The 72089-nt window shown below is 46.8% G+C and overlaps 3 protein-coding genes and 2 pseudogenes across 3 annotated transcripts; 4 read left to right on the top strand and 1 right to left on the bottom strand.

The window, feature by feature from the left end:
• The first annotated feature begins 14971 nt into the window (after positions 1 to 14971).
• LOC125548678 (beta-glucuronosyltransferase GlcAT14A) lies at positions 14972 to 16743 on the top strand. The gene is made up of 2 exons (XM_048712236.2): positions 14972 to 15670; positions 15766 to 16743. Exons 1-2 carry the CDS (start codon positions 15112 to 15114, stop codon positions 16425 to 16427), a joined length of 1221 nt encoding a protein of 406 aa, XP_048568193.1. The 5' UTR covers positions 14972 to 15111; the 3' UTR covers positions 16428 to 16743.
• Positions 16744 to 34496: 17753 nt separating this feature from the next.
• On the top strand, positions 34497 to 35755 carry LOC147980426 (uncharacterized; annotated as a pseudogene).
• Positions 35756 to 36310: 555 nt separating this feature from the next.
• LOC147980425 (uncharacterized) lies at positions 36311 to 38633 on the top strand (annotated as a pseudogene).
• A 147-nt stretch (positions 38634 to 38780) lies between these two features.
• LOC125544925 (Polyketide cyclase / dehydrase and lipid transport protein) lies at positions 38781 to 41962 on the bottom strand. Its single transcript, XM_048708709.2, has 4 exons — positions 41442 to 41962; positions 41144 to 41339; positions 39335 to 39466; positions 38781 to 39246 (listed from the first exon to the last, which is right to left on the bottom strand). Exons 1-4 carry the CDS (start codon positions 41741 to 41743, stop codon positions 39124 to 39126), a joined length of 753 nt encoding a protein of 250 aa, XP_048564666.1. The 5' UTR covers positions 41744 to 41962; the 3' UTR covers positions 38781 to 39123.
• Positions 41963 to 47610: 5648 nt separating this feature from the next.
• LOC147980424 (uncharacterized) lies at positions 47611 to 48249 on the top strand. Its single transcript, XM_087515604.1, has 2 exons — positions 47611 to 48010; positions 48149 to 48249. Exons 1-2 carry the CDS (start codon positions 47611 to 47613, stop codon positions 48247 to 48249), a joined length of 501 nt encoding a protein of 166 aa, XP_087371730.1.
• Positions 48250 to 72089: the final 23840 nt, after the last annotated feature.

Raw genomic sequence — 72089 nt, 5'->3', positions numbered from 1 at the left:
CTAAATCCTGGCCCATGGTAGGGTTTCTAGTCGTATTCAAGCCGTGGTGGCCTAGTAGGTGGCATTTTTTTGTTTTTTTGTTGCTTTATTTATTTTTCTTTTGTTTTTTGCTTTATTTTTAATTCTTTATGCTTTTAGTTTTAGAAAAATTATAAACTTTTTGTTAATGCCATTAGTTTTCAAATTTGAAAACACTTTTTTAGTTTTTTTGTTTTCTTTGTTGCTTTATTTATTTTATTTTGTGATTAACTTTACTATAAAAATAGTTTTTTCCTGTTTTTTTATTTGTTTTTTGCATTATTTATTTTCTTGTGTTTTTGCTTTAATTTTTAATTCTGTTTGCTTTTAGGTTAGCAAAATTATAAACTTTCTGTTAGTGCCATTAGTTTTAGAAAAATTATAAACTTTCTGTTAGTGCCATTAGTTTTCAAATTTGAAAACACTTTTTTAGTTTTTTTGTTTTCTTTGTTGCTTTATTTATTTTATTTTGTGATTAACTTTACTATAAAAATATTTTTTTCCTGTTTTTTTTATTTGTTTTTTGCATTATTTATTTTCTTTTGTTTTTTGCTTTAATTTTTAATTCTGTTTGCTTTTAGGTTAGCAAAATTATAAACTTTCTGTTAGTGCCATTAGTTTTAGAAAAATTATAAACTTTCTGTTAGTGCCATTAGTTTTCAAATTTGAATAGTTAAAATTTGAATTCTTTGAAAATTGTTTGAATCACAAGTTTGTGATTAACTTACTAAAAATGAGAATAGATGCGCTTATAGAGAAAACTTGATGCACTTCGTGTACAAAATGGACAATCACTTTTGAAGTATCAAAGTTTCGGACAATAACTGCGCCACACCATTGGCTACGACAAATGGTTCGTCTGTGTACCCAAGATTGTTTAGATCCACTGTTGTCATACTGTACTGTGGGTCTACCTGTACCCCGCCTCCTGACATATTGATCCATTTGCCTCAACACATAAAACCTTGAACCATAAGACATGAAAGCATTTCAAACGAACTCTGAAAAAGTTGAAAGTTGGGATGGTATCATAATTTCACCCACATAGCATGTGCATGTACAAAACGGACAATGGTAGCATGTTCGTGTGTTACAAAGTTGGCATGGTATCATCATAATAGTTGCGGGAGAAAGTCTTCAGATCCACTGTTGTCATTCCGTACTGTGGGTCTACCTGTACCCCGCCGCCTAACAGATTGACCCATTTGCACTTAAACAAAGGGACCTTAAAATCAGGTCCGTAGTCAAGTTCCCATATGTCCACTATGTAACCATAATATGTGTCCTTTCCGCTCTTGGTTGCTGCATCAAAGCGGACACCGCTGTTTTGGTTGGTGCTCTTTTGATCTTGGGCGATCGTGTAAAATGTATTCCCATTTATCTCATATCCTTTGTAAGTCAATACAGTCAAAGATGGTCCCCTGGACAACAAGTACAACTCATCACAAACAGTGTTGTCACCTCTGAGACGTGTTTCCAACCAACTGCTAAAAGTCCTGATGTGTTCACATGTAATCCAGTCGTCGCACTGCTCCGGGTGTTTGGAGCGCAGACTGTTCTTGTGTTCATCGACATACGGGGTCACCAAGGTAGAGTTCTGTAGAACTGTGTAGTGTGCTTGAGACCAAGAATATCCGTCCCTGCATATTATTGAGTCTCTTCCAAGAGTGCCTTTTCTAGTCAGTCTCCCCTCATACCGCGATTTAGGGAGACCTATCTTCTTAAGGCCAGGAATGAAGTCAACACAAAACCCGATAACATCCTCTGTTTGATGGCCCATGGAGATGCTTCCTTCTGGCCTAGCGCGGTTACGGACATATTTCTTTAGGACTCCCATGAACCTCTCAAAGGGGAACATATTGTGTAGAAATATAGGCCCCAGGATGACAATCTCGTCAACTAGATGAACTAGGACGTGCGTCATGATATTGAAGAAGGATGGTAGGAACACCAGCTCGAAACTGACAAGACATTGCGCCACATCACTCCTTAGCCTTGGTATGATTTCTGGATCGATCACCTTCTAAGAGATTGCATTGAGGAATGCACATAGCTTCACAATGGCTAATCAGACGTTTTCCGGTAGAAGCCCCCTCAATGAAACCGGAAGCAGTTGCGTCATAATCACGTGGCAGTCATGAGACTTTAGGTTCTGAAACTTTTTCTCTGGCATATTTATTATTCCCTTTATATTCAACGAGAAGCCAGTCGTGACCTTCATACTGAGCAGGCATTCAAAGAAGATTTCTTTCTCTTCTTTCGTAAGAGCGTAGCTGGCAGGACCTTTATACTGCTTCAGAGTCATGCCGTCTTTTTCGTGCAAACGTTGCAGGTCCTCACGTACCTCAGGTGTATCTTTTGTCTTCCCATGCACGCCCAAGAAGCCTAGCAGGTTCACGCAAAGGTTCTTCGTCACGTGGATCACGTCGATTGAGGAGCGGACCTCTAGGTCTTTCCAGTAGGGTAGGTCCCAAAATATAGATTTCTTCTTCCACATGGGTGCGTGTCCCTCAGCGTCATTCGGAATAGCTAGTCCACCGGGACCCTTTCCAAAGATTACGTAGTGTAAATCATTGACCATAGCAAGCACGTGATCACCGGTGCGCATGGCGGGCTTCTTCCGGTGATCTGCCTCGCCTTTGAAATGCTTGCCTTTCTTTCGACATTGATGGTTGGTCGGAAGAAATCGACGATGGCCCAGGTACACATTCTTCCTGCATTTGTCCAGGTATATACTTTCAGTGTCATCTAAACAGTGTGTGCATGCGTGGTATCCTTTGTTTGTCTGTCCTGAAAGGTTACTGAGAGCGGGCCAATCGTTGATGGTCACGAACAGCAACGCCTTAAGGTTAAATTCCTCCTGTCTGTGCTCATCCCACGTACGTACACCGTTTTCATTCCACAGCTGTAAAAGTTCTTCAACTAATGGCCTTAGGTACACATCAATTTCGTTGCCGGGTTGCTTAGGGCCTTGGATGAGAACTGGCATCATAATGAACTTCCGCTTCATGCACATCCAAGGAGGAAGGTTATACATACATAGAGTCACGGGCCAGGTGCTGTGATTGCTGCTCTGCTCCCCGAAAGGATTAATGCCATCCGCGCTTAAAGCAAACCATACATTCCTTGGGTCCTTTGCAAACTCATCCCAGTACTTTCTCTCGATTTTTCTCCACTGTGACCCGTCAGCGGGTGCTCTCAACTTCCCATCTTTCTTTCGGTTCTCACTGTGCCATCGCATCAACTTGGCATGCTCTTCGTTTCTGAACAGACGTTTCAACCGTGGTATTATAGCAGCATACCACATCACCTTCGCAGGAACCCTCTTCCTGGGGGGCTCGCCGTCAACATCACCAGGGTCATCTCGTCTGATCTTATACTGCAATGCACCGCATACCGGGCATGCGTTCAGATCCTTGTATGCACCGCGGTAGAGGATGCAGTCATTAGGGCATGCATGTATCTTCTCCACCTCCAATCCTAGAGGGCATACGACCTTCTTTCCTGCGTATGTACTGTCGGGCAATTCGTTATCCTTTGGAAGCTTCTTCTTCAATATTTTCAGTAGCTTCTCAAATCCTTTGTCAGCCACAGCATTCTCTGCCTTCCACTGTAGCAATTCCAGTACGGTACCGAGCTTTGTGTTGCCATCTTCGCAATTGGGGTATAACCCTTTTTTGTGATCCTCTAACATGCGATCGAACTTCAGCTTCTCCTTTTGACTTTCGCATTGCGTCATTGCATCGACAATGACCCGGCGGAGATCATCATCATCGGGCACATCGTCTGGTTCCTCTTGATCTTCAGCAGCTTCACCCGTTGCAGCATCATTGGGCACATCGTCTGGTTCCTCTTGATCTTCACCAGCTCCCCCCGTTGCAGCATCACCATATTCAGGGGGCACATAGCTCCCCCCGTTGCAGCATCACCTATTTCTCCGTGCCTCGTCCAAACATTATAGTGTGGCATGAAACCCTTGTAAAGCAGGTGGGAGTGAAGGATTTTCCGGTTAGAGTAAGACCTCGTATTCCCACATTCAGTGCATGGACAACGCATAAAACCATTCTGCTTGTTTGCCTCAGCCGCATCGAGAAACTCATGCACGCCCTTAATGTACTCGCGGGTGTGTCTGTCACCGTACATCCATTGCCGGTTCATCTGCGTGCATTATATATAATTAAGTGTCCAAATTAATAGAAGTTCATCATCACATTAAAACCAAAGTGCATACATAGTTCTCATCTAACAACATATAGCTCTCCAAAGCATCTAATTAATTAAACCATACATTGAAACTATGTAAAACATTTCAATGCGAAAACAAATGCGATCATAATCGCAACCAAGGTAACAATTGATCCAACGGCATAATGATACCAAGCCTCGGTATGAATGGGTCTTCACTTGAGCAGCAACTGGCTTGATGTTCTTCTTGAAGTTCACCTTCTTCCCTTTACCCTTTTTCTTGAATCTAGTGGTCTTGTTGACCATCAACACTTGATGCTCCTTCTTGATTTATACCTCCGCAGCCTTTAGCATTGCGAAGAGCTCAGGAATCGTCCTATCCATCCATTGCATATTATAGTTCATCACGAAGATCTTCTAGCTTGGTGGCAGTGATTGAAGAACTCTGTCAATGACACTATCATCAGGAAGATTAACTCCTAGTTGAGTCAAGTGGTTGTGGTACCCAGACATTCTGAGTATATGTTCACTGACAGAACTATTCTCCTCCATCTTGTAGCTGTAGAACTTATTGGAGACTTCATATCTCTCAATCCGGGCATTTGCTTGAAATATTGACTTCAACTCCTAGAACATCTCATATGCTCCATGACGTTAAAAACGTTGTTGAAGTCCCAGTTCTAAGCCGTAAAGCATGGCACGCTGAACTATCGAGTAGTCATCAGCTTTGCTATGCCAGGTGTTCACAACATCTAGCGTTGCTCCTATAGTGGGTTTGTCACCTAGCGCTGCTTCCAGGATGTAATTCTTCTATGCAGCAATGAGGATAATCCTCAAGTTATGGACCCAGTCCGTGTAGTTGCTACCATCATCTTTCAACTTAGCTTTATCTAGGAACGCATTAAAATTCAACGGAACAACAGCATGGGCCATCTATCTACAACAACATAGACATGCAAAATACTATCAGGTACTAAGTTCATGATAAATTAAAGTTCAATTAATCAAATTACTTAAGAACTCCCACTTAGATAGACATCTCTCTAATCATCTAAGTGATCACGTGATCCCTATCAACTAAACCATGTCTGATCATCACGTGAGATGGAGTAGTTTTCAATGGTGAACATCACTATGTTGATCATATCTACTATATGATTCATGCTCGACCTTTCGGTCTCAGTGTTCCGAGGCCATATCTTCATGTGCTAGGCTCGTCAAGTTTAACTCGAGTATTCTGCATGTGCAAAACTGGCTAGCACCCGTTGTATGTGAACGTAGAGCTTATCACACCCGATCATCACGTGGTGTCTCGGCACGACGAACTATAGCAACGGTCCATACTCAGAGAGAACAATTATAATGCCATCACCATCTTGTGCCTTTGATCTCCATCTCCAAAGCACCGTCATGATCACCATCGAAGCCGGCCTGACACCTTGATCTCCATCGAAGCATTGTTGTCGTCTCGCAAACTATTGCTTCTACGAATATCGCTACCGCTTAGTGATAATGTAAAGCAATTACATGGTGATTGCGATTCATACAATAAAGCGACAACCATATGGATCCTGCCAGTTGCCGATAATTGTGTTACAAAACATGATCATCTCATACAATAAAATTTAGCATCATTTCTTGACCATATCACATCACAACATGCCCTGCACAAACAAGTTAGACATCCTCTACTTTGTTATTGCAAGTTTTACGTGGCTGCTATGGGCTAAGCAAGAACCGTTCTTACCTACGCATCAAAAACCACAACGCAGTATAGTGATTGCTTTTTGATCTTCAGAAAGAACCATGTTCATTGAATCTGATTCAACTAAAGTTGGAGAAACTGACACCCACCAGCCACCTATGTGCAAAGCACGTCGGTAGAACCAGTCTCGTGTAAGCGTACGCGTAATGTCGGTCTGGGTCGCTTCATCCAACAATACCGCCGAATCAAGAATCAACTAGTGATTGCAAGCAATATGTATATACCCACGCCCACAACTCCTTTGTGTTCTACTCGTGCATATAACATCTACGCATAAACCTGGCTCGGATGCCACTGTTGGGGAACGCAGTAATTTCAAAAAAATTCCTACGCACACTCAAGATCATGGTTATGCATAGAAACAAGAGGGAAGAGTGTTTTATTCGTACCCTCGTAGACCGTAAGCGGAAGCGTAATTACAACGCGGTTGATGTAGTCGTACGTCTTCACGATCGACCGATCCTTGCACCGAAGGTATAGCACCTCCGCGATCTGCACACGTTCGGCTCGGTGATGTCCCACAAACTCACGATCTAGTAGAGCTTCGAGGGAAAGCTTCGTCAACACGACGGCTTGATGATGGTGATGATGATGCTACCGGAACAGGGCTTCGCCTAAGCACCGCTATTATATGAGCGAGGTGGATTATGGTGGAGGGGGGCACCGCACACGACTAGAAACAATCAACTTGTGTGTTCTAGGGTGCCCCCTGCCCCGTATATAAAGGAGCAAGGGGGAGGCCGGCCGTCCCTAGTGGTGCGCCAAGGGAGGAGGAATCCTCCTCCTAGTAGGAGTAGGATTCCTCCTTTCCTAGTCCTACTAGGAAGAGTGGGGGAAGGAAGGAAGGGAGAGGAAGATGAGAAGGAAAGGGGGGCGCGCCCCCCTCCCTAGTACAATTCGGACTCCCTATAGGGAGGGGGCGCGGCTGCCCCTTGTGGGCTGCCTCCCCTCTTCCCTATGGCCCATGAAGGCCCAACTTTCCCCGAGGGGTTCCGGTAACCCTCCGGCACTCCAGTTTTCTCCGAAATCACCCGGAACACTCCCGGTGTCCGAATATAGCCGTCCAATATATCAATCTTTATGTCTCGACCATTTCGAGACTCGTCATGTCCGTGATCAAATCCGGGACTCCGAACTACCTTCGGTACATCAAAACACATAAACTCATAATACCGATCGTCACCGAATGTTAAGTGTGCGGACCCTACGGATTCGAGAACTATGTAGACATGACCGAGACATGTATCTGATCAATAACCAATAGTGTAACCTGGATGTTCATATTGATTCCTACATATTCTACAAAGATCTTTATCGATCAAACCGCATAATGATATACGTTGTTCCCTTTGTCATCGGTATGTTACTTGCCCGAGATTTGATCGTCGGTATCTCAATACCTAGTTCAATCTCGCTACCAGCAACTCTCTTTACTCGTTCCGTAATGCTACATCCCGTAACTAACTCATTAGCTACATTGCTTGCAAGGCTTATAGCGATGTACATTACCGAGAGGGCCCAGAGATACCTCTCCGACAATCGAAGTGACAAATCCTAATCTCGATCTATGCCAACTCAACAAACACCATCAGAGACACCTGTAGAGCACCTTTATAATCACCCATTTACATTGTGACGTTTGGTAGCACACAAAGTGTTCCTCGGGTATTCGGGAGTTGCATGATCTCATAGTCATAGGAACATGTGTAAGTTATGGAGAAAGCAATAGCAACAAACTAAACAATCATCCTGCTAAGCTAACGGATGGGTTAAGTCAATCACATCATTCTTTAATGATGTGATCCCGTTAATCAAATGACAACTCATGTCTATGGTTAGGAAACATAACCACCATTGATTCAACGAGCTAGTCAAGTAGAGGCAAACTAGTGACACTTTGTTTGTCCATGTATTCACACATGTACTAAGTTGCCGGTTAATACAATTCTAGCATGAATAATAAACATTGATCATGATATAAGGAAATATAAATGACAACTTTATTATTGCCTCTAGGGCATATTTCCTTCACCTCTGCCGTACCACCAAATTCAGCTTTCATATTTCGGTATGGGTGATTTTTCCGTAAGAACCTACGATGACGAAAATACACTATTTTGCACAAGTTGGGAAGTCTTCTGCTAGCTGTCCTATATATGCATGTGACACACCCTACATCTCCTTTTGTTTTCTACCCCGGTGTGTTCCATAATGCCGGCATATCTTGAATGGTGTGCACCAGCATCGCATGTAGATCGAAAATCTCCTTTCTGTAAACATCATAACATTTTACAGCAGGCGCATCTATCCACACTGTCAGCAGTTCGTCTACCAGTAGCTGAAAGTAAATGTCGATGTCATTTCCAGGTTGCTTCGGGCCTTGTATAATCATTGACATCATAATGTATTTTTTCTTAATACACAACCAAGGAGCTAGGTTATATATGCACAGAAGCACCGGCCATGTGCTGTGATTGGTGCTCATATCGCCAAAAGGATTCATCCTGTCAGTACACTCCCCGAGCCTTATACTTCTAGGATCCTTGGCAAAATTTTCAAACTTTTTGTCGATTAATTCCCACTGAGCCCCATCTTTTGGGTGCCTCATAAACCTATCCACAATTCGCTCATCATGATGCCACCACAACCTCTTTGCCTCTCTAGGGTTTGCAAACAAACGCCTCAACCTTGGAATGAAAGGCAAGTACCAAACAACCTTGAACGGCATTCCTGTCTTGATATCGTCGTTCAATTTGTACTTGTCCTTTGCTCTCCTGCGCTTGTATCATGCATGCTTGCATGTGGGACATGCACGCAAATCTTTGTACTCACCACGGTACAATATACAATCATTCACACAAGCGTGTATCTTCTGTACTTCAAGTTCCAATGGGCAAACAATTTTCTTCGCTTCATTCGTGCTTCTGGGGAGCACATTATCTTTCGGAAGAATTTCTTTTAAAAGACCTAACATCTCTGTGAAGCTCTTGTTTGATAGACTGTTTGCTGCTTTAAATCTGAGAAGCGCCAGGGTGGCACCCAACCTGGAATATTTCTTTTTGCAACCTGGATACAATTCTTTCTTGGAGTCCGCATCAATGGTTGGCAGATCCTTGTACCTAATCATATCCTTTTTTGGGCCCTCGAAATCTGCAATCATAGCAGAAAATTCTGGCATATCAAGATCGTCGTCCTCTGCGTCGATGTCTTGGTTTTCCAGTGGGCGTTTCGGCTTTCCGGTGTTTCATTGGTAGCTTGACGCCTCTGCCCTGATGTTAGATTCAACATCCATGTGACACTGATTGGGGTTTGGCATCTCGCTGCCCTGGGTATCTTCATCCATGACCTCCTCTTCACCATGTCTGGTCCAACGTGTATATCCATCCATGAATCCCCTAGAGACTAAGTGCATCTGGACATCTGCAACTTCATGTGACTCTGTATTGGCACAATCAGTACATGGACACAGGATGTAATCCGCATCACCAATTCTCCTCTTTGTACTTTCAGCCAAATTCATGAACTCTGTCACACCACTGATAAAATCTGTGGTTTTCTGATTCTTCATCCATCGACATCGTTCCATCTGCAGCACACGAATGGTAATTAAAAACAGAACAACAACATTAATACACGGATTAACTAATGTCCAAAGATGCGTGCATAAATCACAAGGTTTTATTTTAATAATTACTGAGGGCGCTCCATGTTGTTATCCGGACGTGCAATGACAAAAATTAATGGCCAGTCAATTTACACGCAGAGTACTAGTACAACACTACACTTAGGAATTGAATACCTTAATTAAGCCACTCATGAAAAGAATACCTTAATTAATTAGCCGTGCGGCGACCTCCACCCAGCAGACAGAAAAGCGCGATGCGGTGGCACACCGAGACAGCAGGGTCAAGGAGCAAAGCTTAGGGTGGCTGCCGCCTGAAGTTCGACCTCCACTATCCTGCCATCGACCACGATGGATGTGCTCGAATCACGCTGCCGCCGACCTCGATGGTTGAGCTCCTCCTATCTCCCATTGTAGACCAAGGATTGACCTCCTATGACACCACCACCACCCATCGATCGAGGATTGACCTCTTCTCCGGTAGCCGCTACCTAGGCCGCCGCCATCTCTATATGCAGAGCGGCTATTTTTTATGGATATCCGTAGAGCGACTGTTTACACGGTATCTCACCGTAACTCAATTATATGGACAGGGTAGTACATCACATACGGTTATGTAACGGCAACCATGTCTAACCTACGTTGTCTTCTCACACGGTAATTTGGTGCGGAAATCGTGTGTGACGTTGTAATACCTAACACAAACGACATGTATAAATAGTGTGCCGTATACAACATATAGTGCCATAAGTAGTTCCCGACCGTTAGCTTATCTCCACAGTTTCCCCATTTCCCCCAAATCCCTACATAGCCTCCAAATTCCCTCGCATGGCGCTTACATTGGGGGAATGAGAATGAGTGGTGCTGATGGTTTCGGTGCATCTACTCCTGCTCGTATCGCCGCCACGACGGCGGTCGCCGCCGAGCACTTGCCTAAGGTCATCAGAAGGCAAGTGTACTACGGATCTAAATCATCCTATCAGGTTCCAATCTATCCCGATATTTTTTAGCATGCCCAAAGTATAGCTCTTTACTGAATCCGTCCTGAATGACCCCCCCCCCTAGGAAAGCGATATGCCGCCGGATCCGGAGCTTGACTCCAAACTCCCGCAACACGAGTTCGACTCCGAGTTTTGCGCCACCGAGAAGTACCAAAAGCTGAGTTGTGTGCACGGGCACACTGCCACTCGACGTGTATGCATGGAGGGATTCGACATTGGCAGGCAGTTTCTCAATTGCCCCTTAGAGGTTAGTGCTAATTAAGTTCATCATTTTACTTCAGTTAATGCCACCATTCATCCAGAATACTATTTAACATTGGCAGGGATATGAGGCTTGTGCCTTTGTTAACTGGCTAGATGAAGAATGGCATGGCAGGGCTCGGAGTGTTATCACCAAGCTCGCAGAAGATAACGTAAAGCTGAAGAAGGAACTGGCTGATCTGAAATGTACAATCAGTATGATGAAGTAAGAAAGAATCAATCACAGGCAACAGATGAAAGCAAGAGACAAGAAGGAACTAGCATGTGTAGTTGTGGTTGTCGCATTAGCCATGTTCTATGCGCTGTTTGCAATGATCATTAGGGGTTTTGTTCGACAGTATTGCTAAAGCACATCTAGATGTGCTCTAAGTAATGCACATCTAGGTCATATGCCATTGATGTTACGCGAAGATTCATGCAGATATTTTTCTTTGTCTTTTTTCTTTTCCTTTATAGTTTGATTATTACTGGTTTTATCAATAAGAAGAGCTCAATGTATTGCTTGCCAACTGTCCTACTCCGTTCGCACCGGTACCGGTGCATAATCCCAAAACGCGTTCTTTGTTTTTGTCCTGAAAAAGGAAACCAGCCAAATAGCCAATAGGAGTCATGCGCAACCCCAGCAATTCGGAGCGACTGGGTACAAATAATTGTGGTTTATTAATTATATCAGCAGTTAGATAATACGTCAACCCCCGCTTCAATCCCCGCTTCAATTGGCGGTTCCTCTTCTCTGCATACCCCGCTTAAGTGTCCACCATCTTCATCGTCCCTGGCAGGCCGCGCTACACACTGGCAAACACTCTGCAGCCATGTCAAGCGACAGCGAGGACGACAGTTCGGCCAGCAGTCTGGCGCCCGATGATAGGTCAACATCGAAATCATCCCGCTCGTCTTCCATGAGTCCGGCGTCGAGCCCAAACCTCGATTATATCCGGTTCATGGAAGGGACACTGCCTCCGGAGTCGTTAGACAACAACCAGACGGACGAGGAGCCGTCGGAGGACGAAGAAGAGGACGACGATGATGATGAGGAGGAATGGTCAAACGAGGAGGAGGACGACAACGACAGCAACGACAATGACGATGGCGGCAGCGATGAAAAGCCAACGATCAACGGCAAGAAGCGTCCTCGCCAAGACGATGTCGCGGGGCCATCCAACAACAACAACAAGAAGAAGGACTAAATTAAGCAGACTGTATATATCTCTGTTTATCTTGTCAATCTCATCGCAGACGGTTAGTAATATGTATTCGATAGAGATCTTCTACATTATCGTCAATAGGTTGGTTTGTTGAACTGTGTGCTCTGACGAGCACACAATTCACAAAAAAAGACCGTATGGGCTGTCTATAATGATCGCACACAATTCTGATTACCGACCTGTTTGCTGGGTATCACACACATATTGTTATGCCGAATCGCTTGTGTTCACCTCAATCATCGCAAACGGTTCATCGGAGTGAACTGTATGTCGTATATCGCACACACCTTGATCTGGCTGCCCATTTCTGATGTTCTGTCTCATCGCAAACAGTTCGTACAGATCAACCGTATGCCCCTCATCGCACACGCAACTAAAATCTGAACCGTGTTTGATGTATCATTCATCACAAACGTTTTGCATCTTTTTTGACGTTTTTTTACATCATTGTTTGCGATTAATGTATTGCACACAGTTTCGTCAAAGGGTCTCTAATCGTAGTGTCGCCTTATCAGCATCCTGCAGTAGTGACTCATCAAAATTGAGCATGTAAATCCTAAGTTTTTCTAATCTATGAACTTCTTGGCCTTTTAAATTTGAACTTCTTAGTTTTGAACTTCTTCATTTAATTCTTTAGTACGAGAAAAAATCTTAGTTTTTTATAGACTTCAAACTTCTGTGTTATTTTGAGTTGAACTTCTTAGTTTATTCTTAAAAAATATGGTTTTAAAATAAACATAAAACAAAAAAATTTGAACTTCCTACTTTTAGTTTACCTAGAAACAAAAAGAATTTGAGTTTCCGTGTACGCCAATGTACTCCGTTATTTTTTATAGCGAACTTTTTGGTTTTATTTTTTTAGTTAAAAGGAAAACTATAATTTAGTTTATAAATATCGAACTGTTCTTATTTTATAATTTGGACTTCTTGGTTTATTTCTTCTAGTAGCAAAAAAATCATTTATTGTAATAAATATTCAACTGGTCTGTAATTTAAATATGAACTTCTAGATTTTTTACTACAAATGGTGAACATCCTTTTTTTATGAATTTTGTATTACTCCATTTTTAAAAATTAAACTTCTTGTTTTCATTCTCTAATAATGAGGAAAATCTGAATTTTTTTACCATCGAACTGCTTTGTTTTTTAGATTTGAACTTCTAGGGGTTTTTTAACAAATAAAATCATTTTATTATAAATATGTGTGTTTGTGCGCGTGTGCTCGTAGCCATAAAAGCCGCTTTTTTGAGTTGGTGGTGGTGTTTTTTGGGTGGCGGTTTTTGTTTTCACGAGCTCTCCAATATTTAGAATGTATACTTTCACTTTGAAAATTTTAATTGCACCACTTTTACTATACATGAACTTATGTTTTTTATATTTGAACTTCTCGCGTCAACTTTAGAGAGAGAGTGATTGGAAATTTTCTTTCTCATTTTAGCTGAAATTAAACACAACAAAATCACTCTGCTCATAGTTTTTTTATTTGTACATCTTGCATGCATTTTTTAAAATAGGACTCGGTTTGCAAACATATTTCATTATTTTTGTCTAAGTTTTCTACAGAACACTACAATCATCTGGCGGAGCATGTCAGGTAACGTTTTCAATGAAGAAAAGTCATTTTTTTTCTTTATCTGAACGTCATGCAGTTTCATATTTCAAACTTCCACGGTTGTGTTTTTCCTAAACTTTTTAAGTTGTAAACATTGTGGCTTATGCATATGCAATTTTTGCTAAGTAGGCACAGAAGTGTGGAATGAAAAATACACAGGGCCAACAACATTTCATCACATATTCTGCAAAAGTTCCAAAACACAAGATGTAGTCCCTGAACACACAACCTGGGCCATTGGTATAATCTGAAGGCCGGTGGTACATCCCAACCTGGACCATTGTTTTCGGGAGTTCGGGAACATCTGATCATTATATATTATTTTCTTAGAGTACAAGACAAGTTAGAATAATTCCTAGTCTATGCTATATTTTTTAATCATTACGATACTCAACAGGCCCAGCTCGGCCGTGACCGTCGCCGCCAATCCATTCCCAAATCACAGGCTTCTCGGCAGACGCCTAGTTGCCACAGCTCGTGCCGAGGCCAGGTCCTCGTCGGCGGCTTAGTCTGCACACCGAGGGGCCCACCCTGCACGGGCAGGGACGAGGGCAACAAGAGGGAGGGGGCGAGGAGGCCATCGAGCTCGGCGGGGGAAGGCCGAGGGCGGGCGCAGGGTCGCTGGCGGGGAGCTGCCCCGCGAGTCGCCTAGGAGAGCATTCATCGCCATCTCAAAATTACCATTCAGGGGTTTGGGAGTCGACCTCAATGTTCATTATATCAGTATAAACCTAAGCCCACGCAGTATTTTCGGTTAGCTATTTGGAGCTCTAATTTTCAGGTTTTGATTTTGTTAACCGAATTTAGAAAAAAATACTGAAAGGTGGAAATCGAATTTTCGGTTTACACGGAATGTCTACCCCGAGCCGTAAGCGCTGCCACTTCTCCAACGGCTACCGTGCCCAAAGTAGTTTCGGTGCACTCGCGGCCACAAAGCACACCCTGATCGTGCACGCGCGACGGCCGGCCGCTAGACGTCGACATGCCTATCCTCCATGCATCAGCTATCAATGATTGAGATGCTGGGACGATTGGCGACATGGCCGCCCCGGCCTGCCGGCTCGCGTCTCCTTGGAAGCACGTCCTCTCCTTTGTTATACATGTATACATACAGATACAGTTCATGTTAATTTCCATACCATATGATCCTAAAAAAAAGAATCCATACCATATGTCACAAGAATATAGAACATGAAACCAAGGGAACAGATAGAAAACAAGAAATCAAGAGGAGATATCTTCTCCGTCCATGTCCAATTTTATTAATTATCGGCACCACGCGGTGGCGTCAGTGCTTATGTGCTGCCTCTCCATGATCGATCCCAACCTAACACAAGCGTTGACACCCAGAAGCTGAAGAGGGCTACTACTAGTACCGGACCGCCGGTGACCATTCCACCGGCACACGCACGGCCGCGAGAGGGTCTGATCGAATACACGCAATGCCTCGCGCTTCTTGGCTCCTGGCGTGCTCCCCGTGTGCCGGGCTCGCGTCGCTAGCCGCGCTCACCACCGGCCTGCTGGTCCTCGGCTACGCGTCGAGCTCCTTCCTCAGGGATGCGGCGTATGGGTACGACGACCCCTACAGCCCGGACGCCGCCGACGCGGCGTCGACGGCGCCGCCGGCGACCGTGCCGAGGCGCGGGGCCGGGTACCCGCCGGTGCTCGCGTACTACATCTCCGGCGGGCACGGCGACTCCGTCAGGATGACGCGGCTGCTCAAGGCCGTGTACCATCCGAGGAACCGGTACCTGCTGCACCTGGACGCCGGCGCGGGCGCGTACGAGCGGGCGCGGCTGGCCGGCTACGTCAGGTCGGAGCAGCCGTTCCTCGAGTACGGCAACGTGCACGTCGTCGGCAAGGGGAGCCCGGTCGACGGCCGCGGCGCGTCCGCCGTCGCCGCCGTGCTCCGCGGCGCCTCCGTTCTCATGAGGATTGGCGCCGACTGGGACTGGCTCGTCACGCTCGCCGCCTCGGACTACCCGCTCGTGTCTCAGGACGGTGAGCTGCAATCCGTCACGTCTCGCCATTTTCCTTGCTCCGATTGATGATTCTTCATGTCACTGACAAAACCAATGGTGGCGTGCGCTGCGCAGACCTTCTCTACGCCTTCTCCACCGTGCCGAGGGACCTCAACTTCATCGACCACAGGATGGACTCCGAGACCGCGCCGATGGTCGTTCTGGACCAGAATCTCCTGCAGAACACCAACGCCGAGATCTCCTTCTCGTCGGGGCACCGTCCGAAGCCTGATGCGTTCGAGCTCTTCAAAGGTTCTCCCTGGACGATACTGAGCCGGGCCTTCGTCAAGCACTGCGTGGTGGCGCCGGACAACCTCCCGAGGACGCTGCTCATGTACTTCAGCAACGCCCTGAACCCCATGGAGTTCTACTTCCAGACGGTCATGGCCAACTCGGCGCACTTCAAGAACAGCGCCGTCAACCACACCTTCCGGATCGCCGTCCCGGATGCCGCGCCGCCTCACCGGTCGCGGTACGACGCCGTGGTGAGCAGCGGCGCGGCCTTCGCCGGCCGTTTCGGTGACGACGGCGACGAGGCGCTGCTGCAGAGGATAGACGAGGAGCTGCTCAGGCGACCGCTCGACGGCGTCACGCCGGGACAGTGGTGCGCCGGCAGCGACGAGCAGGCAGCGGGCGAGGAGTGCTCCGTCGGGGGCGACATTGACGTTGTCAGGCAGGGCGAGGCGGGACAGAGGCTGGCGAGCTTGATGGCCGGCCTTGTCGGGGCCGGACCGTGAGGGCGCATTAAGCATCGAGTACGAAAATTGGTACACGTGGCTCGCTGTACGCTAACACAAATACAGTAGTACACAGTTGCTTTGCAGGCCGGCTGCCAAGTCGCAATGGTCCGACATGTGTATAGGACGCTAAATCCAAAGAGCGCTGCTATACGTAGGATCAACCCGAAATCACTAATTAAGGGATACTCGTTGCAAAGGAATTCGGCTTGTCTGCTCTCTCCCGATGCTTCCATCCATACTTCCAGTTTATCTTACTGCTGTCCTTTTATCTTTTTTCTTTCTAATAATCTAATCATCTTTCCCCTAATTTTAAGAGATGGGGTCGGGTCTTATTTTGTTCGAATCAAATCATGCCACGTATGCGGGAGCACGGATGGAGGAGCAGGCAAGTCTCATCCGTTGCAAAGAACACTCCACTTTCTTAGGTTGCGACAAGTGGCGCACAAATGGCGCACATGCAGCGCGCCACTTGTCGTAACCTAGGAGTTTTCCTTTTTTTCGTAGATCCGTTTATTCAAAACGTTTTATCTTTTAAACCGCGCGTCCAAATCTCGAACCGTTTTTATCATTGGATTCCTCGCGTCGAGATCTTCAAAACTAGATCCCATGTTGATAGGTTTTGACGAACTTTTATTTCATGAAAAAACCGGGTGAAAAAATTGAACCGGGAGCACGGTTTTTTTCCTTTTCCGAAAGAGGCACGCCCGTGCCTCTCGCGAAATCACACCCGTACCTCTTGTAGAAGCAAAACCGTGACTCTCGTGGAAGGAAAAAAAAAACAGAAAACGCGTTTTTTTTCGTTTCCGAGAGGTACGGCCGTGACTCGCGAAAGCAAAACCGTGCCTCTCGCGGAAGCAAAAGCGTGACTCTCGCGAAAGAAAAAAAAACAGAAAACGCGTATTTTTTCCCTTTCTGAGAGGCACGGCCGTGACACTCACGAAAGCACAACCGTGCCTCTTGTGGAAGCAAAACCGTGACTCTCGCGAAAGAGAAAAAACAGAAAACACTTTTTGTTTTTCCCTTTCCGAGAGGCACGGCCGTGACTCTCGCGAAAGCACAACCGTACCTCTCGCGGAAGCAAAACCGTGACTCTTGCGAAATAAAAAAAAAAAGAAAAAACGACTTTTTTTCGTTTCCGAAAGGCACGGTCGTGCCTCTTGCGAAAAAAACCGTGACTTTCGCAAAAGAAAAAAAAAGAAAACACGTATTTTCGTGCAAAAAAATTCGAAATTTTTTTTGATCGAAAAGCTAAGAAAGACCGGGAGAAACCAATACGTCGAAAAAAACAGAAAAACCCATTTTAAAAATCCAAAAACACATGCAGAAAAATAGAAAAAAAAATCCGAAGGGAGCGTTCAGAGCGCGACACGTGGCGAATGACTGAGAGCGCGCCAAGTGGCGCTGATCGTTGTGAGGCTCCCCAAGAAGCGCTCGTTAACTAATTGCTCCCCGATCAACCTTCATACGATTTTGGGTACGAGCAGACTGTTCTGGTGTAGTGGGCCCAAACGTTGGGAACGGGCCTGTGTCTTGTCGTACAATATCGTATGGGGCAAATATTGTACGTAAGGCAGTTTTGAAATCCAAATGTCCGTTATACTTCCGTTACATACACCAATTGTTTATGGACTCTCTTAGCTGACGAACATTCACCGGGAGGATGACATTTACAATGATTTCCATGGCAATTTTAGTTATTGACGGGTGGCAATTTTTTAAAACTAGCATGGCAATTCCTTATTAGATAAGGCATCTAAAAGAAAACTGTAGATCAAACATTTGCGAGGGCGTTGGCTAGGAGTTTCTTTTGAGCGAATGCTCGCCAGTTAGCATTATCGTTGTTTACTGATTGTTTTTGAGATAGCTAACCACTCATTCCAAGTGGTTGTTTACTAATTATTTGATCTGGTGTATCATACAAAAAACGTACGGGAGATATTCATAGCACGACTCTTCTTCTTGTTGTTTTTTTGCATCGTAACATGATTCAAAGTTTGACAAGCAATATGTGATTAAATCGTTGCAATATTTTTCCCGAGGTGTGATAAAAAGATGTGCAGAAAAAAGTCACATTTTTGGCATGACACTCAACACAAAGCTATATAGGCAATGAATCGTAATATTTACAACATAGAAAATCAAATCGCGGAATAAAAAAGCATTGCACGCAACAACACAAAAACACATTCGCATCATGACTCAAAATATTTATCGGACGCCTAGAATCATAGCAATATAGCACTTGTGTGTATGCAACAAATTATATACGAGCTCGCCACAGATCGAAAGAGCCCACGACATCTCGGTAGAAAAATCATTGGATGAGTATGAGTATGCCAATCGCTAAAAATCTCTGTATATCGCTACACTATTACATTGATCATCACGACCGGCACAACTTCATCATGACAACAGAAAACAATGGTGTGGTGTTGGTTTGCCTTTAAACTCTCACGTGGATATCACCTACATGGTTACATATCATGTACACCTCGGTTCTCATGAATATATGCCCCTAGAGTTCATCCTAGCGATGACACTCCTCGTGGAATTCCATCGGCACACGCTACCAACGAGTGTCTCATCTAGTCTCCCTAGATTTCAACTTGCTCTTCATCGACTCGATCTACTCGGTCGTCTCTACCACTTTCTTTATGGACAGGCGGCTCTTGGGTTCATCTGGCATACACTTGGGAGTGAATTGAGTTGCATGGAAGGTCCCTCAAGCATGGTAGTGCCCCTCAAGCCGGTTGTCCATCAGCTGACTGAGCCTCCTCTAGTAAGATGAGAGTGGCTTTGCCTAGTTAACCAAGTTACCCTTCTCCCTAGTGTGGCTCGGGTCCAACACACTTAGGCCACAGAGCATCTTGAGCAGCACACCGTCGGAGCCATACACGTCACTCTTCACATATAGGTGGCCTCGAATGAAAGATGGTCAATGTTAATCAATGTTATGAATAGATGATGCACATTGTTAATTTATGCACTGCTTTTGCTCTAGCTACATGAGAAGGGCCCACACTGGTTTGCTTTTCCCTTTCCCAAGATGTAAAATTCTTGCCTTCTCCACCTGGCTGCCCAAGTAAAACAAGATCATAGTACCATGTATCGAACACCAAAGACCAATGGTCCGAGTGAACATAGAACTCATAAGAGTTGCTTTTGGGGATTTTATTGACCACTTTGTGTTAGAAACAACAAAATACAATCTCTCATGAATGACTCCTCTTTGCCATGTGAATGAATCACCCAAACAATCCATGTCTTCGAGGCCACAATCTCCAAACCAATTCATCATAGCTTCTGGTCTCATGTTTCCCCTTCCTTCTCACTAGCAAACAATATTTCACAAAAATCTCCGATGATAATCCACGGGCGAGAGCTTTTTCTATGTAAATCCCCAATATACCAATCCAAGCCACGTGCTTCTCGCTCCATGTCGGGTGACCATAAAATCCAGACAACCTCCAATCATCTTCATCCCATTTCTAATCAACACATCGATGAAATAATGACCAAAGTAATTCAACCCCGCTTTATTATATTCTTGATAAAATAAAACCAAGGTTGCTAGAGCGATCATCACTCTCCATACAAAAATGAAATTAAAATCCAACTTTTGAAGAAGCACATAACCCCTCATTATTTAAATGTGACTCCGGAAGAAAAATAGCGGCTGCCCTAATCCGCCCTTGGAGATCCAAGAGCTCCCGAACTATCGTGGTTGATAGCATACCACTACAGTTCCAAGCGAGGTTTTCAATGCTCCCGGTGGTCCTCCACCTCAGAGGTTGTTGATATCTCCAATGTGTTATTGTCAATTGGCAATCCATCACTTCCTTTGAGCTTCCTTTTGTTGACATTTTTATGTGGTGTACTCACAATCCATTATGTGTGGCTTCAACTTCATCACCATCCACGGAGCCACTAACTAGTCCACAATATGAGAAACTTTTGATGAGACAATAGCACCAATAGGTACAATTACACCTAAGTTTTGATTTACCGCCACACCTGAGTCATATGACAGCCTCTTCCCAAGCACATTCAGTTCATTCATCCGAGCATCCTGTCTACTTCCCTTATTACTTGACAATCCTTCCAGAGCTTTCGTGCCCTCATCCTTTCCTTGGGCATTATACACACTGTTCCAACTCCAACTACCACCAGGGAAAGAAGTCTCCACAACGCTCTCCCAGACTCCCACACCGCGCGAACCTGACCCATACCCGCTCCTTTCACCTACGTTACCATCTGTAGAGCATCATCTAGCACCTCCGCCTCGGCCTCTCACCCTTTCAGCATGAATGAAATCATCCCACTAAATTGTTGACCTGTCATGTTCTCCGTTACCACGCTCTTCGTGTTGGTGTCCAAACTCTCCGCGATATTTACAGTAAATTGGGAGCTTTCATACTTAAATTGGTAGTAGAACTTTTCTCCGCCCTTCGACGCATACACCGGTCTCTTTTTTAGAATATCAAACATGCTCATTATATCAACACATCCTGGTGCCTCTGCTCTCATTATTACTTGTTAGGATTTTTTTAGTCCTCCCAGGCGTGATGCTCGGGGGGGGGGGGGGAGATGGCGGCGCTTCTTCTTTGAGTTTGTCTTCCGGGCTCTGATCCTCCTCGAGTTTGTCCGTTTGGACATAGCCAGCAAAGCTTCGACTAAGATTTCTTTCATCTCTTTGAGACGATGAGGTTTCTCGTCATGTGGCAAGAGTTGGTGTCAGACGCTTCAGATATATGCAAGGGTTCGAAGATGACAATTACGACTCCAGGGCGCTGGTCCTTAGGGGCACGTGCGCGAATACTTCCCGACTATCATCAACAAGATCAAGTCGGCTCCGGTAGGGGAGTAGCGAAAGCGGCGCGTCGGCGGCTCGTCTGCAGCAGCGGTTGTTCGGTGGTCTCAGAATATCGATATAATTTTTATTATGTTTGAGATGTTTTGTACTTTCGATGAACTTTTATAATAGATCCGGTCCTTTCGCAAACACATTAACACACACTAGAATGGTCCAGCACAACCAAAGGATGGGAACAATTGCATGGACAACCCTGGAGAATATAAAAAAACAACAAGTCCCTCTAAGATCCAGCAACCATCGTCTTCAAGGCCCGACACATCCTAGCTGAGGGAGTCCTGGATTAGGGGGTGTTCGGATAGCCGAACTATACCTTCAGCCGGACTCCTGGACTATGAAGATACAAGATTAAAGACTCCGTCCGGTGTCCGGAAGGGACTTTCCTTGGCGTGGAAGGCAAGCTTGGCGATACGGATGTTCAGATCTCCTACCATTGTAACTGACTCTATGTAACCCTAACCCTCTCCGGTGTCTATATAAACCAGAGGGTTTTAGTCCTTAGGACAACATACACATCAACAATCATACCATAGGCTAGCTTCTAGGGTTTAGCCTCTCTAATCTCGCGGTAGATCTACTCTTGTACTACCCATATCATCAATATTAATCAAGCAGTACATAGGGTTTTACCTCCATCGAGAGGGTCCGAACCTGGGTAGAACTTCGTGTCCCTTGCCTCCTGTTACCATCCGGCCTAGACGCACAGTTCGGGACCCCCTACCCGAGATCCGCCGGTTTTGACACCGACATTGGTGCTTTCATTGAGAGTTCCTCTGTGCCGTCGCCGTCAGGCCCGATGGCTCCTACGATCATCAATGGCGATGCAGTCCAGGGTGAGACCTTCCTCCCCGGACAGATCTTCGTCTTTGGCGGCTTCGCACTGCGGACCAATTCACTTGGCCATCTAGAGCAGATCGAAAGCTACGCCCCTGGCCGTCAGGTCAGATTCGGAAATTTAAACTACACGGCTGACATCCGCGGGGACTTGATCTTCGACGGACTCGAACCACCGCCGAGCGCGCCACACTGTCATGCCGAGCATGATCTAGCTCTGCCGCCGAACAGTGCCCTGGAGGCCGCACGCGCGTCGGCTTCGACCCTTAGTTCGGAGCCAGCCGCGCCGATCGAGGATGGGCGGTTGGACGCCACCTCGGGGGCTGTGATCCCAACGGCGATTGAGCCGAACACCAGCCCTGTACTCTGCGAGACTCGTGACTCCACGAAGCCGGATTCTTCTCCGGACTCCGAACCCTCCGCGCCCCTGCCGATCGAATCCTATTGGGCGCCGATCATGGAGTTCACGGCCGCGGATGTCTTTCAGCACTCACCTTTCGGCGATATCCTGAAGTCACTGAAGTCTCTCTCTTTATCAGGAGAGCCCTGGCCGGACTACGGCCAGCAAGGTTGGAGTACGGACGATGAAGAAATTCAAAGCCCACCCACCACCCACTTTGTAGCCACTGTCGACGATTTAACCGACATGCTCGACTTTGACTCCGAAGACATCGACGGTATGGACGCCGATGAAGGAGACAATGAAGAACCAGTGCCTGTTGGGCCCTGGAACGCCACCTCGTCATATGACATATACACGGTGGACGCACCAAAAGATGACGACGAGGAGCGGAAGGACGCGCCGAAGGCCTGTTCCCTCGAAAAGCAGTCAAAACGGCGACGCAAGCGCCGCCCCAAATCCCGCTTCGACAGAAATAGCGATCACACAGACCCAGCGCTGGAGCAGGGCGAACCGCTGCCGGACAACGGCAATCCGGATATCCAAACCGAACAAACAAATCCTATCAGGGATAATGGTCCGGACGACATAACGCCGGACAGGCACCCGGAGCATCAGAATGCCCGCGAAAGGCTCGTTGCCACTGCAAGGAGCCTTAAAAAGCAGAAGCGAAGGCTCAAGGCCGCACAAAACAAACTCCAATTCAGATGGAGTAAAATACTTAATACAGCAGCAATGTACGGCGACGATCGCCCCTCAAAGAGCTACCCAAAGCGGAAGCTGCTACCCGAATTCGATGAGGAGGCCTCCAACCCCCCACAACCAAATATCAAAGCAACCACCTGGTCGGATAGACGACCCCTCTATCAACACAGAACGGCATACAATGCCGCTCACAATACAACACGCGACCCACGCGAGGGCTCGCACCCAAAGGACGGCGCAACAAGATCCATCTATGGACCACGCAAGCGTGCCCCAGCATATAATGCAACACAACAAGCATCAGAACAACGCGGTACACCCAGATACAGGGGTGCCGCACACCCCCTATGTTTCACCGATGAGGTGCTAGACCATGAATTTCCAGAGGGATTCAAGCCCGTAAACATAGAGGCATACGATGGGACAACAAACCCTGGGGTTTGGATTGAGGACTATATCCTTCATATCCATATGGCTCGAGGAGATGATCTCCACGCCATCAAATACTTACCCTTCAAGCTCAAAGGGCCAGCTCGTCACTGGCTCAAAGGCCTCCCCGAAAGCTCCATTGGAAGTTGGGAAGAGCTCGAAGACGCCTTTCGAGCAAATTTTCAAGGAACTTATGTCCGACCTCCGGATGCGGACGATTTGAGTCATATAACTCAACAGCCCGGAGAGTCAGCCCGAAAGCTTTGGAACAGGTTTCTCACTAAAAAGAACCAGATTGTCAACTGTCCGGACGCCGAAGCCTTGGCAGCTTTCAAGCATAGCGTCCGTGACGAATGGCTCGCCAGACACCTCGGCCAAAATAAGCCGAGAACGATGGCCGCATTAACAAACCTTATGACCCGCTTTTGCGCGGGTGAGGATAGCTGGCTAGCCAGATGCAGCACCAGCGACCCCAGTACATCTGAAGTTAGAGATGGAAACAGGAAATCACGGCGCAACAGCAATAGCAAACGCCGGAATAAAGAAGACAGCACGAAGGGCACGACAGTAAATGCCGGATTCAAAAGCTCCAGGCCAGGTCAAAAGTCGCCCACTAAAGGCACCAGGAATGAACCGTTCAGCCTCAACAAAATTCTGGACCAGGTATGTCAGATACATAGTACCCTAGCAAGCCCGCTAATCATACCCACAGAGAATGTTGGGTCTTCAAGCAGTCCGGCAAGCTCAACGCCGTACACAAGGGGGAGGATACACCAAGTGAAGACAAGGACGAGCCTCCCAAGCAAGACATTGGGGAACAAAAGAAATTCCCACCAGAAGTCAAAACAGTAAACGTACTACACATGATCAAGGAAAAAAACAATGCGGCACCCCCAGGAAAATATACCCAAGTGCCTGTCACCGTGAAGTCCTGCCAATGGTCATCTCAACCGATCATTTTCGACCATCGCGATTACTCAGCAAGTATCCGACAGGCAGGATGGGCTGCCTTGGTATTAGACCCAGTAATTGGTGGATATCACTTCACACGAGTCTTGATGGACGGCGGCAGCAGCCTAAACCTAATATACCAGGATACAATCCGCGGGATGGGGTTAGACCCAACACAAATTCGCCATAGCAATACTACCTTCAAAGGAGTAACGCCAGGCCCAGGGGCTCGTTGGACGGGCTCCCTCCTACTACAAGTTATATTCGGCTCCCCCGATAACTTCCGTAGCGAGCATTTAACCTTCCACATCGCTCCGTTTCAAAGTGGCTATCAAGCACTGCTCGGGCGCGAAGCTTTCGCTCGCTTTAATGCAATACCACACTACGCCTCCCTCACACTCAAGATGCCCGGTCCACGCGGCATCATTTCAGTGCATGGAAATATCAAGCGATCTCTGCGCGCCGAAGAGAGTGAGGCTGCCGTGGCAGCCACACACTAAAGGCGCCCGGACTAGCCAAAGTGCCCCATAGGTCGTCAAGACCTCAGACACAACTAATCGAGTCCGGCGTCGCTACTTATACCGAATAAATGGTCACACCCCTATTTACAAGGGGCTCAACGCGCGCAGACATGTGGCCATTCCTCCTCATTTTAAATTATGCATAGTTTCTTTAATTATCTTTTTTGCACGACAACCTTTTTCACCTAAATTCCTCTCTTTTACAGACGATCATCGTGCCACACCCATCCAGGATACGGCACAACGGAGACACAGGCGCAGACGTGCAGCAGGGACCTGCTCCAAGGATTCTTTTTAGATTAAGACCCTGCGTAAACCTTTTTTACTGTCTCTTGTTGATACATATCCACCATTGAGAAGGATGCTGACGTCTTGGCATGTGGCCACGCCATACCAATGCACGTACCTGGACATAAGGGGCTTCTTACGAAGGCCATTATTTAGGCCCGGTTTATACCACAAAGACCGAATACCTTAGGGAGTGTTCGGCGTCGCGAGTTTGGCCCTATATGCATCAGCTTCGAATCATTGTCTTTGGTCAAATGTTGGGTTTGCCCGGCTCCCGTGTTTTGGTGCCTTATGCTCCGCTTTACCGGCTAAGGTAGCACCAGGAGAACTACTGCGATTGTGCCCTGGTTCATCCGGACAAGCACCTCAGTAGAGAAAGCCGAAAACTGACTGTCATGATCTAGCGCGAGACTGGTCAACCACTCGATGACCCATGGGAATGTTAGAATTCCTCCGCCTTAACGAAGGGCCGCTTTCCGGCCAGGCATATACGCACCCCGGGATCGGGAGAGTGCGGAGCCACCAGGGGCTATCTAGTAGCCCCACTGTCAAACTCCTATGGCTAAGTGAAAGTGTTAAAGCATTATAGTCCGGTTGCCTCGCTCGCTCCGCTATCACCTCCTTAATAGGACCAAGACGTTGGGTTAAGTGTGAACGCGTGTTTCTGCGAACACCTCTGCATTATATGCGTGGGGGTTGAAGCCGACGACTGCAATCTTTCAGGTTATACACATGTATACATAAACGGCCGCCCAGGAGGCACCACATTACTTTCAGGCAAAAGTATAAAAGTAGCCTTATGAAAATTTATAAAAGCATTTCGCTTACAATGAGATTACATGTCATTCAAACATAATAATTTTGAGCACTGGGTCTCTATCAAACGAGCACCCTCAAGAACTTCCTCAAAGTAGTGCTCAGCAGCCCTTCGACCTATGGCCGAATCCTGCGCTGCAACAGTGGTAGCATCCATCTCCGCCCAGTATGCTTTAGCACGGGCAAAGGCCATTCGTGCGCCTTCTATACACGCCGACCTCTTCATCGCATTAATGCGCGGCACCACGTCAAGGAACTGCTGCACCAAGCCAAAATAGTTGTTCGGTTTTAGCCTTTCCGGCCATAGCTGATCCACAACAGACCTCATGGCGAGTCCGGACAACCTATTTAGTTTGGCCCATTCGGCTAGTTGGTCAGACAACGAAAGTGGATGCTCGGGAGAATGGAATTGTGTACAAAACAGCTGGTCCACTTCACGGTTTGTCTGACCCTTGAAGTACTTGGCCGCATCAGCAGCGCTCGCCGCCAAATCCATATACGCATCCTCCGAACTCCACAGCCGATCCAGAGGGGCATACCGTGGATCTCCAAACTTCCTCTGCAGCATAAAGGTTTTCCCGGCTACAATATCCCCAGCTTCCCGCAACTCCTCCTTCTTTGCCCTCATAGCAGAGCGGAGGTCTTTTCCCGTTGCAGCAACCTTCTCAAGGTCCGATGCCTTCGCCTGGTTTTCCTTTTCAAGAGCCTGGCAACGGTCGACGGCGGCTTTTAATTCTACGGCCATATTAGCCATCTTATCCCGGCTCTCGCCATGCGCAGCCTTCTCGGCTCGCAACTCTTCGGCCACCTTCAAAGCAGCCGCATTACCCAATCTTGCTTGTTCCTTGGCTCGGGCAAGTTCCGCCCGCAAGGTTTCAACAGTGGCAGCTCCATCTGCAGTAATAACATGTTAAATATACGGGCTTCATGCTGCTCTTACTATGCGGAGTTTACCAGATAATAACACCTACCCTGCGCCTCGTCAAGCCTTTTGTTAACAAGCTCGATGTCGGCGTCTGCCGCATCCAACTGCCGTTTTAAATGGGCAAACTCGCTAGTCCGGCTAGCCACCGGAGCTTCCATCACCTGCTCATACAAACAGTATGATTACTACTTACTACCTGGGATTATGATCCTCTGATCGTCGTCGTTCCCAACGACAACCAGAGTCTCAGGGGCTACTATCTACACAGGGCACACTTAGCATGTGCAGGACTATCATACATTATTTTACGTACCTCAAAACCTGTCATTAGACTCATAAAAGCTTTATGCAATCCGCTTTCGGCGGACAAGATTCTCTCCATCATCATATTCATCAGCACACTGTGTTCATCTGGGATGGCCGCTTGCCCCACCAACTCCCTCAGAACATCCGACCGCACACTAGACGGTGCCGGACTCGTTTGTCTGCTCTCTTCGGGAGTCGTACACTGGGAACTTCGGGGGTCGACGGGATTATCTTCTGGCCTCGCTGGACTCGGAGAGGCCCTCCGCGACGACACTTCAGGGTCGCCCGCTTCCGGAGCGGAGGAGTCCGGAGGAGGCGTTTCGCTCTCCATCATCTCTGGAAGAAGATCCCCCAAAGACGAGCGCATTTGAGAGGGGCTAAGGCCCGAACTGCAAAGATACATGCAGTGGTTATCTTCTCAGAAGAAAAGACGACATATCTGTACTATTAAGGTATTTTGGGTCACTTACGACTCGTGGGAGAATTGATCCCCCCGAGGACTTTGTGCGGTAACCGCACCCCCCGGGGTAGGACCCTCTGTGGGAGACTTCTTCTCCTGTTTCGAAGCTTCAGCTTTTGAATCCCCAGACGCAATCCTTTTCCTCTTCTGGTCGTCTTCCTTCGTGAAGACGCTCGCTCGCTCGGCTGGAGCGGCCAGCGTTTGGGGCCTGCGACCGCCCGCATTTTCCTTCAAGGGCTCCGGGCAAGGTGCGGTCTGGAGCATCTTTTCCAATATCGGATTTTCCAAACCCTCAGGGAGGGGGGCCGAGCACCGAATCAACTTCTCCGTCGTTAGCCAGACCTGGTCAAAAAGCAAACTTTCAGAAATAACTTCGCATCAAAGGAGAGGTAGTACGCTCGGTCGGAAGATGCCTTACCTGCTCGGCGGCACGGTTGCTACTCAGGCCCATGTCCTCGGTAATTTCCGGGGACTCCACTTGAGGTTCGAAGAACAACTTGTACATCTCCTCGTGCGTCAGGCCGAGGAAATTTCGAATGGCGCGCGGTCTGTTACACCCTCGATGCGACTATAGCTCCCATGTGTCGAGGCACGGCTTAGAGACATAATCGCATTGAAGGCATATGTCGCAAGTTAGGCAATCTTCACAACATCCCATGTAATATAAATCATAAAGGGGAGATAACATAGTTGGCTTACACTCGCCACGTCAATCAAGTACATAAATAACATTACATCATCCAAACACTCATGGCCCGACTACGGTGCCAAAATAAAAGAGAACCCAACATGCGACACGATCCCAATCACCCCCAACTGGGCACCACTACTGATCATCGGGAAAGGAAACATAGTAACGTTGAGAGTCTTCGTCGAACTCCCACTTGAGCTCATATGCGTCTCCTGGAGCGGAATCATCAGGCCCTGCATCTGGTGTAATAGTAATCTGTGAGCCACAGGGACTCAGCAATCTCGCACCCTCGCGATCAAGACTATTTAAGCTTATAGGTATGGCAAGGTAAAATATGAGTGGAGCTGCAGCAAGCGACTAGCAAGTATGGTGGCTAACTTATTCGCAAAAGAGAGCGAGAAGAGGAGGCAAAGCGTGAGCGAGAAACTAGAGAACAACCTGCGCAAACATTACTCCAACACTGTGTCCACTTCCCGGACTCCGCCGAGAAGAGGCCATCACGGTAACACACTCAGTTGATTCATTTTAATTAATTAAGGTTCAAATTATCTAAAACCGGACATTAACAAATTCCCATCTGCCCATAACCGCGGGCACGGCTTTCGAAAGTTCAAATCCCTACAGGGGAGTCCCAACTTAGCCCATGACAAGCTCTCAAGGTCAACGAAGGAATAGACCTCCTCCCAAGACATTCCGATCAGACTCGGTATCTCGGTAATTCAAGACACTTCGACAGGTTAAAACAAGACCAGCAACACTGCCCAAATGTGCCGACAAATCCTGATAGGAGCTGCACATATCTCTTTCTCAGGGCACACTCAGATTGTCCAAACTTCCGGTAGGCCAGCCCAGAGTTGCCCCTGGTAGCCACCGGCGGCTGACGGTTTGGACCAACACTCAGAGGAGCACTGGCCCGGGGGGGTTAAAATAATGATGACCCTTGAGTCTGCAGAACCCAAGGGAAAGAAAAGGCTAGGTGGAAAATGGTAAAACCAAGGTTGGGCATTGCTGGAAAAGCTTTAATCAAGGCAAAATATCAAGGGGTTCCCATTATAACCCAACCGCGTAAGGAACGCAAAATCCAGGAACGTAACACCGATATGATGAAAACTAGGGCGGCAAGAGTGGAACAAAACACTAGGCGAGAGGCCGAGCCTTCCACCCTTTACCAAGTATATAGATGCATTAAGATAACATAGCAATATAATGATATCCCAACAAGTAAATAAAAGATGTTCCAACAAGGAACGGCCTCCAATCTTCACCTGCAACTAGCAACGCTATAAGAGGGGCTGAGCAAAGCGGTAACATAGCCAATCAACGGTTTGTTAGGACAAAGGTGGGTTAGAGGTTTGACATGGCAATTTTGGAGGCTTGCAAGCAAGTGGTAGGCATCGTAGCATTGGCATGGCAAAAGAGCGAGCAAACTAGCATAGCAAAGATAGTAGTGATTTCGAGGGTATGATCATCTTGCCTGCACAGTTGTCAGAGTTGGCTGGATCCTCGAAAGCAAACTCAACGGGCTCCTCTTTAGCGAACTCGTCTCCCGGCTCTACCCAAACAAGACAAATAAGCAACAAGGATACAATCAACCACATGCAAACTCAAACAACTCGATGCAAAGATGATATGCTATGCGGGATGCGATGCGGGATGCAAAATGCAAGATATGACAGGAAATTCATGAACCTGGCCTCAACTTGGAAATCCAAGTGTGCCACTGGAAAGATGAGATGAAATCGCTTGAAAACGATATAAAGAACGCCGGAATCGGAGTTACGGTTTGGAAATGGCAAGCGATTCAAAAATGACACCGGTCTGCGATTTACAGCAAGTAGGCATCTAAATGCAACGAAATGAACATGCTACAGCACACAAACATGACAACAAAATACATGGCAGGGATGCACACAAGATGCTTAACAAAAGTCTAGCACTGAGCTACGGCCAATTCATCCATTAACAGGTTCAAACAAGCATGGCAAAAATGCATATGGAAAACAGATCTCAGACTTAGTGAAATTAACACTTGTCTGAAATTTCAGATCAGGTAGCCCTCTTCGGAGCAACAAAACTACATGCTATAGGACCTGATCATGGCAAAGTAAAGCATGGCATGGAGCTACTCAAAGAACTTAACAAAAGTCCCTTAGTGACCTTGAGCCAAAAGGGGTCAGAAAATACAATTGCAAGCATGTGAACATAGCAAAAACATAATCAGTTTTCAGACTTAGTGAAAACTGACACATGCTGAAATATAACTCAAGTAGGCATGTTTACGAGCTCGATGCACTCACTACGGTGCAAGTCATGGCAAGACAAGCATATATCCATCAATAAGGCACAAAATGCAAGCTAGACATGGCAAGATCAATAGCATAGCATGCACGGATCAACCACAACATTATCGGCAAAATTGCAAACAAGTTGACAATCTGCCCAGATTCACAAAGTAGCAAAAGTAGAGCTCGATTGACTCAAGATAGGGTGCTCCATAATTGCAAACAAAGACATGGATGGATAGAGCACTACAATATTAACAAAACATCCTTACTGATCATCCTCAAAAGAGGCACGGATCACTAGGAAACAACATGAACATATGGCATCATGAGATAAACAGCTCCAGGACTGTGAAATTACTAAGTCCCTGAAAACAGAATTAGCAAGTGCACCACTTTGCAAGCTTGCACTAGTCACCACACACATCCTAAAAATACATGGGTTGCACCTCTGGAGAGATGACAAAACCCTTAACAAAACACATGTAGAGCATCAGGGCATATCATGCACAAATTAATCATGGCAAAAATGACAAAAACCTAAATGGAGTAGCAGATCTGACAATTAACTCAAGTAGCCCTCTTCTAACAGCATTTCGGGCATCAAGATGAACTCAAATGAAAATGATGCAATGGAATGAAATGGTGTACTCTCTGAGATGAACATTTTGATATGCTATATGCATGAATCGGAGCTACGGATGCAAAGTTACGGAGCCACGAACATGTGCACTTGAACTAAAAATATCAGGGACTTAGAAAAAAACAACCCTCAGATCTAGGGTTCCGGCGGGCTCGCGGATCGAGGCGGCAGCGCTCTTGCCGGAGATGACGCGGGCGGCGGCCGGAGAGGTTGGGGGCACCGGATCCCGAGGGAGAGGAGGAGGACGGAGTGGACGGCGGCGGCGGCGCGCTCCGGTCGGCGCGGGCGAGTGCGGCGGCGCGGCGGAGGGACGGCGCCGGGCTGGAGGAGCTGCGGCGGCGCGGCGCCGGCGCGGGAGCGGGGTGGAGCGGGCGACGGCGTCGGGGAAGAAGGCGCGGGCGGCGGGGCGCTGCCTTTGGCCCGGATCGGCGGCGGGAGGGCCGCGCGCGGGCCAGACGGGCCGGCGCGGGCGAGGCGGCGGTGATGTGGGCGCGGCGGCGACGGGCCAGTAGGATGGCGACACGTGGCGGCGGCGGGGACGGCCGGACAATGTCCGTCGGCAGACTTTTGTCCGGCGCGGCTCGGAGGGTTGGATCTAGGGTTTGGACGAGGGGGGATCCGGATTTTCGGAGGAGGGGCTAGTTTTATAGGTAGAGGGAGCTAGGAGAGTCCAAATGAGGTGCGGTTTTCGGCCACGCGATCGTGATCGAACGCTCTAGATGATGGAGCAGAGTTAGGTGGGTTTTGGGTCAAATTGGAGGGGTGTTGGGCTGCAACACACACGAGGCCTTTTCGGTCCCTCGGTTAACCGTTGGAGTATCAAACGAAGTCTAAATGATACGAAACTTGACAGGAAATGTTTAGTCCCCACACACGAAAGAAAGCTAGAAATGACCACCGGAGAAGAACGAAGCGCCGGAATGCAAAACGGACAACGGGGAAAGTGCTCGAATGCATGAGACGAACACGTATGCAAATGCAATGCACATGATGACATGATATGAGATGCATGACAACGATAACAACACACGGAGACAAAAACCCGAACCCGAGAAAATAAATATAACTTAACGCCGGAGACGGCAAGAGTTGAAGTACAAATTGAGAAAGTTACATCCGGGGTGTTACACGGTCCCTCGGGATTGAACTCCCACAAGCGAAGAGGCCGGCGTTTGCAAGGCTGGACTTGATGAACCAGCATAACTTGTGTTACTGCGACCAAACTGAAATCTCCATTAAAGAGATCTTGAATGCGGCTTTGCAGTATAGGCACGTCCTTGGCCAGACCCCAGCTCAATCCTCTGCTAATCCATGACATCAGCGGTGGTGGAGGGCCTGGGCGGAAGACAGGGGCGGCCGCCCACTTGGCACTTCTAGGAGCCATGATGTAGAACCACTCCTGTTGCCAGAATTCAGACACCTCTGGAATGGAACCTTTGGGCCATGCAGCTCCCGTCATCTTGTGTATTGAGGCGCCTCCACACTCCGCATGTTGCCCCTCGATCATCCTCGGTTTTATTTCAAAGGTCTTGAGCCATAGGCCAAAGTGAGGGGTAACCCGGAGGAAGGCCTCACACACAACAATAAATGTCGTGATATGAAGAAAGGAGTCCGGAGCTAGATCATGGAAATCTAACCCGTAGTAAAACATCAAGCCCCTGACAAAAGGATCCAATGCAAGGCCTAGACCTCGGAGGAAGTGGGAGACGAACACGACGCTCTCGTTGGGTTCGGGGGAGGGGACGGCCCGCCCCCGGGGAGATAGCCGATGCAGAATCTCGGCGGTCAGATATCTGGCCTCCCTCAACTTTTTGACGTCTTCTTCCGTGACGGAAGAAGGCACCCATCGGCCTTGAAGGCTAGATCCGGACATGACTAAAGGTTCGGAGCACCTGACCTGAACTTTGGGCGTTTGAGCTTGAGGTGGGGGAAGGATTCGATTGAGCACGGGAGGGAAAAATAAAAGGCCTCGTCCCTTTATAAAGAGGGTGGATATCGAGCGTCCTCTCCGTGTCCGTTTGGACTTGCCTATGATCTAAGAGTCCTAGAAGCGGTTGGGTTACCCACGTCCGTATTGATGAGAATCCCGGAATAAGGGGGCACGACGTGCCAAGGAAACCGCCTCGCATGACGCGGTGAGGGAGGATAATGAAACGACTCGGATAAAGGCTCGGCCGTGAGCCGGACACTATCTTTATGTTCAAAATCTTCTATAAAGTACTTGGAGGAGGAACCCGCCTTGCAATGCCGAATACAAACTGCGCGCCGGACTCGTCGTCATTGAAGCCTGGTTCAGGGGCTACTGAGGGAGTCCTGGATTAGGGGGTGTTCGGATAGCCGAACTATACCTTCAGCCGGACTCCTGGACTATGAAGATACAAGATTGAAGACTCCGTCCCGTGTCCGGAAGGGACTTTCCTTGGCGTGGAAGGCAAGCTTGGCGATACGGATGTTCAGATCTCTTACCATTGTAACCGACTCTATGTAACCCTAACCCTCTCCGGTGTCTATATAAACCGGAGGGTTTTAGTCCGTAGGACAACATACACATCAACAATCATACCATAGGCTAGCTTCTAGGGTTTAGCCTCTCTGATCTCGCGGTAGATCTACTCTTGTATTACCCATATCATCAATATTAATCAAGCAGGACGTAGGGTTTTACCTCCATCGAGAGGGCCCGAACCTGGGTAAAACTTCGTGTCCCTTGCCTCCTGTTACCATCCGGCCTAGACGCACAGTTCGGGACCCCCTACCCGAGATCCGCCGGTTTTGACACCGACACTAGCGTTGATGGAACACCGACGAAGAAGAGGACAACAAGCCACCAAACCTAGCTGTTTTGTGGCGTTCACATGAGGGTCGCGACGACCAGCAAGACTCGATGACGATAAGGACATACACCGGACTCTTGATCGTGGCGGTGACATGAACATTCAAAAATGCGAACAAATACTCCCACCAAACCTACAAGTAATTATCTTGAGAGCTTATGTATTTGTGCGTCCACACTGCTAACCTTGTGAGTTCCATAGATTCAGGGTGCTTAAACCCTTCGTAATCAACAAGGATCAGGCCATGCCTCTTGGAATGTCCGTGGTCTTGGAAGAAACAAAAAATGCACTGACGTTACATCTACTCTTTCCGGTCTCGATGCTTCCTTCATTTGTCTCCAAGAAACCAAACTTGATGAGATTTGTTTTTTAAGGCTAGCTCCTTTCTTCCCCCTAACCTGCGATCCTTTCACTTTCTTCCCTCAATTGGATCTGTCGATGGGGTCCTACTCCTGACCGCTTGGAATGAACATGACTTCTCCATTTCTTCTGTTACTTCTCTCACGCTCTCTTTAACGTTACACTTCACGGCCAAGGCTAATAACGATGCTTTCTCAATCTCGGATATCTATGGTCCAATCTATGGTCCTTGTACTACCTCAGATAAGCAAGCCTTTGCCGATGAATTGCTTTAGTTGGGCCAGTCCGTCTCCGGCCCATGGGCGTTTATTAGCGACTTTAACTTCACCCTCAGGCCATGTGATCATTCCAATGACAACTTTGACCGCTCCGAGGCTGCTTTTTCTCCTCTGTACTTAATCAGATTAAGCTTTAGGAGCTCCCCTGCTTGATAGGTTATATACCTGTTCCAACCATTAAGTCCCTCCTATCCTCGTTCGTTTAGATAGGGCTTTCGTTAATACCGATTGGAGCTTTCTCCTACCAGACTCCTCCCTCGCATCCACCTGTCGAACAACGTCCGACCACGTTCCGTTAGTTCTTTCAACATCCTCCAAAATTCCCAAACCCTCCATTTTCCATTTCAACAATGGTCTTCTACGTTTTCAGCCCTTCAAAAACATTATTTCTCAAAATTGGAACAGTGTTTCTCCATATCAGAACTTGGCCTCTCTGTGCCTAAACTAAAGCGGGTGCGGGCCGCGGCTAAGACTTGGGCTAAGAAGGCAAGGTCCCCTTTGGTGATCACCAAAGACTGTAAAACTGTCATCACCTTCCTTGACAAGATAGAACAATCCCGTACTCTATCCACCCTTGAACACTCTTTGCGCACCCAAGTGGCTCTCTTGCTGCATCGACACAATGCTCTCTCTGCGCTTTACTGGCGCCAACATGCCAAAATTAAAGACTGTGCCCTCGGAGATGAGAACTCAGATTACGTCCACCTTTGTGCCACCATTCGTACATAAAAACCAGATCAAAGCCATCACCGTCAATGGAGTTGATGTTTCCTCACACTTAGGCAAATATCATGCTTTGCACGATTACTTCAGAAAAAAATCATTGGCTCTCCGATCGCCCATGACATGCCCCCTAACCTTGATGCATTGGTTTCGACATCTCGTCTTAGTTTGTCTCAGTCCAACGCTTTGTGTGCGCCTTTCACCCTAAATGAGATTAAGAAGGCCTTGCTCTCCAAGAACGACACAACGCGAGTCCAGGACCAGATGGCTTTGGGTCGGCATTCTACAAAGCAAACTGGGATCTCGTAAAAACGATCTGATGCATCTTTTATCTACTTTTCACTCATGCACCATAGACCTTACGCGCATTAACAAGTCCTTTATTGTTCTCGTGCCCAAAAAAACGAGGAACTTCTGAGCCAGATCACCTTCGGTCGATCTCTCTATAGAACTGCTCCATCGAACTCTGCTCTAAATGCCTAACAAATAGAGTTCAATTGGTTATTTCGGATCTCGCCCACACTAACCAATCTAGGTTCATTAAGGGACGTAACATTGCGGAAAATTTCATCCTTGCTGCTGATATTGTTCAAGGATGCCACAAACATAAATGTCCGGCTCTGGTTCTATAATTAGAGTTTAAGAAAACATTTGATTCAGTCTCCTGGACTATCTATGCAAGATCTTTAAGTCTAAAGGTCTCTCGGACTCTTGGATTTGTTGGATTATGATGTTAAATAACTCTAGTAAATCGGCTATCCTTCTCGACGGTGTCCCCGTGAATTGGATCCATGCAAAAATGGTCTTAGGCAAGGCAATCCTATCTCTCCATACATGTTTATAATTGTTTCCGACATTCTGCAACACATGATTTTACATGCCTCTAACCAAGGTCTACTGCACCATCCAATTGTTCCGAACCCCCCCCCCCTATCATGTGCTACAGTATGCTGATAACACTCTCATTATCATCAAGGCTGACTCAGACCATCTCTTAAACTTATTTTGCATAACTTCTCTTTGGCTACTGGGCTTACAATAAACTTTGAGAAAAGCACGTTCGCCCTGATCCACGTAGACCCTCACACTGCTACGGTTATGGCATCCTCTCCAGATTGCATATTTGCTTCTTTTCCTCAAAATTACCTCGGCCTCCCTTTATCTACGCATAAGCTACGGCTTCTAGATTTCCACCCTATGATTGCCAAGGTTAATAAGCGGTCGGCCGGTTAGCAAGGACACCTTCTCTCTGCGGCCGGTAGGGCGGTTCTCGTCAAGTATGCTATTCGTGCCCTCCCCACCTACGCCATGAGTGCCATGCTTCTTCATGCTGGCACCATTCTAGAGATCGACAAACGCTGCCACACCTTCTTTTGGGAAAGTGACGACACTGTCAATGGGGGACGGTGCAAGGTTGCTTGGGACGAGGTTTGTGCCGCAATTAGCAAAGGCGGTCTAGGTTTTCGTTGCCTACGCACCCACAACATTTGCCTCCTCCTTAAGTCGCTAAGTAAAATCCACTGTCCAGGCAACGCTTCCTGGGAGACGTGGCTTGCTAACACCAATGGCTGGGCCGGTGGGCACTATATTGGAGACTCTCATAGGTTACACACGAACGTCGGGACAGATCTAACGTTTGGTCTTTCCTTTTTTCGCTCAATCACTCATGTCAAAATTGGCAACGGCGTCTCTACTGCCTTTTGGCCGGATCTCTGGATCGGCTCTGTAACTCTAGATGCCCACTTTCCAAGTCTCTTCTCACACGCCACCAAACCGAACGTCTCAATTGCGTTCGTGCTAACCGACGAGGACCTATGACTTCCATTACAACCACGCCTGTCCAACGCTGCTACCACCGAGCTTTAATCCTTGCATTCCCTATTAGCCACTGTTATCTTAATGCCGCAGGTACCAGATTCACGTTTACGAAGGATTAACGACAAACACCTCACTGTTGCTTATGCTTATGAAGCGGCTTTTGCCTCTTGGCCAGAGGATCTGTTCGCAAATTTCATCTGGGGGAAGAACTACGTGACTAATCGATGTAGGTTGTTTCTATGGCTAGCGCATCGAGGGCGCTTGTTCACCAACGAGCGTCGATTCCGAAGAAGTCTATCAGACTCTGCCTCCTGCCCGTTCTGCTCGAAAACTGAATCAACCTCACATGCTATTACACTGCCCAACGGTCTCCGAGGCCTGGACGGCTGTGACCCATTTTGCGACCCATTTGCATTCGATGCAATAAGAAGAAACCCTAGATCCCAAACACTGTGTAAACCAAGGTCAGGAAGGTTGCACAAAGGAACCCAGTCAAATCATTAGAGGAAGGGAGGATCAGGAGTGATCGGCAATGGACAGAAAAAGTCACAGCAGGGGTTACCAACAGAGAGCAAAACCATGTACTACTAAGGCCTCCTTTGATTTACAAGATTTGCATAGGAATTTTACAGGATCAACACCCTCTGGAATTTCCCCTTTACGGGATCCTTTGATTCACAGGGTTTTGGAAGCGTAGGAATAGGAAACGTACAGGAATAGGATGTCTGTCCACTGAAATCCTGCGTCGTGCAGCAAAACAGAGGATTTTTTTCATGAAGTCCAACCTCATGCTTGTTTTCCTGTGAAAATGAACTAAGAAGTTCCTATAGGATTGGTTCCTGAGGAATGCACTCTTGCGAATCAAACAACATGTAAAGGAAAAATTCCAAAGAGTATCGATCCTGTAAAATTCCTATGCAAATCCTGTAAATCAGAGGCCTACATGTTATTTGATTCGCAGGATTGCATTCCTCAGGAATCAATCCTATAGGAACTTCTTAGCTCATTTTCACAGGAAAACAAGCATGAGGTTGGACTTCATGGAAAAATTCTCTGTTTTGCTACCCGACGTATGATTTCAGTGGACAGTACATCCTATTCATGTACGTCTCCTATTCCTACACTTCCCAAACCCTGTGAATCAAAAGAGACCTAAGCTGGAAAGAAACATGATGTAAAAAATGAACAGAAGATGGCTCAAAAGACAAGCGAGGAAGTCACAAGGCTGCAGTTCACATAATATCAGAAGCATACATCATGCTTATACGCTTTGTGCCCATAGTTCAGGGCGAATTACACTTTCCGATTGACCAGGCAAATAATCGTATGTGTGTGTGGCCATTTTGCTGTTACACATGGATAGTAAACTAGTTGTACATAAAAAATCTCTCCGCAGAAATAGCCAAAGAGTGAAAATTCTGGCCAATTTCCCTCGAGACCCACTTGCCTAACGGAACCGTGACATCACAAATGGACTATATGCATGGTCATCCTCTATTGTAGTTTACCGAGACAAGTTACCATGAAGAGGTTCTTCAAAATTGGATTATTTGTGTTTATCTTCCATGCCCGTAAGACTTTTCCAGCACAGGAACGGCAGGTCCATAAATTCTAAAACATCGATCGCTAAATGAGCCTACCAGCTTGGAAACAACTTCCTTGAAGAACATGGAAGCAACCTGTGGTAAAAAGCTTGATAAGGACGATGGAAAATAACAAAATGAAACCACTTAATGTGTGTATATACTCATAACAAACAAGTTTTACCTGCCGATATAGTGGTGACTGAAACTTAAAATCCACTAAGAAGTAAAGGTCACATGTTCCAGGAACAGGACCAGGCTTGAATTCCCAAACGTTTATCAAATGATCGAAAAGTCCACTTTGAGACGCTGTCGTCTGCAACAGAGCAATAGAGTCAGAAGCAAAAACAATGCAACTACTCAATTCAGGAGAAAAGATGGTAAAAGTATGACAAACAAAGTACTAGTGTACCAAAGAGAACTGCCTATCGCTGTGATAAATACTGAAAGTTAAAGAGGGACACTAGATTGACTGCAACCTAGACTATCCAAGTTGATAAATAGACTTTCATCCAAGATTGACCATCCTATTTATTAGAACAAAGTGAAAGAAGCTACCAAGCTTGCTCTGGAAGGCTAGAAGTTCACACATTAATTAGAAAGCGAAGAGACAGATCTACACTTATTAGGGTGGGTGTAGATAATAACAACGCTGCTTAATCAGATAAAAAAACACGTACTAGAACTGTTACAACCATATATGAGATACAACTGTATGACATGATCAGTGATACAGCATATGTATGTATTGTAATATCTATCCGTGCAAGTGAGCTGAGATTCGGCCAGTTTGTGTAGTACTAAAGTACATCTCAAGGAAGTCTGTTATCCAAGAGCAGATCAAATGTCATGACCTCAAAATCAATTGCACCTCAGTTAAAAAAATTCAATTGCACCTCAGTTAAAAAAATTCAATTGCACCTCAGTTAAAAAAATCAATTGCACCTCCAAGATTTTAGGCAAAGTACTTCTACAGTCGTGTTTATCAAATAAATCATCCCATATTTACACAAGCCATCAAAAGTTCAAGTTAAAAAAAACTCATAATAAAAATTTGGTGCATACCGTGTTATGTTCGCCTAGGTTGATTTTAAATGGATGATGTGATCTCAGGTTTATAACACTGCAATGACAGTTTCACACAATATATAATGTCCAGGTGAATAGAATATCTAAGATATGAGTTGACAACAATATCTGTTCATATTGGCTAGTTCAAGTGTGAATTTGGTAATAACTCAGAAATGCTTAAGTTTATTCACAAGCGGGTTAATTCCATCCCAGCCAAAACCGGCAAACAACAGTTAGTATTAGTTCATTTTCTTTCTCTGCCTGGGATACAAGCAGTAAAGCTAGTTAGATACCGTATTTGAGGGTATGCAACGATTTTGTCTTGTTGGGGAAACTGTTGAAGAATCTACCAACACTATCTGCAACATAATAAGTGTTTGCTACTTATAGTTCAGCTACAATGATATCATGTCTGGCCACACAAGAGTCTGGGCGAGTGGGCGTATTAACAAAATGAATATAAACATACAACCTTAATACAAGAGGTTGAAGAATTTATAAATAATAAAATGAATATGAACAAATAACCTTAGGATTAGCTCCTGGGAAAAATAATACTGCCGGTAAAAGACTAGATTAGAAGTGTTATATTCAGCGGATCCAAGGAAGTGATGAACCAATTTCTTACGAGTGACAGCAATACTCCCTTGGAAAAGTATTGCAGCTCACCGTGATGAATGATCTAAATCATAATGGTGGTTTTGCAATTACAAAACGAATAGATATCTACCACATATGTCATGAATATGATTGAACTTGCAATACAGCTCACATTAGAACAACTTTTATCCCCGTTAGTATTTTTTTCTTATACTACAATCCTTTGAGAATCAATGATATCTGATTAGGTGATAACAATTGAATTGTCTGCCTTCATACTACTACATTATCCTATCAGAGCGACGACATACACAAATCTCACCTTGATATACTTGGGCTTCTCCATCTCCACATGAGAGACATAGCTTTCAACAAAGAACTTGAATCCAATTTCGAGCTCGGCATCAAACGAGCCGTTGTCATACCGTCTAATAACCCTGGACCGCTGGCACCAGGGCACAAAATCCTCGTAGAGGTCCACAGCCGCGACGACGGCATACATCTGCTCCGGCGAGTACCTAGGACGACACAGCCACCGGAATCAATCATTTCCATTTCAGAAGGCAGTCACCTGAAGAGCACCCCAAGAGCAAGCGGGCCATCGTTGATATATTAATTACCCCATCACGCGCCTCTCCTCGTAGACCTTGGAGAGGACACTCCCCTCCTCCCCGTCGCCGCACCCGAGGAAGCTCCTCGTCTGCGCGCCCGCGGGCCAGCCCGCGCCCAACCGGCGCGGCTCGCCGCGCGCCGGCGGATCGGCCCAGCGGCCGACCCTGCCGCGGCCGCCGCCTAGCCCGGCCAGCGTGGCCGCGCACCTGGCATTGGCGAGCGCCTCCCCCCTGCCGCACTCGCCCTCGGCGAACCCGCGCAGGAGGGCCAGCCCCCTCCTCCGCAGCACCGACCGCGCGCACGGCAGCATCGTTGGAGGCCTCCAGGCGTGATCCGGCCGCGGGGGAACCCTAGATTCGGGGACCGGTGGTGCGGTTGGCGGCGTCGCCGGAGGAGGCCGTGGAGGGATCGGAGGTGGGGCGAGAGGCGTGGGGGAGCGGAGCTCCTAGGTTGCGGGGTCAATCGGATTTGGGGAGAGGTGGAGCGGCCGGTATGGGGAGGGAGGACAGCGGGGTGGGCGGGCGCGCGTGGGGTGGGGGGATGCGTGGCTGGCTGTGGTTGGTGCCTGCGATCTGGCGCGACCAGAAAAGAAAAGAAAACGTCGGAGCTGACGAAGACTCGTCGAGGCTGTGCCGTCGGATGATCGGTACGGGCGGCGGCACGAGTATCATGCCCGGGTCGGGCCGGTGGACGGCGGTTGCGTACTTGCGTGTGCTCGCCTAATTCCAGATTTGACCAACGACCATGCCGCGGAAGGGTTTCCCCGAGGAAGCTTCTTTCATGTCTAAAAAATGGACCGTAAAATAAACAGGTACACCCTCGGAAAACACTGCACCCAAATTGAAAAAATAATTTAGAGAATTTTAAAAAGTAAAAAAAATCTGAAACTTTTTGAAATCAAACATGATTAAACATTACACCGGTGTGAAAAGTTTCGCGAAGGAATATCATCGACCGACTCCAGGGCCAAGAAAACAAATTTGAGATTATAAAAAACGTGAATAGTAATTTTAATATAGTGTCGGTTTTGTTCTTTCTTCGCCCAGAATACCACGGGAGTCATTCCTCCTCGAAACCTTTCAGAAAATTTTATGCTAGACCATATTTCTTCGCCCAGAATACCACGGGAATTTCTTCGCCCAGAATACCACGGTTATGCTAGACCGTATTTGTTACAGAAAAGTTTCAAAAATTCTTGACACTTTTTATTTTTTTTCTAGATTCGGGTGCATTGGTCTCCATGTTCCAAAGATCCGTGTCGCGTACTCCCTTCGTCTTTATTTACTTTGCCTATAAAATGTATCTGAAGTCAATTCTTATAAAGTTTGACCAATTTTAGAAAAAACATTTACTAAATGAAATCAATATCATTAGATGCGTATGACATTAATTTTCATATTGTATAACTTCAGTATTGTAGATGTTGATATTCTTTAATACTCCTTCTAATTCATATACATCCGTATCTAGACAAATTTAAGACAAATAATATAGATCAGAGGGAGTATAAATTTGGTCCCACTTTGCATGACAAGTTGTGAATATGTTTGGACTGATCACATGGCAATTTTAAGAGGAGAGGGGGAGGGGTTACAACATGCCAAATTTTTGAATTATTTTGTTTCTTACACCATGGCAAAAAATAGAAAAAAATATATAATAGTCACATGGCAATTTTTGTGAACATGTGTCGTGCAGGACATGGCAAGTTGTGAAAATGTTCCTTTTTGCTGAAATTCAGATCCCATGGCAATTTAATTTCAGAGCCATAGCAAATTGTTTTCCTAGAACATAACAAGTTTTTTCAGGCCATGGCAAATTCCTTTGCTGGACCATGGACTAGTTTTACATCCATGGCATATTTTAGAGCCATGGAAAATTAAAGTTTACGAGCCATGGAAAAATTAGTATGTATAACATGGCAACTCTCTTGATTTCTGTAACTACATATGCTTTTTTATACGCATGAAATCATGTATACGTGGTAGTTTATTACTCCCTCTTAAAAAAAATATAAGACGAAAAGTTTCATCTTATATTTGTTTACAGAGGGAGTACCTATAAGAATAGCAACTTTTGTGGGTATTTTTATCATCTAAACATGTCGAATTACACATTATGTGTTTTCTTGAATCATGGGTTGCGTGGTAGTTTTATTTAAAAAGGAATGGCAACTTTTGTATGATTTTTACCTAATTAAGTTGGGTGCAATACTTTTTTAAGGCCTGGTTTTTATGGTGCAAAAGCTGGACCTCTTATGAGCCATTTTTACTTGGCACTTGTTGATCTTTACTAGCGAGGAGATTTGACCAGGGGTGGGGGTGGGGGGGGGGGGCTAGGGTTTCCTCCCACTAGTGAAATGAAGAGGTTCGCCCGAGGCTGTCTCCTTCGCTATCGTTATTGCGTTATTAGAGCAACTCCAATAGCTCCTATAAAAATCTTCCCGTAAAAGCTGTTTTACGGGGTGACCATATAATTTAAGGGAAGTTTTCTAACACCTACTTTTCTCAGTTCACATAAACTTCTTTCCTATTTTTTCTATTTCTCACTAAATCGCGTCAGGGCCCGCAAGTCAGTGACATGGCAAGGCGACCGTGAGGCGAGGCAAGGAAGGTGCAGTGGCGATGGTGGCTGGCCTCGAGGCAGCGGCGCGACCTCGCGGGGGTAAGGGAGGAGGCGGGGATACGCGACCTTGCGGCGGTGCTTGCATGGCGGCGTGGACCATCTTCCCATAAGTTTTTTTAGGTGAACTTCCCATGAGTGAGAGATGCGGGAGGGGGTTATACAGGATCTTGTAATAAAAACCGGTCTATGGGGTTATTATTTTTGAAGTTGTCTATGGGAGTTGTTGGGAGCCTATTTTATTCTCGAAGGGCCATTGGCCGTTCTTTATTTAGAAAGAAGAGAGTACAACATGCTTGATAGTCTAGACGGTCTAGAGCTATCAGCCGACAGAGTCGAAGCTCAAAATATGACAGGTACAACCCGAACTGAATCTACAAGATGGCAATAAGATGGGCTAGGGTTTCCTCCCACTAGTGAAATGAAGAGGTTCGCCCGAGGCTGTCTCCTTCGCTATCGTTATTGCGTTATTAGAGCAACTCCAATAGCTCCTATAAAAATCTTCCCGTAAAAGCTGTTTTACGGGGTGACCATATAATTTAGGGGAAGTTTTCTAACACCTACTTTTCTCAGTTCACATAAACTTCTTTCCTATTTTTTCTATTTCTCACTAAATCGCATCAGGGCCCGCAAGTCAGTGACATGGCAAGGCGACCGTGAGGCGAGGCAAGGAAGGTGCAGTGGCGATGGTGGCTGGCCTCGAGGCAGCGGCGCGACCTCGCGGGGGTAAGGGAGGAGGCGGGGATACGCGACCTTGCGGCGGTGCTTGCATAGCGGCGTGGACCATCTTCCCATAAGTTTTTTTAGGTGAACTTCCCATGAGTGAGAGATGCGGGAGGGGGTTATACGGGATCTTGTAATAAAAACCGGTCTATGGGGTTATTATTTTTGAAGTTGTCTATGGGAGTTGTTGGGAGCCTATTTTATTCTCGAAGGGCCATTGGCCGTTCTTTATTTAGAAAGAAGAGAGTACAACATGCTTGATAGTCTAGACGGTCTAGAGCTATCAGCCGACAGAGTCGAAGCTCAAAATATGACAGGTACAACCCGAACTGAATCTACAAGATGGCAATAAGATGGGCTAGGGTTTCCTCCCACTAGTGAAATGAAGAGGTTCGCCCGAGGCTCTCTCCTTCGCTATCGTTATTGCGTTATTAGAGCAACTCCAATAGCTCCTATAAAAATCTTCCCGTAAAAGCTGTTTTACGGGGTGACCATATAATTTAGGGGAAGTTTTCTAACACCTACTTTTCTCAGTTCACATAAACTTCTTTCCTATTTTTTCTATTTCTCACTAAATCGCGTCAGGGCTCGCAAGTCAGTGACATGGCAAGGCGACCGTGAGGCGAGGCAAGGAAGGTGCAGTGGCGATGGTGGCTGGCCTCGAGGCAGCGGCGCGACCTCGCGGGGGTAAGGGAGGAGGCGGGGATACGCGACCTTGCGGCGGTGCTTGCATGGCGGCGTGGACCATCTTCCCATAAGTTTTTTTTAGGTGAACTTCCCATGAGTGAGAGATGCGGGAGGGGGTTATATGGGATCTTGTAATAAAAACCGGTCTATGGGGTTATTATTTTTGAAGTTGTCTATGGGAGTTGTTGGGAGCCTATTTTATTCTCAAAGGGCCATTGGCCATTCTTTATTTAGAAAGAAGAGAGTACAACATGCTTGATAGTCTAGACGGTCTAGAGCTATCAGCCGACAGAGTCGAAGCTCAAAATATGACAGGTACAACCCAAATTGAATCTACAAGATGGCAATAAGAGAGAAAGGGATACATCAGTAGAAGTTGCCTACACAACCGGCAGCTCTACAAACAGTGATGTCCTCCTTGATAAGCTCAAGTATCATGTCAACATTACTGGCCACTTGCTCGAAAATCCTTGCATTTCTTTCTTTCCAAATTCTCGAGTGGATCAGGATGGTTATAGTGTCAAAATTTCGTCTGGCCCTCTTTGGAATCTCTCTCCATGTATTGATCCACCAAGACTCTATACTACCTAAGCGGTCATCCGATATTGTGAAGGATGCTTGCGTCCAAGCCCTGGACCAAACCTGTTGTGAGAAGCGGCAGCATAAAAACAGATGTGTGCAGTCTTCATGCGTCGACAGGCATAGCGGGCAAGTACCATTAGATGGCCAGCCCCTTCCGGTAAATGTAGGTTTTTTTTCCGATACAGGAGCTATTGGAGTTGCTCTTAAAGTCCCAAACTTTCCAGGTCCAAATTAGACACAAACAATGAAGTGGTCGACGTTATGGCATGGTTACGATTAAAAGTTTTTCTTTACTGCAAGGCATGTTTGGGCTTGCCCACCGTCCATCATTGTGCAAGAGGCGTGCACAAGATAGGGGAGTAGGCTCGGTAAATGCAAATTGCAACATTGAAATAGTAAAATTGCAACAAAAATAGTGGATCAGTAAATAAACAAAATCCCGCTCAAAAAAGGTAAATAAACAAGATTGTACCATTACACGTAGGAAAAACAAGGTTAGAGTTCAACTTGTACAAACTTTTGCATAGATATACAGCAGTCGCAAAGTTTCTTGCATCGGCAACAGCCTAAAAGATACTCAAATCTGTAATCACGCGGACCAGAGCATTTGCGAGGAAGCGTCGGCTGTAGCTAGTTCTTCTTTCTCGTTAAAAATCCTTACCTTCTTCACGATCATGTGTTGGGGGAACTCAGTGTCAGTAGAGAGCGGGTCTTCCTTGTACGTGGTGACGTCGACGTCGAGCTCCACCGTGCTTGAGGCCAACTCCACCGCGTGACCCTATTCTGTCCGGTCCCGTCCGTTTGGGATAAAACAGACGAATAGCGCGGTCCAGCGCGCGGCCTCAAACGGACAAATGTCTTGATTTCGTCCGTTTTTGACCTATCCCCGGCCCAAACTTGCGCTCGGTTTGGGGTGAAACGGACGTGCGCGGACGGCCTGGACGCACGCGCTTGTCCTCCCCGTGGCCCGCCTGTCGGGGACACTAGCAGTCCCTCCGCTCCCAACGCTTCCACTCTCTTTCCCGCCTCGCCCCGCCGCCGGCGCCGCCGCTATTATCCGGCCGCTTCCTCACCGCGCAGCCTCCGTCCGTCCCTACCAAACCACGTCTTGACATGGCCGCGACCACGTCCGCACTTTGGACGTAGTTTTGGCCGTCGATCGGAGGTTTGGCCGTCGCCGTCTTTGCCGGCGGCAGAGGGGACACGACCGCCGGCGACGTACCACGGCGGCCTCGGCAGCTTCCGACGAGAGCTCCAGAGCGGCCAGTAGACGGCCGGCAACCACCCCTACTGCGTCGAGGTGATCATCGCGGCCTCTTCGCCACCACGACCGCAAGGTGTTCGGTATTTTGCCCACAAAGGTATAGACAGTGAAGACGAGTTTTTCTTCCATCACTTCCTTTGTTCATCGGACGATTCGTCGTCGGATATGAAGATCTTGTGGTGGCTGCACTGGTCGTTCACGACCACATTCAACGACAGCTTCCTCAGTACAGGGGGGTCAGTTCCTGGCCGTGCTCCCAACCTGAACCGCAAACAGGGAGAGAGGCCACGCCTTGCTCTATGCCGATTACTTTGCCAACACCGCTCTTCAAGCCGGATAAATTCCGTCGCCGTTTTCTAATGGCAAGGCATGTGTTCAATCGTATCCGAGAGGGAGTGGTTGCTCATGACCCATACTTCGGATGCAAGACGGATGCCCTTGGCAAGCTTGGATTCTCCTCTTACCAGAAATGCACCGCGGCCATCCGCATGCTTGCATATGGAATTTCAGGCGATCTGGTGGATGAGTATGTGCGTATGAGTGAGACAACATGTCTGATGTCAATGTACAAGTTTTGCCAGGCTGTGATCGAGGTGTTTGGCCCAGAGTACTTGAGGCAGCCAATTGTCGCTGATACAGAGAGATTCTTGACGACCAACGCAGCTAGAGGCTTTCCAGGCATGCTTGGCAGCATAGATTGTATGCACTGGGAGTGGAAGAACTGTCCATTTGCTTGGCAGGGCCAGTACAAGGGGCATGTCAACGGGTGCACTGTCATATTAGAAGCGGTGGCATCGCAGGATCTTTGGATATGACATTCTTTCTTCGGCATGACAGGTTCTCACAATGATATCAACATGCTGCAGCATTCTTCAGTCTTCGCGAGGCTTGCAGAAGGCCACTCCCCACCTGTCAACTTTGAGATCAACGGCCACTAGTACAACAAGGGATACTATCTAGCAGATGGTATATATCCTCAGTGGTCAACTTTTGTGAAGACAATCTCGAAACCCCAAGGTGAGAAGAGAAAGAGATCTGCCCAAATGCAAGAGAGTGTTAGAAAGGATGTGGAGCGTGCTTTTGATGTGCTTCAATCCCGGTGGGGTATCGTTCGAAACCCTGCACTGTCACGGGATGAAAGGAAGCTTTGGGAGATGATGACTGCTTGTGTGATCATGCACAACATGATCGTCGAGGACGAGCGTGATGAGAGTATCTTCGACCAAGGATTTGATTATCAAGGTGAAAATATTGAGCCCCTGCACCAAGACCCGACCACATTTGAATAGTTTGTCCAATTCCACCGTAAGATGCGTGATTGGCACACTCATTTGAATCTTCAAAATAACTTGGTTGAGTACGTGTGGGATCACATTGGCAACCAATAGATGTATTGGTCCATTTTATGTTCAGTCAAGACAATTTCGATTTGGTTGTAAAACTATTTTATTAAAGACAATTTCAATTGGGTTGTAAAACTATTTTAATTTTCAGACAAATATTTGGGTTGTAAAACTAGTTTTGATAAAAATATGGGCATTTTTGGCCCTGGCGGATAGGATGGGCCAAAGGGATGTGGCCGCACGCTGGGCGCGCGGCCACCGCATCCCAGGACATGCCCGGACACAACCCCATTGCCCTACCCAAACGGACAGAAAACTAGACAAAACAGACGTCTGTTTGGGGTCGCGCGGTGGAGTTGGCCTGAGCGCCAGTCCGACCCCATATGGTCGCGGAGGCTCTGCGACAGCCCCACCCCGGCTCCCCGGGCCGCCACCTCCACGTCCTTGGCCCACCGCCTCTTAGCGCAGTCCCGCGGATCCACACGCGCCCAGCCGAGTGCGACGCCGGAGTACATCACGGCCACGCCGGCGTGGTCGACGTAGGTGTCATTCAGACAGAGCGTGATGTTGAAAGCCGGCGAGACCACGCGGCCGGCGGCACCAGGGTCGATGCCATCGTAGCCCGTGAGGTGGACGGAGACGACGGCGGGGCTTCGACGGTCCATGACCATGGACAATGCTACAATCAACAAGACAGAAACCAGTGCAGATACTAGCAGCGTGACAAAAGACGGCTCCTCGCTGCGACGGTAGGGTTTGGCGGCTACCCCAGCTTCTAGATCATCACTGACTTGACCCATATGTATGCACGATCGTCAAGACAAACTCGATCCTTTGAACGACAAATAGACGTGGGAGAAAATTCCTGGGAGAAGGGCCTTGGTGGTTCGTTGGATCCTTTTATTGTTCGAACTTAGGGAGAGTCCTTATCCTTCTCTTGAGTCATCTATTTTAAAACGGAGAGAGTACGTAGTAGTACCTAATTGTTGGAAATATGAGCAAATTACTATAAGATTTAATCTGAATAAATGGAAGATAAATCATGACTACAGTAGCAGAGATTATACTAATCATGCGAACTAGCATAGCAGATGAACAGATCACGTCTAGGGAACATACTAGAAACATGAATTCTGCCACGATCTCGAACAGGAAGGATAGAATCACATACGGTGCAGCTGGAGCAGCACCACCGGCGTTGACGTTGTCGCCCATGTCGTGGAGGATGAGGTTGCCGAGGTCAGGCAAGAAGTCGTCGTTCACGAAGTCGTCGCTGCCAGCATTCGCGTGAGTGCGCCCCTGAAAACCTGATCGCCCCTCTCCCGTACAGGATTACGAGAGGCGGCTAGGGTAGACGTCTGCCTGACTATATAGTGTGGGACGGACAGGTTGTGGGAGTAAACCCCACATCCGAGTCGTCATGATCCAAAAAAAATCGGAAACAGGTCAGTAATTAACGCGTTCGTTAATTATTAATTAATGACTCGTTAATTTTTCCTGAGCAGCAAAAATATAGACAACATGCATAGCTCTGTCCTCGGCTCGGCTCAATCCCGCAACTCGCGGCGCGGCGAGGCGAGCGAGGAGGAGGAGCACGTGCGTAGGTCTCCTCTTCTTATGCTCATACAAGTGGTAGAAGAGCTCACCTTATAAAGAGGTGCAACTCTCTCTCAACTTTCGGGGTGGGACTAAACTTTAGCCGCACTCACTACACTCACATGTGTGCATGAATGGGCCAAGAGAATTTCAGAATTTTAGTTGGGCTTTGGGCCAAAGGCCTACTAGCAAAATTCCAACAATCCCCCACAGTCTCATTGGCACATCTCATCATTTAGTTACAAAACATTGTTTATATACCGATACTTAGTGGAGACTATGAAGTTGAACTTCCACTTAGAGATTTATGCTACACTAGATCACAACTCGAAAAGTGGACTATTCCTTGAACTACAAGTTTTCTGCGAGACTAGTTTCACACAAATTCTTGACCGATATTGGGATGCGGCAAGGCTTCCCCGCGGGTGGAGCGTATACGTCGTACTCCAGGGCCTTTTTATGAATTTATTAGAGAACACCCAATTCTCACAGACTGCGACATTAACAGTCAAATTCATATAGGCGTGTTCCTCAGAAGATGTTCTGCAGGACAACATCTCTGCTTACCCGAATAAGCCACTTGAAACACATTAAGATAAGTATCAACCTGCCATGCAGATCAAGAGAGTATTGCATCTTCACGGACCAACAACTTGTCTCCCACTTCTACTTCACGGGATCTCCGATCACATAGAGTGGGTTACCACTATGGACAACTCATGCGGTGGATCTCAAGCCCATCTCCATCGATGCATTATCTATCACGTTATGTGATAGACCCTTTGTGAAGGGATCTGCCAAGTTTTTCGATGTTTGGATATAATCCAACGTAATAACTCCGGAGTTCCTCAATTTTCTGACAGATTTTAGTCTCCTCTTCACATGTCTTGAGGACTTCATATTGTCCTTTGAAATGTTTATCTTGACGATCACAGTTTGATTATCACAGTTCATCAGGATAGGGGGTACTGGTTTTTCAACCATAGATAAGTCCATCAAGAGTTCACGAAGCCACTCTGCTTCAACAGTGGCAGTGTCTAATGTTGTGAGTTCTGCTTCCATAGTTGACCTCGTTAAGATGGCCTACTTGCAAGACTTCCAGAAAACAGCGCCACCACCAAGTGTAAAAACATAACCGACCTTAATCTCATCAGCATCAGATATCCAGTTTGAGTCACTATAACCCTCCAGTACCCTTGGATACCCGATGTAGTGAATCCCATAGCTCGCAGTGCCTTTTAAATAGCGCATAACTCTCTCAAGCGCATGCCAATGATCATCTCCCGGTTTTGACACAAACCGACTCAGCTTGCTCACAGCAAAAGAGATGCCAGGCCTCGTGGCATTCGCCAAATACATAAGCGAGCCAATAATCTGAGAATACCTCAGTTGATCTCTAGCAATCCGTCGGTTCTTTCGAAGCAACACACTAGCATCATATGGAGTTGGAGAAGGCGTGCAGTCGCTATACCCAAAACGACTCGAGACCTTTTCCACATAGTGAGACTGAAGCAGTGTGATCCCACCATTCTCATCTCTCAACAGCTTGATGTTTAAGATAACATCAGCTACTCCTAGATCCTTCATCTCAAAACAGCGAGATAAGAAATCCTTAACCTCCTTGATTAAATCAAGTTTGGTTCCAAAGATCAGTATGTCGTCGACATACAAACAAAGAATAACTCATTCGCCCCCACCATAGCGATAGTACACGCACTTGTCACCATCGTTTACTACAAAGCGGACAGTAGTTAATGTTCTTTCGAACTTCTCATGCCACTCCTTAGGAGCTTGTTTAAGGCCATATAAAGACTTTAATAACTTGCACACCTTTCCTTCCTGACCAGGTACTACAAAACCATCTGGCTGATCCATGTAAATTTCCTCCTTCAACTCTCCATTGAGGAAAGCCGTCTTAACGTCCATTTGATGAACGAGAAGACCATGTGAGGCAGCCAGTGATAGTAGCACCCGAATTGTGGTCAGTCTAGCCACGGGTGAGTAAGTATCAAAGAAGTCTTCACCTTCTTTCTGGGTATAACCCTTGGCCACAAGCCGTGCCTTGTACTTTTCAATCGTACCATCAAGTCTAAGCTTCTTCTTGAACACCCACTTACATCCTACAGGTTTGCACCCATAAGGACGGTCAGTGATCTCCCAGGTACCGTTAGCTAAGATGGAATCCATCTCTCTACGAACAGCTTCCTTCCAGTAGTCAGCATCAGGAGATGCATAGGCTTCTGAAATAGTCCTGGGTGTGTCATCCACAAGGTACACAATGAAATCATCACCAAAAGACTTTGCAGTCCTCTGTCTCTTTCTCCTCATAGGAGTTCCATTGTCACCCTCAACAGGATTCTCAACGTGTTCCATCGCAATGGTGGGTTCAGGAATTACAGTGAATTCCTCACTAGATGGAGTAGGTATCTCCTGATTTGATGAACTCGACATATCCTTCATAGAAAATATGTCCTCAAAGAAAGTTGCATCATTCAACTACATAATCATACCAACATGCATGTCGGATACCTCTGATTTTATTATCAAAAATCTATAGCCAATGCTATGAAAAGCATAGCCCAAAAGAACATAATCCACGGTTTTTGGTCCAAGCTTGCGCTTCTTGGGAATTGGTATATTGACTTTCGCCAAATAACCCCAAGTACGTAGGTAAGAGAGTTTCGATCTTTTCCTTTCCCATTCCTCAAACGGAGTCATGGTCTTATGCTTTGTGGGAACTCGGTTTAGAACATGACACGCAGTCATTAGCGCCTCCCCTCACCATTCCTTGGAAAGACCCGATGTGTCTAACATGGTGTTAACCATATCAGTTAGAGTTCGGTTCTTAATTTCGGCTACCCCATTTGACTAAGGTGAGTAGGGAGGTGTCCTCTCATGGATTATACCATGTTCCGCATAAAACAGATCAAATTCATTGGAAAAATACTCTCCACCACGATCGGACCTAACCCGTTTAATTTTTCGATCAAGTTGGTTCTCTGCCTCAGCTTTATAGTTTTTGAAGAAAGTTAAAGCCTTATCTTTTGATTTCATAAGATACACATAACAATATCTAGTGGAGTCATCAATCAACGTCATGAAGTATCTCTTTCCACCTTTTGTCAACCCGCCATTCATCTCACAAAGATCAGAATGTATAAGCTCTAGTGGCGCCAAGTCTCTTGCCTCTGCAGTCTTATGGGACTTGCGAGGTTGCTTAGCTTGCGCACATACTTGGAACTTAGAGCCTTTGACAATAGAGATTTTCGGAATTAAATTCATATTGGCTAGCCGCATCATGCAACCAAAGTTAATGTGACAAAGTCGTGAATGCCAAATATCAGACTCATTTTTGTGGCAAACATTATTAATAACTTTAGTGCAAATATCTGACAAAGATAGGCGGAACAAGCCTCCGCTCTTATAGCCTTTCCCAACAAATTGTCCATACTTAGAAATTACAACTTTATTGGATTCGAAAACCAACTTAAAACCATCTCGAAATAAACGGGAACCGCTAACGAGATTTTTATTTATGGACGACACATGATGAACGCTCTTCAGACGCACAGTCTTCCCTGAAGTAAACTTCAGATCGACCGTACCAACACCTCGAACGATGGCATGTGACCCATTCCCCATCAGCACGGGTGAAGTCCCTGTTGCCTGGTAAGAAGAAAACATGGAGGCGTCGGCACAAACATGTACATTGGCACCGGTGTCAATTAACCAATCAGGGGATTGAAATACTGGAAGGATGGTAGGGAAAATACCGTACCCTGATTCCTGCATATCAATATCACCGATGACAACATTAGCGGACTTGCCGCTCTTCTCATGTTCGCGCTCCTCAAAGCGGTTAGGACACTTCGGAGCCCAATGATTAGGATCATCGCAGACATGGCAAAGTCCCTCCCCCTTCTTATGAGAATTCTTCTTGAAGTTGGTAGAATGTGATGGCTTGTTCTTTGTATCAAACTTGCCTTTGCCCTGAGTTTTGTTCTTGTTGTTTTTGAACTTGTTGGGCTGGGAGCTCTTCTTCTGTACCATGTGGGCACTAGAAGCTCCCTCACCAACTCGAGCACGTGTGTCCTTTGTGTAACGCCCACGATGCGGCTATATCTCCCACGTGTCGAAGCACGACTTAGAGTGTTGGAAATATGCCCTAGAGGCAATAATAAAATGGTTATTATTATATTTCTTTGTTCATGATAATTGTCTATTGTTCATGCTATAATTGTGTTATCCGGGAAATCGTAATACATGTGTGAATACATAGACCACAACACGTCCCTAGTGAGCCTCTAGTTGACTAGCTCGTTGATCAAAAGATAGTCATGGTTTCCTGACTATGGACATTAGATGTCATTGATAACGGGATCACATCATTAGGAGAATGATGTGATGGACAAGACCCAATCCTAAGCTTAGCTCAAAGATCGTGTAGTTCGTTTGTTGTAGCTTTTCTGAATGTCAAGTATCATTTCCTTAGACCATGACATTGTGCAACTCCCGGATACCGTAGGAGTACCTTGGGTGTGCCAAACGTCACAACGTAACTGGGTGACTATAAAGGTACATTACAGGTATCTCCGAAAGTGTCTGTTGGGTTGGCACGAATCGAGACTAGGATTTGTCACTCCGTATGACGGAGAGGTATCTCTGGGCCCACTCGGTAATGCATCATCATAATGAGCTCAATGTGATCAAGTGGTTGATCGCGGGATCATGCATTACGGTACGAGTAAAGTGACCTACCGGTAACGAGATTGAACAAGGTATTGGGATACCGACGATCGAGTCTCAGGCAAGTAACGTACTGATTGACAAAGGGAATTGAATACGGGATTGATTAAGTCCTCGACATCATGGTTCATCCAATGAGATCATCGAGGAGCATGTAGGAGCCAACATGGGTATCCAGATCCCGCTGTTGGTTATTGACCGGAGAGGCGTCTCGGTCATGTCTGCGTGTCTCCCGAACCCGTAGGGTCTACACACTTAAGGTTCGGTGGCGCTAGGGTTGTAGAGATATTAGTATGCAGTAACCCTAAAGTTGTTCGGAGTCCCGGATGAGATCCCGGACGTCACGAGGAGTTCTGGAATGGTCCGGAGGTAAAGATTTATATATAGGAAGTCCAGTTTCGGCCAGCGGGAAGGTTTCGGGGGTTACCGGTATTATACCGGGACCACCGGAAGGGTCCCCGGAGTCCACCGGATGGGGCCACCTATCCCGGAGGGCCCCATGGGCTGAAGTGGTGTGGGAACCAGCCCCTGATGGGCTGGTGCGCCCCACCCAAGGGCCCAAGGCGCCTAGGGTTGGAAACCCTAGGGGGCCGTTGCCCCCCAAGGGGGCATGCGCCCCCTGGTTGGAAACCCTAAGGGGGCCGTTGCCCCCAGGGGCCGCCGCCCCCCCTTTTAGATGGGATCTCCAAGGGGGCATGCGCCCCCCTAGCCCCTATATATAGTGGAAGGGAGGGAGGGCAGCTGCACCTTGCTCTTGGCGCCTCCCTCTCCCTCCGTAACACCTCTCCTCCCCGCTTGTGCTTGGCGAAGCCCTACCGGGATCCTGCTGCATCCACCACCACGCCGTCGTGCTGCTGGATCTTCATCAACCTCTCCTTCCCCCTTGCTGGATCAAGAAGGAGGAGACGTCTTTCCAACCGTACATGTGTTGAACGCGGAGGTGTTGTCCGTTCGGCACTTGGTCATCGGTGATTTGGATCACGGCGAGTACGACTCCATCATCCCCGTTCACTTGAACGCTTCCGCTCGCGATGTACAAGGGTATGTAGATGCACTCCTATTCCCCTCATTGCTAGAATACTCCATAGATTGATCTTGGTGATGCGTAGAAATTTTTTAATTTCTGCTACGATCCCCAACAGTGGCATCATGAGCTAGGTCTATGCGTAGTTTCTATGCACGAGTAGAACACAAAATAGTTGTGGGCGTCGATATTGCCAATTATCTTGCCGTTACTAGTCTTATCTTGATTCGGCGGTATTGTGGGATGAAGCGGCCCGAACCAACCTTACACGTACGCTTACGTGAGACCGGTTCCACCGACTGACATGCACTAGTTGCATAAGGTGGCTGGCGGGTGTCTGTCTCTCCCACTTTAGTCGGATCGGATTCGATGAATAGGGTCCTTATGAAGGGTAAATAGAAATTGGCAATTCACGTTGTGGTTTTGGCGTAGGTAAGAAACGTTCTTGCTAGAAACCTATAGCAGCGACGTAAAAACTTGCAACAACAATTAGAGGACGTCTAACTTGTTTTTGCAGCAAGTGTTTTGTGATGTGATATGGCCAAAGGTTGTGATAAATGATGAATGATATATGTGATGCATGAGATTGATCATGTTCTTGTAATAGGAATCACGACTTGCATATCGATGAGTATGACAACCGGCAGGAGCCATAGGAGTTGTCTTGATTTATTTATGACCTGTGTGTCAACATAAATGCCATGTAATTACTTTACTTTATTGCTAAAGCGTTAGCCATAGTAGTAGAAGTAATAGATGACGAGACAACTTCAAGAAGACACGATGATGGAGATCATGATGATGGAGATCATGGTGTCATGCCGGTGACAACGATGATCATGGAGCCCCGAAGATGGAGATCAAAGGAGCAAATGATATTGGCCATATCATGTCACTATTTGATTGCATGTGATGTTTATCATGTTTTACATCTTATTTGCTTAGAACGATGGTAGCTTAAATAAGATGATCCCTCGTAATAATTTCAAGAAAGTGTTCCCCCTAATTGTGCACCGTTGCGAAGGTTCGTTGTTTCGAAGCACCACGTGATGATCGGGTGTGATAGATTCTAACATTCGAATACAATGGGTGTAAGACAGATTTACACACGCAATACACTTAGGTTGACTTGACGAGCCTAGCATGTACAGACATGGCCTCGGAACACAGAAGACCGAAAGGTCGAGCATGAGTCGTATAGAAGATACGATCAACATGAAGATGTTCACCGATGTTGACTAGTCTGTCTCACATGATGATCGGACACGGCCTAGTTAACTTGGATCATGTTATACTTAGATGACTGGAGGGATGTCTATCTGAGTGGGAGTTCATTGAATAATTTGATTAGATGAACTTAATTATCATGAACTTAGTCTAAAATCTTTACAATATGTCTTGTAGATCAAATGGCCCACGTTGTCCTCAACTTCAACGCGTTCCTAGAGAAAACCAAGCTGAAAGACGATGGCAGCAACTATACGGACTAGGTCCCGAACCTGAGGATCATCCTCATAGCTGCCAAGAAAGATTATGTCCTAGAAGCACCGCTAGGTGACGCACCCGTCCCACAGAACCAAGACGGTATGAACGCTTGGCAGACACGTGCTGATGATTACTCCCTCGTTCAGTGCGGCATGCTTTACATCTTAGAACCGGGGCTCCAAAAGCGTTTTGAGAGACACGGAGCATATGAGATGTTCGAAGAGCTGAAAATGGTTTTTCAAGCTCATGCCCGGGTCGAGAGATATGAAGTCTCCGACAAGTTCTTCAGCTGTAAGATGGAGGAAAATAGTTTTGTCAGTGAGCACATACTCAAAATATCTGGGTTGCATAACCGCTTGACTCAGCTGGGAGTTAATCTCCCGGATGACGCGGTCATTGACAGAATCCTTCAGTCGCTTACACCGAGCTACAAGAGCTTTGTGATGAACTTCAATATGCAGGGGATGGAAAAGACCATTCCTGAAGTATTTGCAATGCTGAAATCAGCAGAGGTAGAAGTCAAAAAGGAACATCAAGTGTTGATGGTGAATACAACCACTAAGTTCAAGAAAGGCAAGGGTAAGAAGAACTTCAAGAAGTACGGCAAGGGAGTTGTCGCGCCCGGTAAGCAAGCTGTCGGGAAGAAGCCAAAGAATGGACCCAAGCCCGAGACTGAGTGTTTTTATTGCAAGGGAAGTGGTCACTAGAAGCGGAACTGCCCCAAATACTTAGCGGACAAGAAGGCCGGCATCACGAAAGGTATATGTGATATACATGTAATTGATGTGTACCTTACCAGTACTCGTAGTAGCTCCTGGGTATTTGATACCGGTGCAGTTGCTCACATTTGTAACTCAAAGCAGGAGCTGCGGAATAAACGGAGACTGGCGAAGGACGAGGTGACGATGCGCGTCGGGAATGGTTCCAAGGTCGATGTGATCACCGTCGGCACGCTACCTCTACATTTACCTACGGGGTTAGTTTTAAACCTCAATAATTGTTATTTAGTACCAGCTTTGAGCATGAACATTGTATCAGGATCTCGTTTAATACGAGATGGCTACTCATTTAAATCCGAGAATAATGGTTGTTCCATTTATATGAGAGATATGTTTTATGGTCATGCTCCGATGGTGAATGGTTTATTCTTAATGAATCTCGAGCGTAATGCTACACATATTCATAGTGTGAATACCAAAAGATGGAAGGTTGATAATGATAGTCCCACATACTTGTGGCACTGCCGCCTTGGTCACATAGGTGTCAAACGCATGAAGAAGCTCCATGCAGATGGACTTTTAGAGTCTGTTGATTACGAATCATTTGACACGTGCGAACCATGCCTCATGGGTAAGATGACCAAGACTCCGTTCTCAGGAACAATGGAGCGAGCAACCAACTTATTGGAAATCATACATACTGATGTGTGCGGTCCAATGAGTGTTGAGGCTCGCGGTGGCTATCGTTATGTTCTCACTCTCACTGATGACTTGAGTAGATATGGGTATGTCTACTTAATGAAACACAAGTCTGAGACCTTCGAAAAGTTCAAGGAATTTCAGAGTGAGGTTGAGAATCAACGTGACGGAAAAATAATGTTCTTACGATCAGATCGTGGGGGAGAATATTTAAGTCACGAATTTGGCACACACTTAAGGAAATGTGGAATCATTTCACAACTCACGCTGCCTGGAACACCTCAGCGTAACGGTGTGTTCGAACGTCGTAATCGCACTCTATTGGATATGGTGCGATCTATGATGTCTCTTACCGATCTACCGCTCTCATTTTGGGGCTATGCTTTAGAGACTGCCGCATTCACTTTAAATAGGGCTCCGTCGAAATCCGTTGAGATGACACCGTATGAATTATGGTTTGGGAAGAAACCTAAGCTGTCGTTTCTAAAAGTTTGGGGATGCGATGCTTATGTCAAGAAACTTCAACCTGAAAAGCTCGAACCCAAGTCGGAAAAATGCGTCTTCATAGGATACCCTAAGGAAACCATTGGGTATACCTTCTACCTCAGATCCGAAGGCAAGATCTTTGTTGCCAAGAATGGATCCTTTCTAGAGAAGGAGTTTCTCTCGAAAGAAGTAAGTGGGAGGAAAGTAGAGCTTGATGAAGTAATGCCTCTTGAAGCAGAGAGTAGCGCAGCTCAGGAAAATGTTCCTGTGGTGCCTGCACCGATTAGAGAGGAAGTTAATGATGATGATCAAGATACTTCAGATCAAGCTCCTACTGAACTTCATAGGTCCACAAGGACACGTTCCGCACCAGAGTGGTACGGCAACCCTGTCTTGGAAATCATGTTGTTAGACAACGGTGAACCTTCGAACTATGAAGAAGCGATGGCGGGCCCAGATTCCGACAAATGGCTAGAAGCCATGAAATGCGAGATAGAATCCATGTATGAAAACAAAGTATGGACTTTGACTGACTTGCCCGAAGATCGGCGAGCCATAGAAAATAAATGGATCTTTAAGAAGAAGACAGCCGCGGATGGTAATGTGACCATCTATAAGGCTCGACTTGTCGCTAAGGGTTATCGACAAGTTCAAGGGGTTGACTACGATGAGACTTTGTCACCCGTAGAGAAGCTGAAGTCCGTCCGAATCATGTTAGCAATTGCCGCATTCTATGATTATGAGATATGGCAAATGGACGTCAAAACGGCATTCCTTAATGGCTTTCTTAAGGAAGAATTGCATATGATGCAGCCGGAAGGTTTTGTCGATCCTAAGAATGCTAACAAGGTGTGCAAGCTCCAACGCTCAATCTATGGGCTGGTGCAAGCATCTCGGAGTTGGAACATTCGCTTTGATGAGATGATCAAAGCGTTTGGGTTTATGCAGACTTATGGAGAAGCCTGCGTTTACAAGAAAGTGAGTGGGAGCTCTGTAGCATTTCTCATATTATATGTGGATGACATACTGTTGATGGGAAATGATATAGAATTCTTGGAAAGCATAAAGGCCTATTTGAACAAGTGTTTTTCAATGAAGGACCTTGGAGAAGCTGCTTATATATTAGGCATCAAGATCTATAGAGATAGATCGAGACGCCTCATCGGTCTTTCACAAAGTACGTACCTTGACAAGATATTGAAGAAGTTCAATATGGATCAGTCCAAGAAGGGGTTCTTGCCTGTATTGCAAGGTGTGCGATTGAGCACGGCTCAATGCCCGACCACGGCACAAGATATAGAAGAGATGAGTGTCATCCCCTATGCCTCAGCCATAGGGTCTGTTATGTATGCCATGCTGTGTACCAGACCTGATGTAAACCTTGCCGTAAGTTTGGTAGGTAGGTACCAAAGTAATCCCGGCAAGGAACACTGGACAGCGGTCAAAAACATCCCGAAGTACCTGAAAAGGACCAAGGATATGTTTCTCGTTTATGGAGGTGGCGAAGAGCTCGTCATAAAGGGTTACGTCGACGCTAGCTTCGACACAGATCTGGATGACTCTAAGTCACAAACCGGATACGTGTATATTTTGAATGGTGGGGTAGTAAGCTGGTGCAGTTGCAAGCAAAGCGTCGTGGCAGGATCTACATGTGAAGCAGAATATATGGCAGCCTCGGAGGCAGCACAAGAAGCAATCTGGGTGAAGGAGTTCATCACCGACCTAGGAGTCATACCCAATGCGACGGGGCTGATGACTCTCTTCTGTGACAACACTGGAGCTATTGCCCTTGCCAAGGAGCCCAGGTTTCACAGGAAGACCAGGCATATCAAGCGTCGCTTCAACTCCATTCGTGGAAGTGTTCAAAATGGAGACATAGAAATTTGTAAAGTACATACGGACCTGAATGTAGCAGATCCGTTGACTAAACCTCTCCCTAGAGCAAAACATGATCAACACCAGAACTGCATGGGTGTTTGATTCATCACAATGTAACTAGAATATTGACTCTAGTGCAAGTGGGAGACTGTTGGAAATATACCCTAGAGGCAATAATAAAATGGTTATTATTATATTTCTTTGTTCATGATAATTGTCTATTATTCATGCTATAATTGTGTTATCCGGGAAATCGTAATACATGTGTGAATACATAGACCACAACACGTCCCTAGTGAGCCTCTAGTTGACTAGCTCGTTGATCAAAAGATAGTCATGGTTTCCTGATTATGGACATTAGATGTCATTGATAACGGGATCACATCATTAGGAGAATGATGTGATGGACAAGACCCAATCCTAAGCTTAGCTCAAAGATCGTGTAGTTCGTTTGCTGTAGCTTTTCTGGATGTCAAGTATCATTTCCTTAGACCATGAGATTGTGCAACTCCCGGATACCATAGGAGTGCCTTGGGTGTGCCAAACGTCACAACGTAACTGGGTGACTATAAAGGTACATTACAGGTATCTCCGAAAGTGTCTGTTGGGTTGGCACGAATCGAGACTGGGATTTGTCACTCCGTATGACGGAGAGGTATCTCTGGGCCCACTCGGTAATGCATCATCATAATGAGCTCAATGTGATCAAGTGGTTGATCGCGGGATCATGCATTACGGTACGAGTAAAGTGACTTGCCGGTAACGAGATTGAACAAGGTATTGGGATACCGACGATCGAGTCTCGGGCAAGTAACGTACCGATTGACAAAGGGAATTGAATACGGGATTGATTAAGTCCTCGACATCGTGGTTCATCCGATGAGATCATCGAGGAGCATGTCGGAGCCAACATGGGTACCCAGATCCCGCTGTTGGTTATTGACCGGAGAGGCGTCTCGGTCATGTCTGCGTGTCTCCCGAACCCGTAGGGTATACACACTTAAGGTTTGGTGGCGCTAGGGTTGTAGAGATATTAGTATGCAGTAACCCTAAAGTTGTTCGGAGTCCCAGATGAGATCCCGGATGTCACGAGGAGTTCCGGAATGGTCCGGAGGTAAAGATTTATATATAGGAAGTCCAGTTTCGGCCAGCGGGAAGGTTTCGGGGGTTACCGGTATTGTACCGGGACCACCGAAAGGGTCCCGGGGGTCCACCGGATGGGGCCACCTATCCCGGAGGGCCCCATGGGCTAAAGTGGCGTGGGAACCAGCCCCTGATGGGCTGGTGCGCCCCACCCAAGGGCCCAAGGCGCCTAGGGTTGGAAACCCTAGGGGGCCGTTGCCCCCCGAGGGGGCATGCGCCCCCTGGTTGGAAACCCTAAGGGGGCCGCCACCCCCCTTTAGATGGGATCTCCAAGGGGGCATGCGCCCCCCTATCCCCTATATATAGTGAAAGGGAGGGAGGGCAGCTGCACCTTGCTCTTGGCGCCTCCCTCTCCCTCCGTAACACCTCTCCTCCCCGCTTGTGCTTGGCGAAGCCCTGCCGGGATCCTGCTGCATCCACCACCACGCCGTCGTGCTGCTGGATCTTCATCAACCTCTCCTTCCCCCTTGCTGGATCAAGAAGAAGGAGACGTCTTCCCAATCGTACGTGTGTTGAACGCGGAGGTGTTGTCCGTTCGGCACTTGGTCATCGGTGATTTGGATAACGGCGAGTACGACTCCATCATCCCCGTTCACTTGAACGCTTCCGCTCGCGATCTACAAGGGTATGTAGATGCACTCCTATTCCCCTCGTTGCTAGAATACTCCATAGATTGATCTTGGTGATGCGTAGAAATTTTTTAATTTCTGCTACGATCCCCAACATAGAGGCATAACCGCATTGTAAGCAATGTCGCATGTGGGGTAATCTTCACACAACCCATGTAATGAATAAGGAAAAGAGGTACATAGTTGGCTTACAATCGCCATGTCACACAATAGTATAAATATCATTACATTCATCCAGATACAATCAAGGTCCGACTACAGAACCAAAATAAAGAACAACCCCAAATGCAACTAGTCCCCGATCACCCCAGCTGGGCACCACTACTGATCGTCTGGAAAGGAAACGTAGTATCGTCCTGAGTCCTCATCGAACTCCCATTTGAGCTCAGTCGAATCTCCTGGAGCGGTATCATCGGTCCCTGCATCTGGTTTTGTTAATGTCCGGTTGTAGATAACCTGAAACTTAACTTAATTAAAATGAATCAATTGAGTGTGTGGCCATGATGGTCTCTTTTCGGCGGAGTCCGGGAACAGAACACGGTCTCGGGTTATGTTTGAACGTAGGTTGTTCTAGGATCACTTCTTGATCATAGTTTGTCGACCGTGCCTTTGCCTTCTCTTCTCGCTCTCATTTACGTATGTTAGCTACCATATATGCTAGTGCTTGCTGCAGCTCCACCTCATACCTTTTCCCTACATATAAGCTTAAATAGTATTGATCGCGAGGGTGTGAGATTGCTGAGTCCCCGTGACTCACAGATTACTTCAAAACCAGATGCAGGGACCGATGATACCGCTCCAGGAGATTCGACTGAGCTCAAGTGGGAGTTCGATGAGGACTCAGGACGATACTACGTTTCCTTTCCAGACGATCAGTAGTGGTGCCTAGTTGGGGCGATCGGGGACTAGTTGCATTTGGGGTTGTTCTTTTTTTTGGTTCCGTAGTCGAACCTTGATTGTATCTGGATGAACGTAATGATATTTATGCTATTGTGTGACGTGGCGATTGTAAGCCAACTATGTACCTCTTTTCCTTATTCATTACATGGGTTGTGTGAAGATTACCCCACTTGCGACATTGCTTACAATGCGGTTATGCCTCTAAGTCGTGCTTCGACACGTGGGAGATATAGCCGCATCGTGGGCGTTACACTTTGCTCTCGCCTTCTCTTCAACATCAAGAGTACCAATGAGATCCGCAACGGAAAACTCCTGTCTCTTGTGTTTCAGGGAAGTAGCAAAATTGTTCCACGAAGGTGGAAATTTGGCAATGATGCCTCCGGCAACAAATTTGTCCGGCAACACACACTTGAAGTACTCAAATTCTTTTGCGAGCGACTGTATCTCATGAGCCTGCTGTACAACTGAGCGCTCATCAGTCATTTTGTAATCATAGAATTGCTCCATGACGTACAACTTGCTGCCGGCGTCCGAGGCACCAAACTTGGCCTCAAGCGCAGCCCACATGTCCTTGCCGTTTTCAAACGACATATACGAATCCACAATGGAATCATCCAGAACACTCAGAAGAGCGCCTTTAAAGAGAGTATCGATCTTCTCAAAAGCTTCCAGTTGTGCTGGATTAAGATCGCCCTCAGACTTGCCCTTGGTGGCGTCATAGCAGCCCATGGTCTGAAACCAGTAGACTGCTCTCGTGTGCCACATCTTATATTACACCCCCTTAAAGACGGGCGGCTTCAGATGCGCAGCAAAACCACTCAGAGTAAATTGCTTATAATCAGGTTTTTGGATTGTTGGAAATATGAGCAAATTACTACGAGATTTAATCCGAATAAATAGAAGATAAATCATGACTATAGTAGCAGAGATTAAACTAATCATGCGAACTAGCATAGCAGATGAACAGATCACATCTAGGGCAGATACTAGAAACATGAATTCTACCACGATCTTGAACAGGAAGGATAGAATCACATACGGTGCAGCAAGAGCAGCACCGCCGACGTTGACGCTGTCGCCCATGTCGTCGAGGATGAGGTTGCCAGGTCAGATAAGAAGTCGTCGTTCGTGAAGTCGTCGCTGCCAGCAGTCGCGCGAGTGCGCTCCCTAAAATCCCGATCGCCCATCTCCCATACAGAATTACGAGAGGCGGGGTTCCGGAGGCCTGCTGTCCCTTCTTCCGGTGCACGCCGAAAGGAGGGATGGAGAAGACTTGCTTGGTGGCGCAATGATCTGGAACAGTGATGAAAAACCATACGAAACGGCGGCGGCTAGGGTAGACGCCTGCCTGACTATATAGTGCGGGCCGGGAAGATCGTGGGAGTAAACCCCATGTCCGAGTCGTCACGATCCAAAAGAATCAGAAACGGTTCAATAATTAACGCGTCCGTTAATTATTAATTAATGACTCATTAGTTTTTTCCTGAGCAGCAAAAATATAGACAACGTGCATAGCTCTGTCATCGGCTCGGCTCAATCCCGCAACCTGTCGGGGCGCGGCGAGCGAGGAGGAGGAGCGCGCGTGTAGGTCTCTTTTTCTAATGCTTATACAAGTGGTAGAAGAGCTCGCCTTATAAAGATGTGCAACTCTCTTTTAACTTACGGGGTGAGACTAAACTTTAGCCTCACTCACTCCACTCACATGTGTGCATAAATGGGCCAAGAGAATTTTAGAATTTTAGTTGAGCTTTGGGCCAAAAGCCTATTAGCAAAATTTCAACATTTTAACTGTTTGGGATTGTAATATCGTTCACATTCATATATGAATCGATTTTCCGAAGTCTTAGTCCACAAGGCACGTATAGCGATGCGAGCGATGCAATCAGAACTATAGCGCTGTGGAAAACTACTTTACCCTACCAAAAATTAAGTCCGGCGGTCCGGTCGTTGTTTCATCGATTGCGCGCCCGTCTTGTCATCAGCGCTGATATCCATGGGAGCCATCCACAAGGAAGATGAACAAGGCGGCAATCCGGAGGAGCACCCATGCGTGCGGTGCGCGTGGGTGTTGGCGATGATTATGTGGGTGTTGGTGTGTGGCTTCACGATCTACAGCACGGAGCCGCCCAAATACTTGCCCCAGTTCTGGGTGAAACTGCCCGCCGTGGAGGGGCTCGACCGGGGCACCGGCGCGTCGTGGGCCCCCACCTTCAACATCACCCTCCGCGTCAACAACCCAGCCGGCGAGTCCTGGCACTTCAAGGTGTTAGAATTATGTCGAATATTATTGTACAAGGTAGGTTATAGTTGGACTTGGTTTTGGACTGTGTGTAGACAGGGTAGGAGTTGTGTCCTAATAGGACACCTGTATCCTAGGCCTCTCATATATATCGGGGGTAGACACACGATGTAACCTATGCCAACATAATAGCACGGGCACGCGGGGGAGCCGGCGGCGTGTGCCGGCGCCTGGGCGGCCGGGGTGCGGTATTGTAGCGGTGTCATGGGGAGGAGCGCCCGCAGTCAGGCCCCGGGGATGTAGCCATGATGGTGAACCTCGTTAACAAATCTCGGTGTCGTGCTTGGGTGATTGCTTTGTTCTTGATAGATTGACGGAGCGCCTTGGATTAATTCTAACAAGTGGTATCATGAGCAAGGTTCGACGAGGCGGTGGAGTTGATCTAGAGGAGAGGAAGAAAGTATCTATGAAATTCTGCGGGGCGATCGTTGAAGCAAAAGAAATCGGCGTGGCATCGTCGATGAGTTGATGCAGGCACGATCTAGAGGCAGATAGATTCATGGTGATATAAATCTTCAAGGAAGCAGGCAGCGACGACAGTAGCTACGAGCTGATCGGATCGATCGGGACGCACACGTACAATGCCTATTCGGATGATCGGGTGCAGATTCTGGCTCAAGACGGCGGCACGTGTTCTAGTCGATTAGGTCTCGCCGAGGACGATCGTGATACGGAACGAAGCGCAAGGCAAACGTGCCTACGGGTCTAGCAGCGGAAGGCAACAGGGCGCTTAAGGCCCATGCGCGCGGGCGCAGAGCCCAATCGGAGCTGGCGCGAGGGCGTGCAGGGCAGAGTGCAGCAGGTGGTCGTGTGCAGCTGTAGCTACAAGTACGAGTTTGTTTGAAGAAAAGATCGGTTTCCACGCATGGCAGTGTGGTTGGACATGCAGTCGCTAGCTGTTATCAGATTGATTTGAAGTATGATTAAGAAAAGAAATAAGAAACTAGTCAGGAGGGTCACGTGGTGTTAGGTGGTGGAGTTGAATTTGCTGGTTGCTACACCTACATGAGAAGACTACCAGGAAGACTACGTTTGGGTTCTTTGCTTTGTACACTGGTTGGTAGCGATGTTGTTGTTCAACGGAGGCAGTCATACGGAAACTGAGAACAACGACGTGAGTATAAGGCTTGAAGAAGTCTGGAGTGCGTCGTGACAGGGATTATGCATACACAAGGCGTCAAGGCAATGCACGGAGATGTGCGGGCGGACACGACGCGGGGTGGAGCATGGTTGCAGTCGGATAATTTCGGCTGGGTCGGACTGGATTGTCTGATGAACTGACATGGGTGTTGGTCAAAGCAGGAGACAGCGGTTGATTTCAGCGATGACGACATAGGAGCGTGATGCTGATGGTGGCCGACTTCTGAGGCGTGGAAACACGTGGTGCAGGCCTGAAGGCTTGTGCGGCTTCGGCAGACTATGACGCAGGGTTGATTCAAGACAGTGTACACATGAGAGAGCTTGAAGTCAACAAGGCGCAGGGTAGCGTGGCCAGCTACATAGAGTCATGTTGAAGGTGGAGCTGGAGTCTGATGGAGGACTACACTCTGTGCTGATGGAGGGGCTACGGCGTAAATGCATGGAGAGTCGAAGCCTATTTCAGCGGGATAGCAAGAGACACGTGGATCGGATTGGGTACCAGTGGTCTGAAAGAGACGTGATACTCGGCATCGGTCGGTGATGATCGATGGTTCTCTGCAGTGGGGGCTAGCTACCCGGGAGACTCGACCAGGACAGCAGAGGCTCGACGCGGTGATAGCGGCGAGGCGTGCGGTAAGCACGGGACACAGCGATAGACCAAGGCACTGGTGGTCAGACTTGTGGTCAGACAAATTGTGCATGGGGTGCTGAAGCAGTGTTGACAAGTACCAGATTCAAGTTGATGACTGGGTCTATCGGTGCCGGTTGATGGACAGGAGTTAACCATGGAGAATCTGAGAAAGTGGCGGAAAGTCTAAAATTGTCAAAAACTGAGAGAGTACATGGCCGTATATTCTGTGGTGTTCAGTGCACATGGCAAAGTGCGGACGACAAGTACAGAAGGAGGCGGAGTGCTATAGCTGTGGGACATGTCAGAGACTATCCGGAAAAAGGATGAGATAACTGTGAATTTGACTCAGGGTGACACAGGGCGACGGTGAAATTCCTTCAAGTTTCAGACAGACGGTCAAGAAAGAGCGGTGATGTTGAGTTCAGGTAACTCTTATTTGTGGCGTTTAATACGTGAGTTGTTCATTTTCACGCAGACAGTGGTCGGTGTGTGATGGTGTTGAACGGATTCTTCGGAAGTTGGGAGCACAAAGTAGAGTATTGAGAAACTTAATTTTGCTCGAGTATTGACTGTGAAGAAGACGATAAGGGACTACGGTTGTAGGTGGAGTCATATGGAGTCTGGGAGTAAGAGCGGTGCTCATGGCGTATCTCAAGTCCAATGTACATGGAGGTTCGACGCACGGACGAATTCAAGGTGGTGGAGAATATTCGCCAAGGTGGAGTTTGTTAGAATTATGTCGAATATTATTATACAAGGTAGGTTACAGTTGGACTTGGTTTTGGACTGTGTGTAGACAGGGTAGGAGTTGTGTCCTAATAGGACACCTGTATCCTAGGCCTCTCATATATATCGGGGGTAGACATACAATGTAACCTATGCCAACATAATAGCACGGGCACGCGGGGGAGCCGGCGGCGTGTGCCGGCGCCCGGACGCCCGGGGTGCGGTATTGTAGCGGTGTCATGGGGAGGAGCGCCCGTAGTCAGGCCTCGGGATGTAGCCATGATGATGAACCTCGTTAACAAATCTTGATAGATCGATGGAACGCCTCGGATTTATTCTAACACAAGGGCCGGGCCGCGTCGTGGTGGCGTACGCGGGCGTGCCGCTCGCCCACGCTGACCTCGCCGAGTTCACCGTGCCGGGGCAGGTCATCAGCTCGGTGCCCATCTTCGCCACCAGCGATGGCCTGGGGCTGCCCGACGAGCTGTACGACCGCATGCAGAGCCAGCGGCGGCGGCGAGAGCGGGTGAAGCTGGCTGTGCACGTGACGCTGGATGGTGTGCTGCTGTGGTGCACGGCGATACTGCACGGGACACCACGGGGGCCGTTTGTCTGCCCGAGACTCTATGGCCCCACCTTTGCCCGCACGGATCCCAGATTCTCTATTTGATGTTCCCTCCACACAAAGAAAAAGATCAAACTAGCTGATCTGTCACCATATAACACTCGTGGTAAGCAATTCAAACTTGATAAAAACTAGCTGAACTGAGAGGACGTCTTCTATTTAGGAAGAGAGGGAATAATAATTTTGTTGGGAAACTTTTCGAGTGTTATTGAATATATGGCAGTTTGTATGACACGGGAGCCTTTTTCTGTACTATGTTGTAGCAGTGTGAGAGCATCTTCAGCCAAACTGTTCAAATATGAACCATTATTCGCCTACGGACGCACGCGCGGGCAGGAGCCGGGCACCTATATTTCCGCCCCTGCAATCATACCTCCCTCTCCTATTTTCCAAAACTCGAACACATGCAAATATATGCACATAAATCATTGAACGATACGAATACACAAAACAATGAATATAACAAACAAATAAAATATATCCGGAGAGAAAAATACATAGTTCGAATGTAAAAATTATTCAGAATGCATAATTCAAACATGAAATTCATTGATTTTCATGGTGGATCCGCATATGCTCTGTGTGCCACTTATCCTATCCTGGGCACAAACTATCCTTCCCTTTATCGAACCCTTGAAGTTGAGAACATGCACCATCATGTCAGTTTCTTCGCCGTCCTCGATGTCTGAATCGAATGAAACGATGAACTATTTGAATATGTAGTAATCACGCTACTTCTAATCAAAATCATCATCTGAAGAATCCATCTTTTGCCTACAAATGAGCAACAGAATCTAAAAGGCAGGTCGGAAATTTCATCGAGGACATGGCGGGCGAGGTTTATGTCCGGCGAAGTACAACGTACCGAGGCACGTTCAAGCCGGCCATCGTGTCCGAGGCAGCAATAATGCCCGGGAGGGTATGGGACCCGTGGTGGCGGTGTTGCAGGTTGGGGGCGACGATGGGGCTACGGCGGGGGTGCACGAACGGGGCAAAAGAGAGGAAGATGGCAGGCAGATGCATAGGGCACGTTCAGGCGATCCCAAATCCGCCCCACATATGAGTTGGGTTTGAGAGGTGTTGGATTGCGTGGACATATGGGTTGAGTTTGGGGTTGGTCCATTAGGTGGCATTTATTGGTCCGAGCGGTGTCCGGGTTGTCAGTCTGTACATATGAGGGCAGAGTAGGGAGTGGTTGGAAATGCTTTGACCACATTCATAACAATAACAAGAAACATCATTGCGCCAAACTATGGTGAACTGTGCTACCAATGCACAGTCTTCCACCGTGTTTATATTTTTTGAGAGTGCCTTCAACCATAAATCTGAAGAAGGGTTGCAAAGCGACACCCAATCCACTCGGCTTCATATTCAAATTAAATTAAAGAAAATTGATTCTAACTAGATGGTAGTCGCGTTAGTATAATTTGTATTGTCTTGTCAATTTTGCAAACCTTCGCATGGCGCCGCGTTGCATCCCTGTTATGGAATTGATTTATGTGAATTTTTGAATGTTTGCATCTATGCAAATTCGGCTGGTCAGACAGATCAATCGTTCACCTTAGTGTCCCCATATCTCCATGAATTATGACAAGCTAGATTGCACAACATAATGTTATATACGATACCTTGCGCGTTGCTGTGGGATTCTTGTTAAAAGTGCATAAATAAGTGTTAATAAAATTAAAAATAATGTAAGAGTATTTTGCACGACAAAGGTACTATGTATGCATGAGTTGATGAGACGAGACATTCTTTGCATGAATAAATTAATTCTGAAACATAACTTATGACTAGATGCATGACTTGGTGATGTGGCATTGTTGAATATAGAGAAAAATAAGGTAGTGGGTCGAACCTATTTACGAATAGAAGCGAATATTTGCATCCAAGAAGATTCGATCGATCGGACGGATCAATCGTGCGCCTCACTGTCCCTGTATCTCCATGAGTTACGACAAGCTGAATTCATAACATAATGTACTAGATGATACATTGCACGTTGCTGCATGATTCTTGTTTAAAAACATGTGTAAATAAGTGTTAACAAAACTCAAATTAATATAAGAGTATTTTGCATGACCAAGTTACTAAAAAGGATATGCATGCATGATTTGATGAGATGGCATTCTTTGCACGAATAAATTAATGCTAAAACATAACTTGACTACATGCATTACTTGGTGTTTAGTGATATGTTATTGTTGCATGTAGAGGAAAATTAGATAGTTGGTTGCAAACAATTTAGGAATAGAGGATGGGGCTTCTCTTTAAAAAAGAGTGGTGAGGTTTCCTTTAATTTTAGCCGTTGTTGTTATTTTGCTTGTGTTGAATTGTTGAATCATGGTTTATGTTGAATTGTTGAATTGATCGTGCGCTACGATATATATGCATGTGTTTGCATGAAAATAAGGCTATGTATAAGGGGTGTGGTTGCCCTGGCGGACAATTGAGGGCCAGCGTTGTTGGGGAGCCGGCTCCAAAAAATTGACATGTACTAATTAGTTAAAAAGAAAATGCATGTGATAATTCAAAATTTGCCTCCTAATTTCACCATTGTCATGATTGGATCACAAGGGTTTGCGAGGACACAACATTTTCCTATTAGTATGTGTTAGGGCGAACACTAGGGCACCCACATTGTACCAATTTCCTGTCTCTATCACTGCCTCTCGAGCTTTAGGGGTTGCCTCTACACATTTTAAGTTT

Source organism: Triticum urartu, chromosome 3A, assembly GCF_056163025.1.
Source record: "Triticum urartu cultivar PI428250 chromosome 3A, HENAU_Tu73, whole genome shotgun sequence".
NCBI classification, from domain to species: domain Eukaryota; kingdom Viridiplantae; phylum Streptophyta; class Magnoliopsida; order Poales; family Poaceae; genus Triticum; species Triticum urartu.
Note: the sequence above shows the minus strand (reverse complement) of the source record. Positions and strands in the feature narration are given on the sequence as shown.

What these genes read in the sequence shown, in the direction of transcription:
- LOC125548678 (XM_048712236.2), top strand. Translation starts at nt 15,112, where the DNA reads ATGCCTCGCGCTTCTTGGCTCCTGGCGTGCTCCCCGTGTGCCGGGCTC. An exon ending in CCCGCTCGTGTCTCAGGACG is followed by an intron (nt 15,671 to 15,765) that starts GTGAGCTGCAAT and finishes TGCGCTGCGCAG; the next exon opens with ACCTTCTCTACGCCTTCTCC.
- LOC125544925 (XM_048708709.2), bottom strand. Translation starts at nt 41,743, where the DNA reads ATGCTGCCGTGCGCGCGGTCGGTGCTGCGGAGGAGGGGGCTGGCCCTC. An exon ending in AGAAGCCCAAGTATATCAAG is followed by an intron (nt 39,467 to 41,143) that starts GTGAGATTTGTG and finishes GCTCTGTTGCAG; the next exon opens with ACGACAGCGTCTCAAAGTGG. An exon ending in AGTCACCACTATATCGGCAG is followed by an intron (nt 39,247 to 39,334) that starts GTAAAACTTGTT and finishes TTTTTACCACAG; the next exon opens with GTTGCTTCCATGTTCTTCAA.
- LOC147980424 (XM_087515604.1), top strand. Translation starts at nt 47,611, where the DNA reads ATGCCGATTACTTTGCCAACACCGCTCTTCAAGCCGGATAAATTCCGT. An exon ending in CATGCTTGGCAGCATAGATT is followed by an intron (nt 48,011 to 48,148) that starts GTATGCACTGGG and finishes TCGGCATGACAG; the next exon opens with GTTCTCACAATGATATCAAC.